Below are 72,089 nucleotides of genomic sequence, written 5' to 3' on the forward strand. Positions count from 1 at the left end.
AAGACAGCCACTTTAACACTCCGACCGCCACGGCGGTACAAACAAATAGCGCAGCAGTCACCGCCAACAGACAGGCGGAAGACAAAGTACTGCCCACAGTATCACAACCTACCAATCCGCCACCTTTTCCGGGGCGGATTCACCGCGGATAAAAATACAGCAGAAACAGCCATTTCAAAGGGAAAACTCTTACCTCTACACACTCCACGAGGAACGAGGGCACCACGGAGCCTGAACTCCATATTCATCCTACACTAGTCTTCATGCACCTACACGATGATCATCAACGCTGGCGGCGAAGACAACGGTGAGTACTGCACCTACGACATGGGGGGGAGGCAAAAGACACGGACACACACATGCAACATCCTCACCCCCACCCCGACCCTCACCCACTACAACACACACACCAATGCATATCCAAACATTACAGTAACAACCCCCCCGGAAGAATGCAAAAACCAAAGGAAATGAGTGGAACCATTGTAATATATCAAAATACAGTAACCAAATATCTACATATATATATATATATATATATATATATATATATATATATATATATATATATATATATACACATTCAACAAAATATACACAACGATTAGTAGTGCAGGTAATGCACAAGTCATTGTCCGTGGACCACTGGGCCCAAAATGCATGGGCGAGGCCCACACAAGATACCTGATCAAAATGGAGACAACACTGCTGGGGCATGAGATACAAATACAACAGGCACCTCAGGGGGAAGGAAAGGGGGGCACCTTAGCCGGGTGAGTGCACCACGCCAGATCCACGAGGGGGCTCCATGCCCATTGATGTATCCTGGGGAGTGCAAAGCCACAGTCTCTCAAGTCTCTACAGTGGGTGGTTTACCCACTGTGCCATCCTGGGGAGTGCAAAGCCACAGTCTCTCAAGTCTCTACAGTGGGTGGGTTGCCCACTGTACCATCCTGGGGAGTGCAAAGCCACAGTCTCTCAAGTGGATAACAGTCTCCACTGGTTCTGTAGGGGGACTGGTGCACAGAGTGCTTCATCCTGTGTAGGAGAGACTGAGTGGATGCATGTCTCCACTGGTTCTGGAGGGGACTGGTGCCCAGAGTGCTTCATCCCGTGTAGGACAGACTGAGTGGATGCATGTCTCCACTGGTTCTGGAGGGGGACTGGTGCCCAGAGTTCTTCATCCTGTGCAGGACAGACGGAGTGGATGCATGTCTCCACTGGTTCTGGAGGGGGACTGGTGCCCAGAGTGCGTCACTGCCCCTGCCGCTCATGGGCTAGCGGTGCTTGAGTTGGCAGTCCTTGCCCTGTTCGGCGGTGCTTGCCCTGTTCAGCGTTTCTTGCCATGGCGGTCTTTGCCCTGTTCAGCGGTGCTTGAGTTTGCAGTTTCTGACGACGTGTTCAGCAGTGCTTGCCATGGCCGTCCTTCATTGACCAGCTGGGCTGGGGCTGGCGGTCCTTCATTGGGCAGCTGGGCTGTGGCTGCCGGGGCCCTCCTGGGCAGCTGGGCTGTGGCTGGCGGTGGCCTCCTGGCCACTGACGATCGGGCTGCCCGCCTGGGCACTGACTCTGGCGGTGGGCTCCTGGCCACTGACGATCGGGATGCCCTCCTGTGCACTGACTCTGGCGGTGGCCTCCTGGCCACCGACGATCGGGCTGCCCTCCTGGGCACTGACTCTGGCGGTGGCCTCCTGGCCACTGACGAACGGGCTGCCCTCCTGGGCACTGACTCTGGCGGTGGCCTCCTGGCCAGTGACGATTGGGCTGGCGGTGGCCTCCTGGGCAGCGGTGATGATGGCGGTCTTCTCCGCCATGCTGCTCCTCCCAGACTTTGGCGATTTCTTTTGCCCCTTCCCCACCTTGGGAGGAGTCACAGCTGAGTGGACACTCCCCCAGGGACCCTTGTGAGCGGCTTTGCTGGCTGGAGTCTTCCCCCTCTCCCGCCGGGCACTGTCCAACTTCTGGTGCTTCACAGGGGGGGGACTGGCTGTGCTGTGGCTCTGTGTCACACTGGCTGCCCTGGTGCCCGGTGCACTCCACATACCTCTAACAACAGGCACCACTGGTCAGGGAGATTTTTTGGCTGAGGTGCTAGTACGGGACCTATGAATTGGAGGGGGGGGAAGAGGTCAAGCTTGGTCAGGAAAAGTTTCTTAGGAACACTGGGACGGGTAGCTGGAGGGGGTCTGGGAGTGGAGGAAGAGGGTGCAGGTGCATGCGCTGGAGGCTGTCGTGAGGTGGATGTATGCTGGGTGGGTGTGTGCCTGCGTTTGTGTACCTTGGGAGGGGGCGTCACAGACACACTGGGAGAGGACACAGGGGACGTGTAAATGGTAGTGGAGGTGGTGACTGCACGTGAGCGGGGTGTGGTGGTGGGTGTGCTGGTGCGGGACCTAGTGGCTGTAGTGGTAGTGCATGCAGGTGAGAGTGTAGACAAGACTGGGAGGGAGGAGGGAGACGACGAGGAGGGGGACACAATGGAGGCAGTGCATGTTGCTGTGTCTGTATGTGTGTGATGCTTGTGTGAGTGCCGGTGGGATGTGTGGTGCTTATGTTTGCCTGAGCTTCCCTTGTGTGGTGAGGTGTGTGCATTCCGGTCTGATGGTGTGCTTGGGATAGGCTGAGGTACAGGGGATTGGGTCTGGGTGGAGGAAGTTGGAGGGGGGAGGCTAGACACAGGGACAATGGCTGCCATCAGTGCTGAGGCCAGAGTTTGCAGGGTTCGATGAAGGGCAGCCTGACCAGAATGAATGCCCTCCAGGAATGCATTTGTGTGTTTCAATTCCCTTTCTACACCCTCGATGGCATTCAAAATGGTAGACTGCCCAACAGTGAGTGACCTGAGGAGGTCAATGGCCATCTCACTGAGGGCAGCAGAGGTGACAGGGGCTGGGGCTCAGGTGCCTGGGACGAAGGTGATGCCCACCCTCCTGGGTGAGCGGGCACGGGGTGAAGGCTGAGGGGCTGCTGGGAGGGCGGTGCAGGTAGGGGGGGTGGCGGCTGTACCTGTAGAAGTGGGGGGCACAGATTTAGCCACCACCACAAGGGAGCTCCCATCGGAGGACGAGTCCGTGTCGCTGGTTGCAGATCCTGTGACCACCGTGAAGCTCCCCTCGCCCTCCGTCCCACTGGTGTATTCAGAGTCTGTGGTGTGGTCCTCCATGGCCATGTGGGATGCAGCTCCCTCGTGCTCCGGTGCCATTGTACCTCCGCCTGATGATGCTGATGCACACAAGAACAGGGAGACCACAAAAAGGTAGGGGGGAACGACAGAAGAAAGACAGGTTGAGTGCATGGCTTGCCGCTACCGTTGGCGGACAATACAGACACAGCAGCCCCCTGCAATACGCCGCACTGTTGGGCTCTACAGATGCAGTTCCTGGGATATGGCCTAAATGGCTGTGGTCGACATCTGCACACATAGATGACACAGGGGCATGTATACCTGTGCTTGGCACTCTACAGAGGTGGGGCGGAGTGCCACATGGCCTGCATTACGGAGGGGCCTAGACTACGGAACTCGCCCTGGCCTAGGGGAACCCACAGCTTTCCTCCCCCACCCAGACACCTTCACTGCATGCAAAGTCAGCAGAATGATGTTGTACTCACCCCCTTGTGTCTGCTGTGATGCCCTCAACCACCCATCCAACTCAGGGTAGGCCACCGCCAGGATCCGGAACATCAGGGGGGTCATGGTGTGCAGGGCACCCCTCCCACGTTGGGAGGCTATCCCCAGCTGAGCCTCCGCTGTCTTCTTGCTCCAGCGGCTAATGTCCTCCCATCTTTTCTGGCAGTGGGTGCTCCATCTGTGGTGGACCCCCTGGGTCTGGACGTTCTTGGTGATGGCACGCCAAATATCCTTCTTCTGGTGGGCGCTGACCTAAATGAAATATACAGGGGAAGAAGAGAAGTCACTAGCAACTGCACCGTCGAAGTGAGTGGCCCACATCCCTACCCTTGCCATGTGGCACATGCATTCACAGTCCTTCATGTACGCAGAACTGTGCCCTCTTCCTTCTTACAACCAGCCCTCTCCACTCAGGCATAGTCCATACAACACGCTCCCTGTGTATTTACCTGTTGGTCTGGAGGACCGTAGAGTAGCGTGTACTGGAGGAGGACCCCGTCCACGCGCTTCTCCAACTCCTGTGCAGTGATGGCAGGGGCCCTTTCCCCAGACGCACGAGCCATTGTCTCTTCCAGACCGAGGTCACAGCAGCACTTACAGTGTAGGTCCTCTCCTGTCGAAGATCAGGTATTGAGTGATTGAACAGATAGAAAATGGCGGTCACATCTGCGGCGGTGAAGTCCGCGGCAGTGCATACCATCACCGCCGGCGCACTTCATCATTGGCTCCTGGGACCCACAGGGTCCAATGTTAACCAATGCAGCATTGCGCCGCGGTCTTCGACCGCCTACCGCGACGGTGTACAACGCCAGCGCAGTTACCTCACATCCGATTGTCCTAGTTTAGAGGTCAGGCAGCCGCCATTTCAGGGGCCCACATGGGTTCATTTTTAAGTGTGTCACACATACCTAGGCCGAGACTCAACACACATACAGGCAACTTTTTGGATTATGTTTAGTGTTCTGTGTAGACTGTGGGTACATACCTCTGAGTTGTTTGACTCTGTGCTCGCTGTTGTCTTTCCTAGGCACCGTCCGCTGGGACATGTGAGGAGATGGCGGAATCCTCTGGTGATCCGACCGCTGGTGGACCTGTTGACAATGGAGGAGCGACATTTAATCATCACCTACAGGTTTGACCGTGCCACAATCCAGGAACTGTGTACCCAGTTGGAGCCAGACCTGATGTCAGCAATCCGCCATCCCACAGGAATCCCCCCTCAAGTGCAGGTGCTATCAGTGCTCCATTTCCTTGCAAGTGGGTCATTTCGAACAACAGTGGCCATGGCATCAGGGATGTCCCAGCCTATGTTTTCAAACGTGTTGTCCAGATTGTTGTCTGCCCTGCTGAAACACATGCAGAGCTACATCGTTTTCCCTCAGGTGGAGGATTTGCCTACAGTGAAAGGTGACTTCTATGCCCTTGGACATATCACTAACATCATAGGTTCCATTGATGGGACCCATGTAGCTCTGGTCCCCCGTCACAGGAGTGAACAGGTGTACAGGAACCAGAAGAGTTATCATTCGATGAATGTACAGATGGTATGTTTGGCAGACCAGTACATCTCCCAGGTAAATGCTATGTTCCCTGACTCAGTGCATGACGCCTACATCCTGCGGAATAGCAGCATCCCTTATGTGATGGGTCAACTCCAGAGGCACCGGGTGTGGCTATTAAGGGACTCTGGTTACCCCAACCTGTCATGGCTACTGACCCCAGTGAGGAATCCCAGGACCAGGGCAGAGGAACGCTACAATGCGGCCCATGGGCGGACTAGGAGGGTGATCGAACGCACCTTCGGCCTCCTGAAGGCGCCTCCATATGACAGGTGGTTCCCTATTCTACTCACCAAGGAAGGTGTGCCAGAGCATCGTGGCCTGCTGTATGCTTCACAATTTGGCTTTGCGACAACATGTGCCTTTTCTGCAGGAGGATGGTCCAGATGACAGTGTTGTAGCAGCTGTGAAGCCTGTGGACAGTGATGAGGAGGAAGCAGAGGAAGAAGACATTGACAACAGGGACTCAGTTATCCAGCAATATTTCCAGTGACACACACGTGAGAATACATTCCTGCCTACTACAAGTACTTTCACACTTCTACCTCTATCCTGTCTGTCGATTTCAACCAGTATATGGTAACTGAGTTGTACATTTCCATTACGGTTTCACAGGTGTGGTTTACAATGTGTGTCATCTGCTTAGATTCCTCATGGACTTGAGATGTGTGACATAGGTATGTTGACATTACTTTACTTTACTTTACTTTATTCGGTGCAAAAAGACCATAAAAGACATAAAATAAATAAATAAATAACATACAGATTTCACAGTCATAAAAATTTCTAAAAACATTTTTAATACATTTTCCGAGCACCATGAGCAGCATATATAAAATTTAGCACAGCCTGGATTATGTCCATGTTTCCCAAATCATGTAAGTGGGAATAAGCAAGCTGGCTAGTTCTAATACTGTTAGACTGAAATAGCGGACGTAAAAACCTTTTTCTTGGAGCAGTATATAAAGTGCAAAAAAGCATAAAATGCAATGTACTTTAAGATGACTTTCCGTCACAACAACAAGGAGGAAGGTTCTTAAACCAGGTTCCAGCAACTGGAAATGCTACCAGATAGTGTAAGGTATTTAGACGTAGTCTTGTGAGTAAGAACCTTTGTCATTCATGATTAATAATGGTCAGATACAACTTTGGTTGAAGTTGTTGTGTCTCATAACTCCTCCATAATCTCATTGAACTAAAGGCTGGGTCCATGTCCTGATTTTTCTGCCAGAATATGTCTTTAACCTTCTTAGGGGGTCATTCCGACCCTGGCGTTAAAAACCGCCAGGGCCGGGGTCCGCGGGAGCACCGCCAACAGGCTGGCGGTGCTCCTTTGTGCATTCTGACCGCGGCGGTACAGCCGCGGCCAGAAACGGAAAGTCGGCGGTGTACCGCCGACTTTCCGCTGCCAATGGGAATCCTCCATGGCGGCGCAGCTTGCTGCGCCGCCATGGGGATTCCGACCCCCTCACCGCCATCCTGTTCCTGGTGGTTTCGACCGCCAGGAACAGGATGGCGGTGAGGGGTGTCGTGGGGCCCCTGGGGGCCCCTGCAGTGCCCATGCCAATGGCATGGGCACTGCAGGGGCCCATGTAAGAGGGCCCCACTTTGAATTTCAGTGTCTGCTCAGCAGACACTGAAATTCGCGACAGGTGCTACTGCACCCGTCGCACACCTTCCACTCCGCCGGCTCCATTTGGAGCCGGCTTCATCGTGGAAGGGTGTTTCCCACTGGGCTGGCGGGCGGCCTTTTGGCGGTCGCCCGCCAGCCCAGTGGGAAACCCAGAATGACCGCCGCGGTCTTTTGACCGCGGTACGGTCTTCTGGCGGTCCCAGCCAGGCCGGCGGCTACTGCCGCCGGCCGGGGTCAGAATGACCCCCTTAATGTCTTGTCTTGTTAGAGTATCTGGTTTGAGGAAAAAATCTCGTAATCCTAATGATAGGAGAGAGAGATAAACATATCTAAGCCAGGGTATATCTAGAAAACGTGACAGAAGGAGACAGTCCTGTATCACCTTTCTACAGAGAAGCGCTTCAGGCTTAGTCCAGATTTTCACCCATAGTATGAGAGGTTGAAGTTTTATATAGCTAGATATGTATCTCAAACCTACTTCTTTATGACAGAACTTTACTGATGTAGATTGAGGGACTGATAGTAGCCTTCTTAGAAATTTATTTTCTATGATCTGGACTCCTGTACATTCTGCAAGCCCCCAAACCCCAGCTCCAAATGTCGCGATAGAGAGACATTTAGAAGTGAAGACAGTCATCATTTCCTTAACAGGTTTATGCCGGAGTCTACTTGCAAACCTAAAAACAGCTTCAATGGTTTTTTGGAATTGTATTCAGCGTATATTAACTAAAAACTTCCAGTAAAAATCTACATCAATGGGGACCCCCAGATACGCAAAATGTGGGACCTTAAGTATTTCATGCCCATCTAGAGTAATTTTTTTCGTTTTTGCTAATTTAGGACCGGACTTCATAACAAATGACTTAGTTCTGTTAATTTTAAGACCAAGGTTCCTCATAAAAGTATTAAAAGCATTCAGTAATATCTGAAGGCCATTTGCTGTCCTTGAAATTAGCACTGCATCATCCGCATATAAGAGTACAGGGATTGGAGAGTTATTGATAACTGGGGAATCTTTCCCTAGATCACAAAGAAATTTCTCCAGCCCATTTATATACAGGAGAAAGAGAAAAGGGGCAAGAACACATCCCTGTCTGACCCCTTTTTGTGAGGGGAATTTCTCTGTCAGGCCTCCCTCCCGGGAGTAACGGACCCGAGCCTCTGTGCAGGCATGAAGTTTACTAAGTAATATAACTATGTCTTTATCCACGCCAATACCCAACATTACCTTCCACAATTTCTCCCTGCTAACTGTATCAAAGGCGCAGGAGAGATCCATAAATGCTAGGTGTATACAGCCCCTTTTGGCTTTAGTATATTTCTGGACTATAAGTGTCAGATTAAGAGTTTGTTCGACTGTGCCCACCCCTGGGCGAAAGCCAAATTGTATTTCTGAGAGGGAGTGAGAATCAGTCGCCCATTCTTCTTACTTATTTAAAATTACTCGGCCTAAAATTTTAACTGAGCTATCCAGCAAAGAATATCTCCCTTCTTAAAAATCGGGACGATGATCGCTTCTTTCCCAGAGTCTACTAGAGGGCCTACCACAGCCGATCTCATGACATTGGTTAGCAGTGGTCCCCAGAAATCTGGAAGTGCTTTATATAAATCAGCAGGAATTCTGTCTGGGCCAGGGGCTTTCTCAGATGGACTATCTTGAATTGCTTGTTTAACGTCATCCACGCTTATAATATTACTAAAAGCCAAACTTAGCTGATCATTTCCTGCAGGTTTCAAAAATTTAGCATTTCTGATTGGATATATGTCTCTATGGCGAAAGTTTTTTTAAAGTAGTCCACCCAAGTCTTGGCTGGAATGAGAGTGTCCATGGGCATCTCATATTTATCGCTCAATAGTAAAGAGTTAACCACACGCCAAAATGCAGTTGTATCTTTGATTTTGCTTGCAGCCATCAATTCCTCCCACGCAAATTCAGTTAGTTCAACTTTCCTTCTGGCAAGGACTTCTTTATAGTTTTTCCTGGCAATCTTAATTGCTTGTCGATCTTTGGGAAATGCATTGGTTGTTTTTTTTAGCTTGCTTAAGGATGTGGTACATGCGTGGTTAAACCATCTTGGGCCATGGGCTTTATTAGCTCGTGGAGGCTGTAATTTCTCTGCCATATATTTTGTCAGAGAGGAGAATGCACGAATAATTTCATGGGGGGCCTTATCTTCATCTAGAGATGTCATAACATCTGGCCATTTATTCAAAAATAAATCTCTAAAAAAAATATTGCTGTTTTTCTTCCCCCATTTGATTGTGAGCCCTTTTTGGGATGAGAGCTTCATAGCAGGGTGTCGCTTCCCTCTTCTTGAGTCGCTTGTCATATCTAAATTAATCACAATGGACAAGGGGTTATGGTCACTAAAACAGGTCGGGGTAACCCTGAATTGTCCTTTAATAGGGGACAGTTCTCTAGAGAAAGTAATATAGTCAATAGTGCTATGAGTGTCCCCCCTTACAAATGTTGGTATCCCTTTAATAGCGGGTGTGGGGAAAGAAAGAAAATTTACTGTTATTAAAGAGTTAAGGGCATTCCCATACGGGGAATGTTTGATGTGTTGAATGGGATTGTCATTCTCGTCCAGGAGTCCACAACAGTCAAAGAACTCTGGCTCGCACAGATGGGCATTAAAGTCACCAACCCAGACTATTCTTAGGTCCTTTTTACTGGAGATTGTTACCTTCTGTATTAAGGTCTCCAGACTACTGACCACACTGATGTCCGAGTTATCAAAGGTGTTGTTATAGTAGTTGATCAGTAGTATATCGAATGGCTCTGCTAATTTCAGAGATAGGGCCAGAAAAAAAGGGGATATGCCCACAACACGTGCTTCCATCCCACCAGCCTCCACAGATAAGAAGGTGGCCAGACCACCCTTAGCTCTGCCTGCGGGGGCCTTGGTTGCAGGAACACAATATGTGGTATAACCATTAATATGTGGTGATTCTGTGAGCCAAGTCTCCTGACAACAAATAATAAGGTTTCCCATCACTAATTCTATCCAATCAGGGTTTCCAATTTTTGATTTTAGACCTGCAACATTCCATGAAATAATCCCTAGGGGTGTCATACCCTGTAGATCATGTATATCAGGGGCTCCTTTAAATTCTAAGGGGAGCTGTGGGAGTACATTTGTCTCCAAGGGGCCTTGCAAGGATGGCTCAGTTACTAATGGTCAATCTAACTGCTCTAGTGAGGTCAGAGTCTCATACCTATTAGATAATGTCAGAGCAGTGTCAAGGGGGTTAGAGAGACCAAGGTTGCTGGGATTCTGATTCCCGAAGTAGGTTGAATCAGGATAACATGGGTTTGATAACGGAGGGATAAACTTAGTCAGACGTTGGACTCTTGTAGGCCCTACAGATGATCTCATAGTTGAGAGGTGGTGATACAAAACATTGACAGTCCAGGGGGTCCTAAAGTTTATTATAATGCAGTCCCCCGGTGATGTTTTAGGGGATGAGCCAAACCAAGGTACCCTTCTTACAGTTAAAATGTCCCTGTGGAAATCAACCCTCCCTCCCGTGTGTTTTCCTACCCAATGAGTCACCTTATTCAACAGTGACATATGGGATTCGGGGTGGGTGCTTTCCAGTATAGGGGCATTTTCCAGAATTAAAATATAAGGGGCACATGCCAATGGTATCCTTGGGCAGGCTACCTGAGTACTTATAGTCTCCTTGCCCAACAGACCTTCCCGTTTGTTTGTACCCCACTGAGACTGTAGGTTTGTAGGATCCTATAAAGCCTCTATGTTCAGGGGTTTTTGGGTTGGGTTCTGGGCAGGAGATATTCTAAAGTTCTGATGCTGATGAGTAGGTGGAGCTGGTAAACATTCAGGAATGGAATGAATGTTCTGAAATTCTGCCCTCGGTGGTATAGGTTTTATATTTGCTATAGATTCAACCTTCTGCTCAAGAATGGCCACTCTCTCCAGAACTGATGAGCACAACTTTTTAATGTCTCTAAGTTGATCTTCAATTTGTAAAAAACAAGTTTTAATTGGATCTGAATTTTTACAGTCTTTTGGCTTTTTCCCTATAATTTGTTTTGTTTTTTGGGTTTTAGAAAGACATTTATTCTTGATCTTCTTAATTCCTGAAAGGGACTCTCCAAAGCCATCCCTATCTACAGGGGATCCCACTTGGTGTATGGAGGTTACTTTTTTTTGAGGGTGGACTCTCTGGAGTTGTAGGAGTAATTAAATCAATTTCTGTTATTACACAAGGGTTTCCTTTCTTAGTCTTACTCAACAGCGATGTTGCCGGCAGAGTCCTCCTCCCCCCCCAGCCTTTACTGCTTTCTCAAGAGACGACTCTAGAGTAGCTTCTACTCTCCCTATCTCTGTCTCAATAGCACCCATTACAGATGTTAGGTAACTTGTTATTAACCTAGGTGGGGGGGCCTCCTGAGTGGGTTCCCTTCCCCCATTGTCTCCCTTACGTTTTCCCATTTTGGCAGGCTGGTCCCTTTATCCGAGATAGGGCGCCGTATATTTCATTAACAGATATATCAGACTCAGATCCCCTAACTGGGGGGAAAATAGAACCAAATTAGATTCATATCCTGTTTGATTTAAATGTCCAGCCACAACCTTTTACCACACCAAACCCTCTGCAGTTATAGAGCAGTAGGGCTGACTTACGCCTTGCGCGTATTTCGCCTATGTCAGTCCTTGCGTGAGGCGGGAGCGCGTCCTTCAGTTTAGAGTTCAATACTCCTTCACAACGGCACCAAATACGCACTTCCCGGAGACCCCCTTTTATTTTTTAGAAAATATTCGCCGGCACAGTACCTTCAGGTAGCCATGTACATTTGGGCTGCCTAATCCAGACGTCTTTAGATGGGTAACAGGGGGGTGGCCCTGCCCTGCCTCTTCCTGGCAATGACGGGCAAGGATGGTCCCGCCCTTGGCCCGTGCTTTGCCCGCGCGCCTCCCGCGAGGCGGGAGTGCGAACCAAAGTTTAAAGGGCTCCTGCCCTCTCTCCTCCTCTCAGCGCTTCCCGCGACAGCGGGAGCGCGAACCAAAGCTTAAAGGGCTCCTGCCCTCTCTCCTCCTCTCAGCGCTTCCCTGACATTACATTTGAGAACGCATTTTGTCACTGTCATTGCTAATATACATTTTCTAAATCACAGACTGACTCCAGGTTGTTTTGTGCTTCAAGGGTGTTTATTGTAGTGCTAAATATTGGAGGGGGGTTGTAAAATGGTGAGGGGTGATGGTGGAGGAATGTCCATGGCAGAGTCCAGTCTATTAGTCTCACAGGTGCATTGCCCATATGGGCATAGGAAGTGGAGCTGGGGCAGTTCCAATATGGACAGGGTTACAAAGTGGTACAGTGGGATGACAATCAGGGTGGTCTTATTTCTTGGCGGGGGTCTTGGCATCGTGCGCTGTCTTGTTCCTGGTTCTCAGGGACCGCTTGCGGGGTGGTTCTCCCTCTGCAGGGGGTGGGGTGCTGGTGTGGTGGTCCTGTGGCGGTGCCTCCTGTCCGCTAGCGCCGGCGGAGGTGGTGGGCAGTTCATCAACCAGGCTAGTGTCAGGGGCCCCTTGGAGTGCCACAGTGTCCCTCCTGGTGTTCAGTATCTCCTTCAGCACCCCTACGATGGTGCCCAGGGCGATGCTGATGGTTCTGAGTTCCTCCCTGAAGCCCAAATACTGTCCGTCCTGCAGGCGCTGGGTCTCCTGAAACTTGGCCAGTACCATTGCCATCGTCTCCTGGGAGTGGTGGTATGATCCCATGATGGAGGAGAGGGCCTTGTGGAGAGTGTGTTCCCTAGGCCTGTCCGCCCCCTGTCGCACGGCAGCCCTCCCAGTTCCTAGCAGCAACAGACACTTAACACCATCACCCACACTACTTACACGCACAAAACACCACACACCACTACATATCACCACACTTATCACCACATACACCACCCCACACATCACCTACACCACCCCATGGCACGGCAAAGACATCCCAGCTTCTCTGAGGAGGAGCTCAGGGTCATGGTGGAGGAAATCGTACGGGTAGAGCCACAGCTATTTGGCTCACAGGTGCAGCACAACTCCATTGCTAGGAAGATGGAGCTATGGAGAAGAATAGTTGACAGGGGCAACGCAGTCGGACAGCACCCAAGAAATCAGGACGACATCAGGAAGAGGTGGAACGACCTACGGGGGAAGGTGTGTTCTGTGGTCTCCAGACACAACATCGCGGTACAGGGGACTGGCGGCGGACCTCCACCTCCTCCCCCACAACTAACAACATGGGAGGAGCAGGTCTTGACTATTCTGCATCCTGAGGGCCTCGCAGGAGTCGGTGGAGGAATGGACTCTGGTAAGTCAAATCTTAACTATCATATCCCCCACCCTACCTGCATGCTATCACATACCCTCACCCTCGCCCCACCCCTATCACTCCAACTCCTCACAAATGTACCAATATCACAAACCACCCATCCCAACACCAAGCCCTGCATGCAAAAACAAAGCATAGACACCCATCACTAAAGCATGCCCACTGCACATAACACCCCCCTCAACCATCATCACACAAGCCCACAGACAGGAATGCTAGCACTGGGGTACACGGTCACCCACCCATTGCACACCATGAAGCACACAGATGCAATAATCATGCCTTTCTAACCCTGCAGGACCACTACCGAACGTCACCAGACAGGAGGGTCCAGACATCTCCACCCCACCCACAGAAGAGGCCCACAGTGATGACAGCAGCTCTGTCCACCTGGATCTAGATGACCAGCCAGGAACTTTGTGGGCCTCGGGACAGTTGGTTCCCCTCACACAGGCAAAGCCCACCACTGACCTTCCACCCTCTGGTAACACCAGCACAGCACCCACCCAGCGGGCCCAAACCTCCATAGCCAGGACAGGTCAATCAGCGGCGTGTCCACCACTACAGGGAACCCAGGATAATCCACCATCCCAACAACAACAGGGACCTGGGGGCAGTGGTAGTGGGCACACGGTCCAGGGGACGGAGGCACAGGAACACAGGGGAACTGGGAGGGCGGCCGTGCGACAGGGGGCGGACAGGCCAAGGGAACCCACTCTCCACGATGCCCTCTCCTCTATCATGGGAGCATACCAACACTCCCAGGAGATGATGGCGACGGTCCTGGTCAAGTTTCAGGAGACCCAGCGCCTGCAGGAAGACCAGTATTTGGGGTTCAGGGAGGAGCTCAGGACCATCAGCTCCGCCTTGGGCACCATCGTAGGGGTGCTGAAGGACATACAGCAGACCTTGAGGGACACCGTGGTACTCCAAGGGGCCCCTGACACTAGCCAGGACGATGAACTGCCCACCACCTTCGCCGGCGCTAGTGGACAGGACGTCCTGCCACAGGACCACAACAACAGCACCCCACCCCCTGCAGACGGATAACCACCACGCAAGCGGGCCCTGAGATCCAGGAACAGGATAGAGCAAGATGGCAAGACCCCCGCCAGGAAATTAGACCACCCTGATTGTCCTCCCACTGTCCCACTTTGTTACCCTGTCCATACTTAAACTGCCCCAGCTCCACTTCCTATGCCCATATGGGCAGTGCACCTGTGTGACCAATAGACTGGACTCTGTCATGGACATTCCTCCACCGTACCCCATCACCATTTTACAACCCCCCTCCATTTTTGAGCACATAAATAAACACCCTTGAACCACAAAACAATCTGGAGTCAGTCTATGATTTGGTAAAATGTATTATCAATGACAGTGTCAAAATGCGTTTCTAGTTGTAAAGGCAACATACCTATGTCACACATCACAAGTCCTTGAAGGATGCATGCAGATGACACACGTTGGTAACCACACCTGTGAAACCGTAATGGAAAGGTACAACTCAGTTACCAAATAATGCCATGAAATTACACACAGGATAGAGGAAGACGTGTGACAGTGAACGAATTGGTAAAAATGAAAATGTTCTCACCTGTGTGTCACTGGAAATATTGCTGTATGACTGACTCCCTGTTGTCGTTGTCTTCTTCCTCAGCTTCCTCCTCATCACTGTCCACAGGCTCCACAGCTGCCACAACACCGTCTTCTGGATCATCCTCCTGCAGAAAAGGCACCTGGCGTCGCAATGCAAGATTGTGAAGCATCGAGCAGGCGATGATGATCTGGCACACCTTCTTCGGTGAGTAGAATAGGGAACCACCTGTCATATGGAGGCACCTGAACCTGGCCTTCAGGAGGCCGAAGGTCCGTTCGATCACCCTCCTAGTCCGCCCATGGGCCTCATTGTACCGTTCCTCTGCCCTGGTCCTGGGATTCCTCACAGGGGTCAATAGCCAGGACAGGTTGGGGTAACCAGAGTCTCCTAATAGCCACACACAGTGCCTCTGGAGTTGACCCATCATATCAGGGATGCTGCTTTTCCGCAGGATGTAGGCGTCATGCACTGAGCCAAGAAACATAGCATTTACCTGAGAGATGTACTGGTCTGCCAAACATACCATCTGTACATTCATAGAATGATAACTCTTCCGGTTCCTGTACACCTGTTCACTCCTGTGGGGGGGGACCAGAGCTGCATGGGTCCCATCAATAGCACCTATGATGTTGGGTATATGTCCAAGGGCATAGAAGTCACCTTTAACTGTAGCCATATCTTCCACCTCAGGGAAAATGATGTATCTCCTTACGTGTTTAAGCATGGCAGACAATACTCTGGACAGCACGTTGGAAAACATAGGCTGGGACATCCCTGATGCCATGGCCACTGTTGTCTGAAATTACCCACTTGCAAGGAAATGGAGCACTGACAGCACCTGCACGTCAGGGGGGATTCCAGTGGGATGGCGGATTGGTGACATCAGGTCTGGCTCCAACTGGGTACATAGTTCCTGGATAGTGGCACGGTCAAACCTGTTGGTGACGATTAAATGTCGCTCCTCCATTGTCAACAGGTCCACCAGCGGTCGGTACACCAGAGGATTCCGCCATCTTCTCAATTGTCCCAACTGATGGTGCCTAGGAAGGACAAAAGTGACCACAGAGTCAACTTTTTTCCAGGTATGTACCCACAGTTACACAGAACACGACACCAAACACAAAACCCTTCCTGTACGTGTGTTGAGTGTAGGCCTAGCTATGTGTGACACAGAAGTAAATGAAGCCATGTGGGCCCCTGAAATGGCGGCTGCCTGACCTCTAAACTGGGACAATGGGATTGTGGGGTAACTGCGTTGCCGTTGTACACCGTCGCGGTAGGCGGTCGTAGACCGCTGCGCACTGCTGCATTGGTTAACATTGGACCCTATGGGTCCCAGGAGCCAATGAACAAGTGCGCCGCCAGTGATGATATGCACCGCCACAAACGTCACCACCGCGGACGTCACCGCCATTTTCTATCAGTAAGAGGGAAGGGGGCAGAGTTCAGGGAACATGAATGCATGTGAATGCATGTGCCACATGGCTAGGGTAGCGAGGGGGGACACTCACATCGACTGTGCAGTTGGTAATGACTTCTCTTCTTCCCTTGTGCATGTCATGTAGGTCAGCGCCCACCAGAAGAAGGACATTTGGCGTGCCATCGCCAAGGACGTCCGGACCCTGGGGGTCCACCAGAGACGGGGCACCCACTTCCGGCAAAAGATGGGAGGACATTCGCCGCTGTAGCAAGAAGATGGCGGAGGGTCAGCTGGTGATGGCCTCCCAACGTGGGAGGGGTGCCCGTGGCACCATGACCCCCCTGATGTTCCGGATCCTGGTGGTGGCCTACCCAGAGTTGGATGGGCACTTGAGGGCATCACAGCAGACACAAGGGGGTGAGTACAACCTCCTTCTGGGTAGTTGGGGCGCAGTGGAGTGGCTGGCTGAGGGAGGAGGGCTGTGGGTGTACCTAGGCCAGGCAGAAATACGTAGGCTAGGCCCCTCCGTAATGCAGGCCATGTGGTACCCCACCGTAGTAGAGTGCCAAGTACAGGTATACATGCCCCTGTGGCATCCATGTGTGCAGATGTCCACCATAGCCATGTTGGCCAGATCCCAGAAATTGCATCTGTAGAGGCCAGGAGCGCGGCGTAGTGCAGGGGGCTGCTGTGTCTGTATTGTCCGCCAACGGTAGCGGTATGCCATGCACTCAACCTGTCTTTCTTCTGCCCCCCCCCTTTTCTGCTCTCCCTGTTCTTTTGTGCATCAGCATCATCAGGTGGAGGTACAGTGGCACCGGAGCATGAGGGAGCTGCATCCCACATGGCCATGGAGGGCCACACCACGGACTCAGAATGCACCAGTGGGACGGAGGGTGAGGGGAGCTTCACGTCGGCCACTGGATCACCAACCAGCGACACGGACTCGTCTGCCGATGGGAGCTCCCTTGTGGTGGCGGCACCATCTGTGCCCCCCCACTTCTACAGGTACAGCCGCCACCTCCCCTACCAGCACCGCCCTCCCAGCAGCCCCTCAGCGTTTGCCCCGTGCCCGCTCACCCAGGAGGGTGGGCATCACCTTCACCCCAGGCACCTCAGGCCCTGCCCCAGTCATCCCTGCTGCCCTCAGTGAGGAGGCCATTGACCTCCTCAGGTCACTCACTGTTGGGCAGTCTACCATTGTGAATGCCATCCAGGGTGTAGAAAGGGAGTTGAAACACAGTAATGCATTCCTGGAGGGCATTCATTCTGGTCAGGCTGTCCTTCAGCGAACCCTGCAATCTCTGGCCTCAGCACTGATGGCAGCCATTGTCCCTGTGTCTAGCCTCCCCCCTTCAAACGCCTCCACCCAGACCCAATCCCCTGTACCCCAGCCCGTCCCAAGCACACCATCAGACCAGCATGCACACACCTCAACACACAAAAGTAGCTCTGGCAAACATAGGCACCACACAACCCACAAGCACACACACAAGCATCACCCACATGCAGACACAGCAACATCCACTGCCTCCACTGTGTCCCCCTCCTCGCCGTCTGCCTCCTCCCTCCCAGTATCATCTACACTCTCACCTGCATGCACTACATCAACAGGCACCAGGACTCGCACCAGAACACCCTGTACCACACCCTCCTCACCTGCACTCACCACCCCCACTACCATTTACACGTCCCCTGTGTCCTCTCCCAGTGTGTGTGTGAGATGCCCCCTCCCAAAGTACGAAAACGCGGGCACCCACACACCCAACATCCATCCACCTCACGACAGCCTCCAGTACCTGCACCTGCACCTGCACCCAAAACACCTAAAGTGACACCTCCTTAAACCACCTCCTCTTCCTCCACTCCCAGACCCCCTCCAGCTACCCATCCCAGTGTTCGTCAGAAACTGTCCCTCTGCAATGTTGACCTTTTTACCCCCACCCCTCCAATTCATCAGTCCCGTCGTAGCGCCTCAGCGAAAAAGCCTCCAGTACCAGTGGTGTGTGTTCAAGGTGTGTGGAGTGCACTGGCCACCAGGGCAGGCAGTGTGACACGGAGCCAAGGCACTGCCAGTCCACCCCCTGTAAAGGCTCTGAAGGTAGAAAGTGGCCGACGGGACCGTGTGAAGACTCCTGGAGGCAAAACAACTCACAGGGGTCCCAGGGGGATTGCAGAGTCAGCTGTGACTCCTCCAAAGGTGGGGAAGGGCCCGAAGAAGTCTGCACAGCCTGGTGTGAGCATCACAGCGGAGAAGGGCGGCATCCTTCCCGGCGGCCGGGACGCCACCGCCAGCACCGTCATCACTGGTCAGGAGACCACCGCCGGAGTCATTGCCCAGGAGGGCCCAAGTATCGTCACTGGTCAGGAGACCACCGCCACCACCGGAGTCAGTGCCCAGGAGGGCCCAAGTATCGTCACTGGTCAGGAGACCACCGCCAGAGTCATTGCCCAGGAGGGCCCAAGTATCATAACTGGTCAGGAGACCACCGCCGGAGTCAGTGCCCAGGAGGGCCCAAGTATCGTTTCTGGTCAGGAGACCACTGCCACCGCCAGAGTCATTGCCCAGGAGGGCCCAAGTATCGTAACTGGTCAGGAGACCACCGCCACCACCGGAGTCAGTGCCCAGGAGGGCCCAAGTATCGTCACTGGTCAGTAGACCACCGCCACCACCAGAGTCATAGCCCAGGAGGGCCCAAGTATCGTAACTGGTCAGGAGACCACCACCACCGCTGGAGTCAGTGCCCAGGAGGGCCCAAGTATCGTCACTGGTCAGGAGACCACCGCCGGAGTCATTGCCCAGGAGGGCCCAAGTATCGTCACTGGTCAGGAGACCACCGTCGGAGTCAGTGCCCAGGAGGGCCCAAGTATCGTCACTGGTCAGGAGACCACCGCCAGGTCAGTGCCCAGGAGGGCCCCGGCAGCCACAGCCCCGCTGGGCAATGAGGGAACATCATGCCACACACCAATGCCCAGTCCAGAGAACGTCATGCCACACACCAATGCCCATTCCATAGAACTTCATGCCACACACCAATGCCAAGTCCAGAGTACGTCATGCCACACACCAATGCCCAGTCCAGAGAACGTCATGCCACACACCAATGCCCAGTCCAGAGACCGCCATGGCAAAGCACCGCTGAACAGTCCAGGACCGCCATGGCAAAGCACCGCTGAACAGTCCAGGACCGCCATGGCAAAGCACCGCTGAACAGTCCAGAGACCGCCATGGCAAAGCACCACTGAACAGTCCAGGACCACCATGGCAAAGCACCGCTGAGCAGTCCAGAGACTGCCATGGCAAAGGGCTGCTGAACAGTCCAGAGACCGCCATGGCAAAGCACTGCTGAACAGTCCAGGACCGCCATGGCAAAGCACAGCTGAACAGTCCAGGACCGCCATGGCAAAGCACTGCTGAACAGTCCAGGACCGCCATGGCAAAGCACCGCTGAACAGTCCAGAGACCGCCATGGCAAAGCACCGCTGAACAGTCCAGAGACCGCCATGGCAAAGCACCACTGAACAGTCCAGGACCGCCATGGCAAAGCACTGCTGAACAGTCCAGGACCGCCATGGCAAAGCACCGCTGAACAGTCCAGGACCGCCATGGCAAAGCACCGCTGAACAGTCCAGAGACCGCCATGGCAAAGCACCAATGAACAAGGCATGCACCGCTGAACAGGGCAAGCACCGCTGAACAGGGCATGCACCGCTGAAGAAGGAAAAGAGTGCCACATCAAGCATCGTTGTCCCATGTGCAGCTGGGACAGTGACGGGACAGGAACTGTCATGGGGAGACTAATCCAGTCTGGGCACCAGTCCCCCTCCAGAACCAGTGGAGAGATCCATCCACTCAGTCTGTCCTTCACAGGATGAAGCACTCTGGGCACCAGTCCCCCTCCAGAGCCAGTGGAGGCTGTTATCTACTTGAGAGACTGTGGCTTTGCACTCCCCAGGATGGTCCAGTGGGCAACCGACCCACTGTAGAGACTTGAGAGACTGTGGCTTTGCACTCCCCAGGATATGGCAGTGGGCAATCCACCCACTGTAGAGACTTGAGAGACTGTGGCTTTGCACTCCCCAGGATGGTCCAGTGGGCAACCCACCCACTGTAGAGACTTGAGAGACTGTGGCTTTGCACTCCCCAGGATACATCAATGGGCATGGAGACCCATTGTGGATCTGGCTTTGCACTCATCCGGCTGAGGTGCCCCCCTTCCCTTCCCCCTGAGGTGCCTGTTGTATTTCTCTCTGATGCTCCGGCAGTGTTCTCTCCGTTTGTGGACAGGTATCTTGTGTGGGCCTCGCCCATGCATTTTTGAACTAGTGGTGCACGGACATTGATATGTGCATATCTGCACTACTTCTCGTAATGTATATACTTTTGAATGATTTTATAATATATCTGTATATATTTGAGACATGTATATTGATACATTACAATGTTTGAACTGATTTCGTTTTGTCTTTCCATTCTTCCGGGGGGGTTGTGGGTTGTTACTGTGATGTTTCTAAATGCATTGGTGTGTGTGTTGTAATATGCGAGGGTGGGGGTGGGGGTGTTGCGTGTGTGTCCCCCTGACTTTTGCCTCCCCCATCCCCAATGTCGTAGGTGCAGTACTCACCATTGTCTTCGCCGGTGCCGGCATTGGTCTTCGTAGATGAGTAGGAATAGAAGGGCCGGTAGGATTTGTAATTCCGGCTCCATGGCGTCCTCCTTCCTCGTGGGATGTGTTCAGGTGAGCGTTTTCCCATTGCAGAAACTGTTTCCGCCGTGTTTTTATCCACGGTGAAACCGCCTCAGAAAAGGTGGCGGATTGGCGGGTTGTGATAGTATGGGCGGTACATTGTCTTCCGCCTGTCAGTTGGCGGTGACCGCCGCGCTGCTTGTCTGTACCGCCGTGGCAGGCGGTGTGTTTAAGTGGCTGTCTTTGTTGGCGGTTTCCGCCAGGGTCATGATTCCCTTTTTTTGTCTGCCGGCCTGTTTGCGGTCTTACCGTCGCTTTAACATCGTCCGCCAGGGTTGTAATGACCCCCATAATATTTAACTGGATAAATGCAGGTCAAAACAATTTAAAATGCAATAAGTATATGTTGAGATATCACTGAAAAGTGATATAAAGGGGGTCATTCCAACCCTGGCGGTCATCGACCGCCAGGGTGGATGACCACGGAAGCACTGCCAACAGGCTAGTGGTGCTTCCCTGCCCATTCTGACCGCGGGGGTAAAGCCGCAGTCAGAAAAGGGGATCCGGCGGTTTCCCGCCGGATTTCCCCTGTTTGGGCTCAATCTCCATGGCGGCGCTGCAAGCAGCGCCGCCATGGAGATTCCGACCCCCTTCCCGCCACCCTGTTTCTGGCGGTTTTTACTGCCAGGAACAGGATGGTGGGAACAGGTGTCGTGGGGCCCCTGGGGGCCCCTGCACTGCCCATGCCACTGGCATGGCAGTGCAGGGGCCCCCTAACAGGGCCCCAGCAGGATTTTCACTGTCTGCTTAGCAGACAGTGAAAATCGTGATGGGTGCAACTGCACCCGTCGCACCCCTGCAACACCGCCGGCTCCATTCGGCTTCTATGTTGCAGGGCCTTTTCCGCTGGGCCGGCGGGCGCTCCTTTGGCGGGCGCCCGCCGGCCCAGCGGAAAAGCCAGAATGGCCTCCGCGGTCTTTTGACCGCGGAGCGGCCAAATGGCGGTGACCGCATGGTGGGCGGCTACCGCCGCCCGCCGCGGTCAGAATGACCGCCAAAGTGTCTTAAGTCTTTTAAAAGCAAACAATGTCTCTTTGAAGCACAAACCACCTGGTTTGCGTGCAAAATCTCCGCAAAGAGCCGCAGAGGAGGAGATGCGTGGAAACAAAGAGGATGTGTGTCAATTTCTCGGGCAGCACACAGTGATGCGTCATTTAGCTTTCTCGCAGGGACGGCTGTGCGTCGATTTCTGGCGCTATGTCATGAATCCTCTTTGGGTTGCGGGGTTTTCAGATGCCCCGTGGATGATGCGTGGATTTCCTGCACTGGCAGGATGAGGTCACAGGAGCTGCATTGATTCGGTGAGCCTTGCATTGAATTTTCTACCGCACAGCAGGCGCTGTGTCGATTCCTCTCTGGAAGTCAGGTTGCGTCATTCCAGCTTGCCTGTGCGTCAATCCGGTGGGCCGTGCCTCGAATTTCCGGTCGCTACACTGGTGCTGCGTCGATCTTCTTGATGCGAAGTCGGGCTGCGTCATTCCGGTTCGGCATGCGGTGAACTTTTCACAGCGGTGCAGGTTGTGCGTCATTTCTGGCAGGCTGTGCGTCGAATTTCACCACACAAGGAGTCCTTTTTTGTAGGGATTGAGGTGGTCATTACAACCTCAGTGGTCTTTTTGCAAGACCGCCGAGGGACCGCCGTGCTGAAGACCACAAGTGAAGGCGGTTTTCAGCACGGCGAATTATGACTGCTGGCAGCCGTCCATCCTTTTCCGGACGGAGAGCCGCCAGCAGCCATACTGGTGGTCGGCGGGGAGTGGAGGTTGCTCCACCTCCACCGCCCCGTCAACAGAACACCACCCACCGAATCAAGTTACGTGATTCGGTGTGGCGGTGTTCTGTTGACGGGGTGCTGGCGGCGGAGCAGCCCCCATGGATCCCGTCCCCTCTTGGAGGATCAACGGACCAGGTAAGTTGATCGTCCGTTAGGGCAGGGGGCGTGGGGGATGTTGTGTATTGTGTGCGTGCATGGAGGTGTGCGTGTGAGTATGTAGAGGGGGTGTGTGAGTGCGTGTATGCATGCGGGGGTGTTTGGAAATGTGTGCGTGTCTGTCTGTATGTATGTCTGAATGGATTTGTGCGTGCATGTCTGTGTGTGTGGCTGTTGGTATGTTTGTTGATATGTATGCGGGTATGTGTGTTGGTGGTGTCTGCATGCGTGTGCTGTGTGTGTTTGGGTTGGATGTTGGGGGTACAGTTTGGGAGGTGGGTCCTGCCACCCTTGAGGGGTGGCAGGGTTCGGGGGAAGTCGGGGAAAGGCTCGGGTGGGGGTTAGGGGGTGGTTTGAGGAATTCCCTGGCACTGATAGTACTTACCGCCATGGATTTCATGGCGGCTCCCAACCCCATAAAATCAATGGCGGTCAGCCGGGTCGTGATACCGCCGACAGTCTTGTGACGGCCGCCGGGCTGGAGACCCAAGTCTCCAGCCCAGCGGTCGTCTCCGCCCTGGTGGTCGGAACGGAGAAGTGGCTGATGACGATGGCGGTAAGACCACCACTTCTCCGCCAACCGCCAGGGTCGTAATGAGGGCCTTTACTCTTTTTGGTCCCGAGACTTCAGGGAACAGGAAGCAAGCTCTATCCAAGCCCTTGGAGAGCACTTCTTCACCACAGCCAGAGAGCAGCAAGGCAGCAGGGCAACAGCAAGGCAGCAGTCCTTCAGAGAAAGCAGACAGGTGAGTCCTTTGGGCAGCCAGGCAGTTCTTCTTGGCATAATTCAGGTTCTGGTTCAAATTTCATCTCCAGGAAGTGTCTGCGTTGGTAGGGTCAGAGGCCCTGTTTAAATACCCAAATGTGCCTTTGAAGGGGGGGAGACTTCAAAGAGTAGCTTAGAAGTGTACAAGGTCCCCTTTCAGTTCAATTCTGTCTTCCAGGGTCCCAGTAGGGGGTGTGGCAGTCTTTTGTGTGAGGGCAGGCTACTGCCTTTGACACGCAAGTGTCAGGCCCTCTACCCTCCCAGCCCAGGAAATGGAGATGTATGCAAGTGAGGCTGAGTATCCTGTGTTTGGGGTGTGTCTGAGTGAATGCACAAGGGAACTGTCAACTAAACCCAGCCAGACGTGGATTGTAAGGCTTAGAAAGATTTAAGTGCAGAGAAATGCTCACTTTCTAAAAGTGGCATTTCTAAAATAGTAATATTAAATCCAACTTCACCAGTGGGAAGGATTTTGTATCACCACGCTCTCCATATTAAATATGACCTTCCTACTCCTTTCAGATCAGCAGCTACCGCTCAAGCAATGTATGAGGGCAGCCCCAATGTTGGCCTATGAAGGGAGAAGGCCTCACAGCAGTGTAAAAATGAATTTAGGAGTTTTTACACTGCCAGGACATGTAAACTACACAGGTACATGTCTTGCCTTTTGCCTACACAGCACCCTGCCCTATGGGTTAACTAGGGCACACTTTAGGTGTGTCTTATATGTAGAAAAAGGTGAATTGTAGGCTTGGCAAGTACTTTTAAATGCCAAGTTGAATTGGCAGTGAAACTGCACACAAAGGCCTTGCAATGGCAGGCCTGAGACAAGGTTAAGGGGCTACTTAAGTGGGTGGCACAATCAGTGATGCAGGCCAACTAGTAGCATTTAATCTACAGGCCCTGGGCACATATAGTGCACTCTACTAGGGACTTATAAGTATATTAAATAGTCCAATTGGGTATGATCCAATGTTACCATGTTTAAAGGCAGAGAGCATATGCACTTTAGCACTGGTTAGTAGTGGTAAAGTGCGCAGAGTCTTAAAACCAGCAAAAACAGTGTCTAAAAAGTGGAGGGAGGCAGGCAAAAAGTTAGAGCTGACCACCCTAAGCCTGTCAGGTCTAACAGGAGTGATTTAGTTTACTTACAGGAAATAAAGTATTATTTAATGGAGAGAACATGGTTCAATGATGCCATGATATTCTAACTGACAAAGACTTTCCCCAACAGGGGGTTCAGCTTCATGGTTTAATAGGGTAATGTGGTTGCACTTGTGGACTGGACCTCATATGTATAATGTGATAAGGTAAGTCTTTATCCCAGTCTTCTTGATTGAATTATGAACCTAGGGCTTGTTCATGAGCCCATTCTGTGGCATACGGTTCTTTAACTTCATCGCAAACAAGAACAGAAAAGGATTGTAATATTATATCCTCCCTGTTAGACTTGGTATCCTTAGGGTGGTCTTACCTCATATTTCATGCCTTCAACCCTCTGTTTTTTGTATTATCTTTTTTTGCCCTTAGGACTTTGAACACTTTAACACTGCTAACCATTGCTAATGTCCATGTGCTTCTCCCCATAACATGGTATCATTGGTGTATCCACAACTGGCATATTTAACTTATTTCTAAATCCCTTATGAAGTGGAATGCCATGGACCCAGTGCCTTTATATTAAATGCTACTAGTGGTCCTGCAGCACTGATTGTGCCACCCACGTCAAGTAGCCCTGTAAACCTATCTCAGGCTTACCACTGTAGAGCCTGCATGTGCAGTTTCATTGCCACTTCAAACCAAGCCTTAAACTCCCCTTTTATTATATGCAAGTCAGCCCAAAGGTAAGCCTATGGTGTCCCATAGGTCAGAGTGCTATGTTAGTAAAAGGCAGGACATGCACTTTTAAGTTGTATATGTCCTGATAATAAAAACTCAAAGTCATGTTTCTTTACTGTGAGGCATACTCCTCTCACAGGACAGCATTGTGAATTCCTTAATATACTTTTAAGCTGTCACTTGGCCACCAGACTCACAGATGGCAGTTGGACCGCCTCCAAAGCAGAGGTCTGAGCGCCATATTTGGGCCAAGGTGGTAGTGCCGTGGTGAGACCACCAGCACCGCCAGGATCAGAGATCCCGACGATCTGGTGGTTGCGGTGCTCCTAATCCTCCAGGGCAGTGCTGCAAGCAACACTAACCTGGGGGTCAAGGCTTCATTCTCCGCCAGTCATTTCATGGCAGTAGTACTTGGCATGGGCAGTGCAGGGCCCCCCTGGCCAGCACCGTTGCAATGTTCATTGTCTGCTTTGCAGACAATGAACTGTCCTAGGGTGCTGGTGCACCCTGCATCCTACAGAATTGCTGATGGCTTGATTACGAGCCAGAGACAATGCTGTAGGCTGTTTCCTGCAAGGCCAGAGGTGGGAAACTCAGCTTTCTGCCTGCTGATCTAGCGGGAAACTTTTAATGGGCCCGGCCGGGAGGTAGCCACTAAAGTGGCAACCTCCCATCGGAAGTTCGGTGGACGACCTAAACTGTCCGCTGAACTCGTAATAGGGCCCTTTGTCTTTTAAGTTAAACCTGACTGCTCTGTGCCAAGCTACCAGAGCATAAGCACCGGTTAATTTAGGGTTTGAAACTGGCTTACCCTGACTAGGATAATGGTCCCCACTTAGACAGGGTGCATACCTCTACCAAGTAGAGACCCAATTTCTAACACTCCCATGTGGGACCTTTCTAACAAGCTCAGGTGCCCAACCTACCTCAGTCAAGAGAATGTTATAAGCTGTAGACAAGTTCTACCAGAAATATTCTTTAATAGTACATGTCTGGAGGGCTTAGTTACTAATCTGCAGTTTCAACTTGTATGTAATCATTAGTCATCCCACCACTAGAAAGTATTGAAAAGTCCAGCGATCTATCATGACCTCTCCTGTGCTGTCGAGCAGTGTTTTTGCTCATGTCTTGTTCGGAAGAAGTGTCCTGAGTATTATTGGCTTATTTAGCAAAAATTCCTGCCACTTTCTTCTTTTTAACCTGGGGTTTCTGCTGTGGAAGTTACTTTTCCTTTGTTTTATGATGAGATCAGAAGAGCGTTGTGAATCCTTTTTCATTTTCACATACTTGTCCCAATCTCTATGTCAATCTGTCTGAAGAGTCCTGAAAAGAACGAGAAGGATTTATATCACAATACTGATACCTATCAGGCTGTTTAATTGTGTCACGGTTATGTAAATTGTAACATTTTTCAGTGGAATCCAGTAGCAGAGACAAAATCTGTGTATTTTGTTTAGCTTTTTCATTATTTTTATCCCAGCGCTTTTTAGAAGACTTCGCTGTGTACTTGGTAGTATCTGTGTCAGATTTATTATGTTGTGACTAACGTGGCCTGGTTCCCAAATCATCATGACCTATAGACGCATTGGTCTCAGAAATTATTTTAAGTAGGTCGGGTACCTGATTTGCAGGAGGGACTAATGCAAGACATTGGTGTATTGCCAAAGATGCTTCTTCCTCTTTAATACTACTTAAAATCATTGAGGATACCGTGGTGAAATTGGCAATGCTCCATATAGCACTCCAGCACCGTTGGGCCTGTTGGATTGGGCCAACCATATTTAGATAACACAGTTGTGCTGGCAATGTACCAGTGGTGGTCCCATAACAACAGGAGTTGGTTGTGTGACCAGTACAGCATTGTACTATGGCTGTGGCTTTTGGATGGATGCTAGCAGGTCATTCCTGAAGTATATTGGACAATTGTGAAGACCTGCAAAACACACTGTAAACACACTCCATTTCAGACCATTATTCTTTGCCATTCCAAGCAAAACAGCATTTTGATGCAGAATTTGCTGCAAAGAACATAGGTATTTTCCTGTTTTTGTCTCCCTCTATTTTTTTCCTTTCATTTCATTGATTTTTCCACCAAGGTCTGGGGCACTAGAGTTTTATTTTGGACTCTCACTATGGGAGGAAGGAGGAATCCACATTTTAGAGAGGGAGAATCATCAGTCATGGTGGATAAAATTATTAAAGTAGAGCCACAATTGTTTGGACACAAGTACAACACACAACCATATCTCAGAAAAGGCAAATGTGGACCAGAATAGTGGACACAATGAATGCTGTAGCAAACAATCTGTGCACACAGAAAGAAATTAGGAAGAGGTGGAATGACCAGCCTGAGAGAGTGCTATCTCTGGCCTCTAAGTGTCATTTGCAGGCTAGAGGACTGGTGGTGGTTCTCCCAGGCCCCTTTACAACTCTTTCTCTGGGATGAGAAGGTCTTGCAGATCCTACATCCTGAAGGCTTGACAGGAATCTCTGGTGGAGTGAATACTAGTAAATTCAATTTAGCAATAGTTTACTAGTCATAGATTGAGTATTCTGCCCTTAAATTAGTCATACAGAGTTTTTTATGACCCTTATCAAGACATACAAATCTAAATTTAAATCTTCAATATATATTGGTTCATCCGAATTATTAGCATCATGGTTGTATCTCTCTTTTTAACAATGCTAAATATGTTTTGTCAGATTGTGTGTTGGGTTCCATGGATCATCCCTTGTATTTGCACAGCCCCTTGCTTTATCTCAGTGAGTTTTATTGTTCTAAACTCCATTTATTTGTATATGAAGGCTGTGTTTTAAGCGGGGTTTTGACCTATTCACGTTATTTCATAAGTGTGTTCATATTGTAAATAAATGTGTGTTTATCTCACAGTAGACACTTAAATAGATATTTGTAACGCACATTTGTCAATGCTGTTGAAAAATAACTACAGCTACCATGATTCCCTGGTTTCGTCTCTGGAAAACAGTAGGGCAAGGTGATGATGCTCATAAAGACAAACTATTGTTTGAAGATGTTCTACATCTAGGCATAAATGTTGAAGAGGCAATTATTTAGGTTGTTGATGTTGCTGCAAGCTTTAAATAGCCCTGGGTGCCATTTGTTTTACGACAAATTGGGTGTGTTCCCAAGCAAACTATGTCCAAGGTTCTATGTGGAGTTTAAAAGTGAAAGATGGTCATTGGGAAAGGTCAAGAATGAGTCATTAAGGTGGTGCTCTGTATGATCTGAAGTCTTTGTAGGAGTTGTGAGGTGATTCCTATGTAGAGGGTATTGCCGTAGTCTAGTCGACTGGTGATCAGGGCCTGTGTCACTATGTGTCTCATGTGTGGGGTAGCTACTTGAAGATCTTGAAGGCTGTGGATGAGTCTGTTACCTCTTGCTCGTTATGGAGAGAGTTTGGTGTGGTGCTGTGTGATGGTAGTCGTGCCGGAGAAGGTGCATCTGGAGCAGGAGAACCTTCTTACCATTGAGTGTGCTGCGGCATGGCAGCAGGGTTCACTGGTTCATCCGGGATTTGGGAATGGAGGGTGACATCATTGCAACTGTAGGTGGGTAGAACACCAGGTGTGGATGGGGCAAAAGGGCTTGCCTTTGCCACACCTTCAGTGCACCAGCAGCGTGTCCGCTGGTGTGCGTCTGCCCCGTGCCCTTTCTGCGGCCTCTGCTAAGTAGGGCCTCGGAAGAGGCAAGAGCAATAGGACGCATGGGTAGGGCTATGCGGGAGGCAGGAAATAAAAGGCGGCAGATGGAAGCATATATGATTGAAAAAGCAAGATAAAAACAGTGACAATGAGGGGAAAGCAAAGAGAAGGCAGACAAAAAATAGGGGAAAAGTGCAAGTAAAAAGTAGTGAAAGCGAGGGAAAAGCAGGGAGAAGGTACACAGAAAATGGGAAAAGAGCAAGGAGAAGGCAGGAACAAGAGTGATGCAACAGCTTGAGGAGAGTTGGGCCCTCAGACTTCCTCAAATGGGGGTGTGCTGTGGCCTCCATTAAATAGGTCCTGGGAGGAGGGAAGGGTGCTGGGAAGTGGTGAGATTGGCTAGGTGGGAAGGCTAAAATAATAGGTGGCAGGTGGGAGTGTCAGTGAGGGGAAAAAGCTAAATGAAAACAGTGAAACCAAGGGAAAAGCAAGAAGAAGGCACAAAAAACAGGGGGAAAGCAAGGAGAGAGCAGTAAAAATGAGGGAAAAGTAAGGAAAAGACACATACAAATGAGGGGAAGCAAGGAGAAAGCAATGACAATGAGGGTCAAAGCAATGGAAAACAGTAAAAATGAGGGAAAAGCAAGGAAAAGGCACACAAAAAATGGGGGAGAAGCTAGGAGAAAGCAATTACATGGAGGGTCAAAGCACAGTGAAAATAGTGTGAATGAGGAAAAAACACGAATAAGACACTCAGAAACACTGGGGAAAAGCAAAGAGAACACAGTAAAAGTTAGGGAACAGCAAGGAGAAGTGTTAGAAATGGGTTCTTTGGTTGGCAGTCAGGTTACCCCCTGTTCAAGCAAGGACCCCCACTCTAGTCAGGGTAAAGGAGAATCACTTTCAGCTAACCACCGCTCACCCCCTTGGTAGCTTGGCATGATGCAGGTTCTGGTTCAAGTTTCTTCTCCAGGAAGTGTCTGAGTTAGTAGGGGCAGAGGCCCTGCTAAAATATCCAAATGTGCCTTTGAAGTGGGGAGAGACTTCAAAGAGTAGCTTAGAAGTGTACAAGGTCCCCTTTCAGTTCAATCCTGTCTTCCAGGGTCCCAGTAGGGGGTGTGGCAGTCCTTTGTGTGAGGGCAGGCTACTGTCCTTTGACATGCAAGTGTCAGGCCCTCCACCCTATCAGCCCAGGAAGACCCATTAAAAATGCTGATGTATGCAAGTGAGGCTGAGTATCCTGTGTTTGGGGTGTGTCTGAGTGAATGCACAAGGGAGCTGTCAACTAAACCCAGCCAGACGTGGATTGTAAGGCTCAGAAAGATTTAAGTGCAGAGCAATGCTCCCTTTCTAAAAGTGGCATTTCTAAAATAGTAATATTAAATCCAACTTCACCAGTCAGAAGGATTTTGTATCACCACTCTGGCCATCTTAAATATGACCTTCCTACTCCTTTCAGATCAGCAGCTACCGCTCAAACAATGTATGAGGTCAGCCCCAATGTTAGCATATGAAGGGAGCAGGCCTCACAGCAGTGTAAAAATGAATTTAGGAGTTTTTACACTGCCAGGACATGTAAACTACACAGGTACATGTCTCGCCTTTTGCCTACACAGCACCCTGCCCTATGGGTTAACTAGGGCACACTTTAGGTGTGTCTTATATGTAGAAAAAGGTGAATTGTAGGCTTGGCAAGTACTTTTAAATGCCAAGTTGAATTGGCAGTGAAACTGTACACAAAGGCCTTGCAATGGCAGGCCTGAGACAAGGTTAAGGGGCTACTTAAGTGGGTGGCACAATCAGTGATGCAGGCCAACTAGTAGCATTTAATCTACAGGCCCTGGGCACATATAGTGCACTCTACTAGGGACTTATAAGTAAATTAAATAGTCCAATTGGGTATGATCCAATGTTACCATGTTTAAAGGCAGAGAGCATATGCACTTTAGCACTGGTTAGTAGTGGTAAAGTGTGCAAAGTCTTAAAACCAGCAAAAGCAGTGTCTAAAAAGTGGAGGGAGGCAGGCAAAAAGTTAGAGGTGACCACCCTAAGCCTGTCAGGTCTAACAGGAGTGATTTAGTTTACTTACAGGAAATAAAGTATTATTTAATGGAGAGAACAAAGTTCAATGATGCCATGATATTCCAACTGACAAAGACTTTCCCCAACAGGGGGTATAGCTTCATGGTTTAATAGGGTAATGTGCTTGCACTTGTGGACTGGACCTCATAGGTATAATGTGATAAGGTAAGTCTTTATCCCAGTCTTCTTGATTGAATTATGAACCTAGGGCTTGTTCATGAGCCCATGGTGTGGCATACGGTTCTTTAACTTCATCGAAACAAGAACAGAAAAGGATTGTAATATTATACCCTCCCTGTTAGACCTGGTCTCCTTAGGGTGGTCTTACCTCATATTTCATGCCTTCAACACTCTGTTTTTCTGTATTATCTTTTTTTGGCCTTAGGACTTTGAATACTTTAACACTGCTAACCATTGCTAATGTCCATGTGCTTCTCCCCTTAACATGGTATCATTGGTGTATCCACAACTGGCATATTTAATTTATTTCTAAATCCCTTATGAAGTAGAATGCCATGGACCCAGTGTCTGTATATTAAATGCTACTAGTAGGCCTGCAGCACTGATTGTGCCACCCAACTCAAGTAACCCTGTAAACCTATCTCAGGCTTGCCACTGTAGAGCCTGCGTGTGCAGTTTCATTGCCACTTCAAACCAAGCATTAAACTCCCCTTTTATTATATGCAAGTCAGCCCAAAGGTAAGCCTATGGTGTCCCATAGGTCAGAGTGCTATGTTAGTAAAAGGCAGGACATGCACTTTTTAGTTGTATATGTCCTGATAATAAAAACTCAAAGTCATGTTTCTTTACTGTGTGGCATACTCCTCTAACAGGACAGCATTGGGAATTCCTTAATATACTTTTAAGCTGTCACTTGACCACCAGACTCACAGATGGCAGTTGGACCGCCTCCAAAGCAACGGTCTGAGCGCCATATTTTGGCCATGGTGGTAGTGCCGTGGTGAGACCACCAGCACCGCCAGGATCAGAGATCCCGACGATCTGGTGGCTGCGGTGGTCCTAATTTCTCCAGGGCAGCGCTGCAAGCGACACTAAACTGGGGATTAAGACTTCATTCTCCGCCAGTCATTTCATGGCAGTAGTACTTGGCATGGGCAGTGCAGGGCCCCCCTGGCCAGCACTGTCGCAATGTTCATTGTCTGCTTTGCAGACAATAAACTGTCCAAGGGCGCTGGTGCACCCTGCATCCCACAGCATTGCTGATGGCTTGTTTACTAGCTAGAGACAATGCTGTAGGCTGTTTCCTGCAAGGCTAGAGGTGGGAAACTCAGCTTTCTGCCTGCTGACCTAGCAGAAAACATTTAATGGGCCCCGCAGGGAGGTAGCCACTATAGTGGCAACCTCCCATCGGAAGTTCGGCGGACGACCTAAACTGTCCGCTGAACTCGTAATAGGGCCCATTGTCTCTTAAGTTAAACCTGACTGCTCTGTGCCAAGCTACCAGAGCATAAGCACAGGTTAATATAGGGTGTGAAACTGGCTTAGCCTGACTAGGATTATGTTCCCTACTTAGACTGGGTGCATACCTCTACCAAGTACAGACCCAATTTCTAACACTCCCCTGTGGGACCTTTCTAACAAGCTCAGGTGCCCAACCTACCTCAGCTAAGAGACTGTTATAAGCTGTAGACAAGTTCTGCCAGAAATTTTCTTTAATAGTACATGTCTGGAGGGCTTAGCCAATGATCTGCAGTTTCAACTTGTATGTAATCATTAGTCATCCCACCACTAGAAACTATTGAAAAGTCCAATGATCTATCATGACCTCTCCTGTGCTGTCGAGCAGTGTTTTTGCTCATGTCTTGTTCAGAAGAAGTGTCATGAGTATTATTGGCTTATTTAGGAAAAATTCCTCCCACTGTCTTCTTTTTATACTGGAGTTTCTGCTGTGGAAGTTACTCTTCCTTTTTTTTATGATGAGATCAGAAGAGCGTTGTGAATCCTTTTTCAGTTTTACATACCTTTCCCAATCTCGATGCCATTCTGTCTGAAGAGTCCTGAAAAGAACGAGAAGGATGTATATCACAATACTGATTCCTATCAGGTTAATTGTGTCACGGTTATGTAAACTGTGACATTTTTCAGTGGAATCCAGTAGCAGAGACAAAGTCTGTGTTTTCTGTTTATCTTTTTCATTATTTTATCCCAGCGCTTTTGAGAAGACTTCGATGTGTACTTGGTGATATCTGTGCCAGATTTATTATGTTGTGACTAACGTGGCCTGGTTCCCAGATCATCATGACCTATAGATGCATTGGTCTCAGAAATTATTTTAAGTAGGTCGGGTTCCTGATTTACAAGAGGGACTAATGCAAGATATTGGTGTATTGCCAAAGATGCTTCCTCCCCTTTAATATTACTTAAAATCATTGAGGATACCGTGGTGAAATTGGCAATGCTCCATATAGCACTCCACCACCGTTGGGCCTGTGGGAGTGGGCCTACCATGTTTAGATAACACAGTTGTGCTGGCAATGTACCAGTGGTGGTCCCATAACAACAGGAGTCGGTTGTGTGACCGGTACAGCATTGTACTATGGCTGTGGCAATTGGATGGATGCTAGCAGGTCATACCTGAAGTATATTGGACAATTGTGAAGACCTGCAAAACACACTGTAAACACATTCCGTTTCAGACCATGATTCTTTGCCATTCCAAGATGAACAGCATTTCGATGCAGAATTTGCTGCAAAGGACATAGGTTTTTTCCTGTTTTTGTCTCCCTCTATTTTTTTCTTTCATTTTATTTATTTTTCCACCAATTTCTGGGGCACTAGAGTTTTATTTTGGACTCTCACTATGGGAGGAAGGAGGAATCCACATTTTTGAGAGGGAGAATCGTCAGTCATGGTGGATAAAATTATTACAGTAGAGCCACAATTGTTTGGAGCACAAGTACAACACACAACCATATCTCAGAAAAGGCAAATGTGGACCAGAATAGTGGACACAATGAATGCTGTAGCAAGCAATCTGTGCACACAGAAATAAATTAGGAAGCGGTGGAATGACCAGCCTGAGAGAGTGCTATCTCTGGCCTCTAAGTGTCACGTGCAGGCCAGAGGACTGCTGGTGGTTCTCCCAGGCCCCTTTACATCTCTTTCTCTGGGATGAGAAGGTCTTGCAGATCCTACATCCTGAAGGCTTGACAGGAATCTCTGGTGGAGTGAAGACTAGTAAGTTCAACCTAGCAATAGTTCACTAGTCATAGATTGAGTATTTTGCCCTTAAATTAGTCATACAGAGTTTTTTAAGACCCTTATCAAGGCATGCAAATCTAAATTTAAATCTTCAATATATACTGGTTCATCCAAATTACTAGCATCATGGTTGTATCTCTCTATTTAACAATGCTTAATATGTTTTGTCAGATTGTGTGTTGGGTTCCATGGATCATCCCTTGTATTTGCATAGGCCCTTGCTTTATCTCAGTGAGTTTTACTGTTCTATACTCCATTTATTTGTATATGAAGGCTGAGTTTTAAGCAGGGTTGTGACCTATTCACATTATTTCATAAGAGTGTTCATATTGTAAATGTGTGTTCATTTCACAGTAGAGACTTAAATAGATATTTGTAACGCACATTTGTCAATGCTGTTGACAAATTACTACAGCTACCATGATTCCCTGGTTTTGTCTCTGGAAAACAGTAGTGCAAGGTGATGATGCTCATAAAGACAAACTATTGTTTGAAGATGTTCTACATCTAGGCATAAATGTTGAAGAGGCAATTATTTAGGTTGTTGATGTTGCTGCAAGCTTTAAATAGCATTGTGTGCCATTTGCTTTACGACAAATTGGGTGTGTTCCCAAGCAAACTATGTCCAAGGTTCTATGTAGAGCTTAAAAGTGAAAGATGATCATTGGGAAAGGTCAATAATGAGTCATTAAGGTGGTGTTGTGTATGATCTGAAGTCTTTGTAGGAGTTGTGAGTTGATTCCTACGTGGAGGGCGTTGCCGTAGTCTAGTCGACTGGTGATCAGGGCCTGTGTCACTGTGTATCTCATGTGTGGGATAGCTACTTGAAGATCTCGAAGGCTGTGGATGAGTCTGTTACCTCTTGCTTGGTGTGGTGCTGTGCTGTGTGATGGTAGTTGTGCAGGAGAAGGTGCATCTAGAGTAGGAGAACCTTCTTACCATTGAGTGTGGTGCGGCATGGCAGCAGGGTTCACTGGTTCATCCGGGATTTGGGAATGGAGGGTAACATCATTGCAACTGTAGGTGGGGAGAACACCAGGTGTGGATGGGGCAAAAGGCCTTGCCTTTGGCACACCTTCAGTACACCAGCAGCGTGTCCCCTGGTTTGCGTCTTCCCTGTGCCCTTTCTGCGGCCTCTGCTACGTAGGTCCTCGGAGGAGGCAAGAGCGCTAGGACGCCTCGGTTAGGGCTAAGCGGGAGGCAGGAAGTAACAGGCGGCAGATGGAAGCATAAATGATTGAAAAAGCAAGATAAAAGCAGTGACATTGAGGGGAAGCAAAGAGAAGGCACACAAAAAATGGGGGAAAAGAGCAAGTAGAAAGTAGTGAAAACGAGGGAAAAGCAAGGAGAAGGTACACAGAAAATGGGAAAAAGAGAAGGCAGGAACAAGAGTGATGCAACAGCTTGAGGAGAGTTGGGCCCTCAGACTTCGTCAATGGGGTCTTGCTGCGGCCTTTATTAAGTAGGTCCTGAAAGGAGAGAGGGGTTCTGGGGGTTGAGGAGTGGGGCTAGGTGGGAGCAGAAAATAACAGGTGGCAGGCGGGAGTGTCAGTGAGAGGAAAAAGCAAAAAGGAAGCAGTGAAAACAAGGAAAAGCAAGGAGGAGGCACACAAAAACAGGGGGGAAAGCAAGGAGAGAGCAGTAAAAATGAGAGAAAAGCAAGGAAAAGGAACACAAAAATGAGGGACAGCAAGGAGAAAGCAATAAAAACAATAGAAACCCAAGCAGAAGGCACAGAACAAACCGGGAAAAAACAAAGAGAAAGCAGTGAAAATGAGGGAAAAGCAAGGAGCGGGTACACAAAAATTGGGAGGGGGCAAGGAGAAAGCAATGACAATGAGGGTCAAAGCAAGGTAAAAACTGAGAATGAGGAAAAGCAAGAATAAGACACTCAAAAAACAGGGGGAAAAGCAAGGAGAAAGTAGTGAGAATGAAGGAAAAGCAAGGAGAAGGCACAAGCAAATGAGGAAAAAGCAAGGAGAAAACATTGAGAACGACGGTAAAACAAGTAGAAGGCACACAAAAAATGGCAAAAAGCAAGGAGAAAGCAGTGAAAGCACAGGAAAAACAGGGAGAAGGCATATAAAAAAAGGGGAAAAAGCAAGGAGAAAACAGAAGCAAGAGCCATGCAGCAGCACATTGAGAACTGGACCAGTGAAGAAAAGATTGATTGTATTTCACTTTTCTGCAGTATTTTCTTTTGCATATTACATGGGATTTACACAGCTTTTGAATGCTGAGAACCATGTGCTGACCTCTATTTGTTCTCGGTTTCCTCTCAGAAGAAGTAATTAGTGACCTTGTTTTCAGTATGGAACGTGGGTACTAAAAATACCAACTAACAATTTTCCATATGAATTTGTTTGTAAACCTTCACAACCTTTTTTAAAACAGAATTATCTACTGTGTTTGTACATCAGTAGTCATTATCAATTTTACTTGCAAAATCACCAGAAAAATGTCTGTCTCCATCTGCATATTTGGCCCTACTTCACAATATGACTGGTGATGAGAAACCCTATAAATGTAGAAGTAGGTGGCATAGTACTACACTAGCATAACAAAAACCTGCATTCTCAGACACTGGAGAGTACTCTCTGCTGACCTGTGCAAAATTGGTGCCAATGATAGACGACTGAAACTCAGAGGGCCATATTTATACTGTTTGACGCAAAACTGCGCTAACGCAGTTTTGCGCCTAAAAAATTACCGCCGGATAATGCCATTCTGAAGTGCCATGCGGGCGGCGTATTTATTGAATGGCGTTAGCCGGCGTTAGCCGACCGGTGCTGCCTGGTGTGCGTGAAAAAAAAACACGTACACCAGGCAGCGCCGGCGTAGGGAAAAATGGCGTTTGGGCGTCCAAAAATGGGGCAAGTCAGGCTGAGGCAAAAAAATCGTCTTAACCCGATTTGCGCCATTTTTTTTTGGCGCCCAGACGCCATTAACATGACTCCTGTCTTAGCAAAGACAGGAGTCATGCCCCCTTGCCCAATGGCCATGCCCAGGGGACTTCTGTCCCCTGAGCATGGTCATTGGGCATAGTGGCATGTAGGGGGGCACAAATCAGGCCCCCCTATGCCACAAAAAAAATTTAACAAAAATACTTACCACAACTTACCTTTTCTTCCCTGGAATGGGTCCCTCCATCCTTGGGTGTCCTCCTGGGGTGGGCTAGGATGGCAGGGGGTGTCCCTGGGGGCAGGGGAGGGCATCTCTGGGCTCATTCTGAGCCCACAGGTCCCTTAACGCCTGCCCTGACCCAGGCGTTAAAAAGAGGCGCAAATGCGGGGTTTTTTGCCCTGCCCACTCCCGGGCGTCATTTTTGCCTGGGAGTATAAATACCACGCACATGCCTGGGAGTCATTTTTTAAGACGGGAACGCCTACCTTGCATCTCATTAATTCAAGGAAGGTGTTCACGCCAAAAAATGACGCTAACTCCGTGAACTTTGGCGCTAGACGCGTCTAACGCCAAAGTATAAATATGGAGTTAGTTTTGCATCGAATTTGCGTCGAAAAAAACGACGCAAATTCGGCGCAAACGGAGTATAAATATGCCCCAGAGTCTGCTCACAAAAACAGAAGTGTCAGTATGTAGAAATCCTGATATTAGTATATGGTCTTTGGTAGGCAGCCAGGTTACCCCCTGTTACCCACTGTCCAAGCAAGGACCCTCACTCTAGTGAGGCTAAGTCACACACAATCCAAATTATCCTGTGCCCACCCTCTTGTAGCTTGGCACTGAGCAGTCAGGCTTAACTCAGAAGTCAATGTGTAAAGTATTTGTGCAATAAATCATGCAATAACACAGTATAGACACCACAACAATACACCACACAGGTTTAGGCAAGTATAGAATATTTATCTGAGTAGATTAATGTCAAAACGATCAAGATTTGATAGGTACAAGTTGAAATATCACTTTTGTAATGATAAGATGAGGTTTAAGTTCTTATAAGCAACAATGGTCTCTTGCAAGCACAAAGTAACTGGTTTGCGTCTAAATTATCTGCAATGGACTGCAGAGGAGGAGATGCGTGGAAAACGGGGAGGTGTACGTCGGTTTCTCCAGGTGCACACAAAGATGCGTCAATGCTTTTCCACGCAGCAAGCGTTTTGCATCAATTTCCAGAGCGCAGGCTTGGACCCTCTTTGGGTTGCGGGGTATTTTTTGATGCCCCAGGGACGATGCAGAGAAATCCATGGCCAGCAGGATGAAGTTACAGGAGCTGTGTCGATCCAGTGGGTGATGCAGGGAACTTTCTGTCACACGGCATGTCCTCTCGCGGGAATTCAGGCTGTGTTGTTCCGGCTCGGTGATGCATCGCTCCAGTGGGACATGCGTCGACATTCCAGTCGCAGCGCTGGTGCTGTGTCAATCTCTACTGGGTGAGCTGGGTTCTGTTGTTCCGGTTTGGCGATGCAGTGATTTTCTCACCGCAGGGCAGGTTGTGCATCGATTCTGGCAGGCTGTGCATCGATTTTTGACACACAAGGAGTTCTTTGCAGATATTAATGCTTTTTGGCCCTGAGACTTTAGGAAACAGGAGGCAAGCTCAATCATAGCCCTTGAAGAACACTTCTCAGCAGAGCCAGAGGGCAGCAAGGCAGCAGGGCAACAGCAAGGCAGCAGTCCTTTACAGAAAAGCAGTCAGGTGAGTCATTTGGGCAGCCAGGCAGCTTCTCTTAGCAGGTTTCAGGTTCGGGTTCAGAGTTTCTTTCCCAGGAGGTATCTTGTCAAGAAGTGTCTATGTTGATAGGGTCAGAGACCCAGTTTATGTACCCAAATGTGCCTTTGAAGTGGGGGAAACTTTAAAGAGGGGCTTAGAAGTGCACAAGGTCCCATTTCAGTTCCATCCTGTCTGCTAGGGTCCCAGTAGACAGTTTGGCAGTCCATTGTGAGAGGGCAGGCACTGTCCTTTGACATGTAGGTGTCAGGCCCTCCACCCTCCCAGCCCAGGAAGACCCATTCAGTATGCAGATGTGTGCAGATGTGACTGAGCATCATGTGTCTGGAGTTGTCTAAGTGAAATGCACAAGGGAGCTGTCAACTAACCCAGCCAGACGTGGATTGTAAGGCACAGAAGGATTTAAGTGCAGAGAAATGCTCACTTTCTAAAAGTGACATTTCAAAAATAGTAATATTAGATGCAACGTCACCATTCTGGCCATACTAAATATGACCTTGTTACTCCTTTCAGATCAGAATCTACCACTCAAACCGTATATGAGGGTCACCCTAATGCTAGCCTATGAAAGTAGCAGGCCTCAAAGCAGTGTAAAACTAATTTAGGAGTTTTGGTACCACCAGGACATATAAACTACACAGGTACATGCCCTGCCTTTTACCTACATAGCACCCTGTCCTATGGGTTACTCACGGCCTACATTAGGGGTGACTTATAAGTAGAAAAAAGGGGCGTTTAAGGTTTGGCAAGTACCATTAAATGCCAGGTCAAAGTGGCAGTGAAACTGCACCTACAGGCCTTGCAGTGGCAGGCCTGAAGCATGGTTAAGGAGCTACTTATGTGGGTGGCACAATCAGTGCTGCAGCCCTACTGGTAGAATTTAATCAACAGGCCCTAAACACATGTAGTGACTTTTACTGGGGACTTACAAGTAAATTAAATAAGCCAATTGGGTATGAGCCAATATCATCATGTTTTAAGGGAGAGAGCATATACACTTTAGCACTGGTTTGCAGTGGTAAAGTGTGCAGAGTCCTAAAACCAGCAAAAACAGTGTCAAAAAATGGAGGGAGGGAGGCAAAATGTTGAGGGTGACCACCCTAAGGCTGTCAGGTCTAACATTAGTGTTTACATGAATCGGGACGAAATTGATAAACATCTTAAACAGTGTGAAGAGCGGTTGTTGTTTGTGCTGCACTACATAACATAGCTGTCTATGCTTCAATCCCTTTGGTTGAAAAAGTGGACAACCTCTATGTGCAATATGTACAAATAGAATCCAATACACTGGGGTGTTGGTTAAGGAATATTTTAGCTAAATAAAGTGTTTTCTTTAAAAAATGTTTTTTTTTTAATCAAAAATATAATTATTTCTTATCTTTAAATAAATTTATTTTAATAATGTTCTATATAGCATTTATAAGATAACATTTTTGTCATGTTTGGCAGTTTGTTTGTTTTTTAAACAATTAATTTGTTCTTTAGATATGTATTGTTTAATGACCGTAAACTATAAAAAAAAAAAAAAAAAATTAAGCATATTACTAATGAATATACACAGATTCAAACATATAAAGTAAAGATTTCTAATGAATATTCATTTCAAATATAACCACCCTACCCAAAAATATAAATCTAAAACCAATGCAGAAATGCTCATATCTAAATCTTCTAAATAACTCTTTTGATAGTGACAAAAACGCACTCTATCTAAATATAAACCCTTACCTCATCCCCATAGAGATAACAGCACTAATATACACAAACGCCTAGTAAATAAGCCTACATTATTCTAATATTGATATCCAATGAATCCCCTCCCTGATCCCCACAAAGAAGCATGTAACACAAAAGAAACAACGTATAAAATTGATTTGTTTTCCTTTCTGGAATAAACATATAAATTGCTTCTGTTCATAAATGTATTAGTACCTATATAAATTTCCTGAATATCTTTCAATATTTCTTCAGGAATTAATTATATCGATTTGCAATTTAATTAACCTGTCATGTCTATAACTTGTGCTGGTGATAGTGGAGTTCTTCTTGCTTGATCCTCTCTTAGTTGCTACCTTCCCCAAAGATATACATTGGATATTCTTTAGAAGTCTCTTGATATTGCTTGTAGGGGCATGTACCTTGCTTTTTTGAGGCCCTAGCTTCTCCATTCATTTGTTTTGATTGAAAAATAACATATTTGATTACATAGTAGTGAAATGTATTTCTTCACAACAAATATAGGTTTACATTTCTATTAAGAAACGTTGTTCAATCCTTATATTTTTTTATTTATTAATGCTGAAAATGTGATTCACAATTCCATACATATTTGTAAGGAAAGCACTCTTTTTGCTTGGTCACCCCCATTTTTTGTGGGCTGGTTATGATAATTGTATAACTCTGCACACTGGGACACTCAAGGCCCCAGTTTATGAATTCTGATCCCTAAAACATCACAGAATTAGCTAACTCTTAATTTGCATATTTACTTTTTCTGGTCAAGCTAAATCATATGGTGCAGGAAAATACACCAACGACATGCACAATTAAAAGTTGACCACAACAAATGCTGTTCCATCCACTAGACTGACAAGGAAAACAGAGCTTTAAGCCAACATGTGTAGCCTGAGGAAAACTGGAGTCTAAATCAAATATTATTTTTCTAACTCTGCTTTGGGGAAAGCTATAAAAGTCATTACATCACTATTAATTTTTAATAAAAAAACAGTTGGAGTTACAGTTAAATTTTTGACAAATTCAATAAAAAATATGTTTTAAAATGTTAAACTTTGCTTGCTAGATGCTCCAGAAGGCTAATCAGCATTAGTGTAAGAGCAGCTCTCACTGTCAGTCCTTTCCCACTAATGAGGTGTTGAACCTGTTCCTAGGGTACAAATAATGGCTTAGGCCTTTGACGGAAGAACTCAGTGTGAGATTGTGACTGATATAAACTAAGTATGGGCAGATGTGGAGGGTTCAAGAATGTCATTAACTTGAATGGGACCAGAGTGAGGCCTGCCCATTAAAGGTTTGCCAGGTTAGCCAGCTTGGCACCAGTCCAATTGAACCAGTAGCTGGTCAGAGTCAGTTTCTCTGTAGTGCTGGACCTGCTCCCACTTGTACCCAGGACCAAAAGTGGATGCCAAAGTTAATTTAACCAGCCTTCTTTGTGGCTACAGGGACCCAATAAGCTGCACAAGAAGGTTTTTCTGCTTTGAACAGCGGACCAGTAGCAACTGGATCTATATTAAACCTAGACTAGACACTGCTTGTGACCCCTGCTGGAGTGTGTCCTGGCATCTAAGTGCGGTCCCTGAGGCAATAAGAACCTTAGAAGTGACCCTGAGCAACTGCTTCATAAAGTCTTAAAAAGTGTGACTCCAGAACTTGAGCAGGCTTTTACAGCAAATGTATCCAATTTTGAGAGGTATCTATAAGATTCAGACTCCAGAATCGCCCTGCAGGAGGATCTTGAGTTCCTAAAAAGATACTGAGGATCTGATGTATCAATAGGTTTCTCTCATCTTGGGTCTATGGAAAAATGCATTAGTGCTTATATGCTCAAGTTGGAAGACAATAATCCTGACAAGATGAAGGAATGCAAAGTATCTGACTGAAGGCATGACTTCCAGCAGGTAAGAAATTTGAGTTCTCCTGCTCAGAGCTTTTTCCACCAAAGGTATTGCCATCAGCAGGATCTTGTCCAAAAGATAGCTAACTTCAGGAAGTATTCACTGGATATAGCCTTCAACCTTGTACCACTGGAGGATTCTGACTTCCATAAATAGAACAGATCAGAAGGTAAAAACTTTGCAATGGACTATCCACTTGAGGAATCCAACCTCTGCTTGTCTAGGTTCTACCATCCTGCCACTAGATGTCACTCATGAAGGACCTTTACAAACCTGCCTTTAAATCAGCATATTTCAAGAAACACATCAACACTCACCATACTTAGGCCCTCATTTCAACCTTGGCGGGCAGACGAGGCCGACCGCCAAGGCTGAACTGCCAGTCAGCCACATTTGGACATCCCCGCTGGGCCGGCGGGAGGAAACAGAGTTTCCGTCCGCCGGCCCAGCAGGGATGTCGGCCGTAACATTGCCGCCAGCTCCTAATGGAGCTGGCGGCAATGTGGCGGTGCGGCGGGTGCAGCACCACCCGCTGCGCTTGAAAATTGCGACGGGGCAGTGGAGGGGCCCCCAGGGGCCCCTCAACTCCATTTAACGCCAGCCTTTCCATGGCGGTGTCTACCGCCATGGACAGGCTGGCGGTAAGGAGAGTCAAACGGATTCTGACCGCTGGGACATCCATGGCGGTACACTGCCGGGACATCCATGTCTGTACACTGCTGAGACATCCATGGCGGTACACCGCCGGTCCTGGTGGTGTGACTGCGGCGCTACTGCCGTGGTCATAATATGGCGATTCGTACCGCCAGCCTGTTGGCGGTACGAACGCCACTTTAACCGCCAGGGTTGTAATGAGGCACTTAGTCCCTGTACCTATGCTCCTCCCCTAACCCTCCACCCATTTCAGCTGTGTGAGCGTGGAGTGCAGCAGCTTGCAACTGACTTCTGTTGAGTCTTTTTGTGCTGTGTTGTGTTCCTGCTGTTGGTATAGCAGACTTGTTCTTAAATTCAGTTCCCTTGTTCTGTGTACCCATTTTCTCTTGTTTTTGGCTATTTGAAGTATTTGTTTCTCTTCTTTGTTTTCCTGCATCTCTGTTCTCGCGTTGGACAGTGATCATAGTCTCAAGTCTGCTCGCTTTTCGATCTGCCCGGTTATATGCAAACTCCTTACCTTGTGTTCTCTGTAGCTGTTTGTCTGCATATTGCTGCATAGCCTTGTGTGAGTGTAGATACTGTTTTCAATATTTCAACTTTGTGTTTCCCAGTCCTATTCCTAATCCAGATTCCAGCCCTGCTTCTCCCTGAGGCCAGTTTCTGTTTCAGTATTATTTGTTCTGTTCCCTGTTCTGTCTTGTTGTTAAATTGTAACTCTATTTGCCTTAGCTTCCAAGGGTGCCAGTTAGACTCCAAGGCGTATGCTTTGCCACACAGGACCACCTCACACTCCTTCATAAGAGCTGCTGGGTGTCTCCCAGACCTTTGTGAGATTAATCTGCTCCTTGCTTTTGCAGGTACAGAGAGATCATTTCTGAGAAGCAGACAAACTATCATTTATGTTAATGTGTCTATCATTTCCCTGCTTTGCATTCCTATTCTTAGTACTTATGTTTTCCCTGCAGATTTCTTGTTCCCCGTTTTCTGCCTTTTAGAATCTGCTTCAATCGTCAGCCACCATCCTACTTCCCTTCTGGCGTTCAAGTATTCTCTTGTTTATACTACACTTTAGTTATCCAGTCTTTTGCCAATCTCACCCAACTAGTCCCTTGATGGGTCACCCTGTCAGTTCTCTGACATCGCTCAACCTCAATTGTCCTGAAATTATACTTAAAAACTAGTCAACCATAAATAGTGACGTTTGATAAGTACTTCACTTTTTGTCACCTTTTCAATGTAACCATCATGTATATGGTTTTTCCTTATTGGATTTTAGTGCTGTTGCTGTTGTTTTTCTGGCTACCTAACATGTCACAGTTCATCCCACGCAACCATTGTAAAATCTGCATTTTTATTTCTGGGGCGCATTTGTGCGTTGGAAGTCTAGGAACCAGGGATGATTATTTTTGAAGATTTGGCATACTTAAAACCCTGATTGGGGTCTTTAGAGTTTGAGGTCATTGTGAGCACATTTGTAGCGACATGGTGTTGAGTGAGTAGATGTGAATATGACCAGATGTTACAGTGTTTGCCTGGATTGAAACGTGGCCAGTGATGTGCAGATATCATTAGATATTTTACTGGGGGTGACGCAGGTGATCTACCAATTGCTGTTTACTAATGGCAAAATTGGACTATCAAACATAAATTTGTAGCCCTGAAGATGTTTCTTATCACAAAAATGTGTTGGCTGTACATGCTCTATTTTCTTATGAACTATGAGTATCAAGAATGTATACTGTTTAAAGCTAACATGGAGCTGGAAAATTTATGAACGATTGTGACAAATTGTATATTATGATTTATTTTGCTATATGAGCTAATTCAATTTGTGTCAATTGTTTTTTACTAAACAAGAAGAATACATGTTAATTCAGGTTAAGAGGTATTACCTTGTTGGATGTGTTAAATACTATACTACTCCCACGCTATTATAATTGTGTTATAATGAATAATACCATGAATAAATCTGCATTAAATATTTAATATCTAATTAACCAATATATATGATGGAAGAAGGTGGTTACCTAAAAGGGAAAAAATAGCATTTATAACAGTCGACCCGTCCAAAACATCAAAGGAGAGCCCCAAATCATAATGGGTACCCGTTGTGACCGCTACCTATACACAAATACCAGGCTGAGTTGTAAGGTAGACTTAATCACTCACTCACACATGTGTGAACATGTGTGCCTAATGTGTTGATGTACAAACACCCAGAGCCACTTGCTTCAGTTATGCAATACCGCATCTTGTTTCAAAAGGTGGGCACTGTTGGCTAGCAATCACAATCCATTTTTACAAAGAAAACAGAAATGAGATACAAAAATCGAGACTCACCTAGAGATAGCAAGACTCACCAACAGCTGAATTGCAAAACCAGGCAGTCTCAAAAGCAAACAGGGGGCTAAGGGGCATATTTATACTCCGTTTGCGCCGAATTAGCATTGTTTTTTTCGACGCAAATTCGGCGCAAAACTAACGCCATATTTATACTTTGGCGTTAGACGCGTCTAGCGCCAAAGTATGAGGAAAGAGCGTAATTTTTTTCCGTGAACGCCTTCCTTGCGTTAATGAGATGCAAGGTAGGCGTTCCCGTCTAAAAAAATGACTGCGACGCAAATGCGTCGTATTTATACTCCCGGGAGTGGGCGGGGCAAAAAACCCCGCATTTGCGCCGAATTTTAGCGCCTGGGTCAGGGCAGGCGTTAAGGGACCTGTGGGCTCAAAATGAGCCCACAGCTGCCCTCCCATGCCCCCAGAGACCCCCCCTGCCACCCTTGCCCACCCCAGGAGGACACCCAAGGATGGAGGGACCCACCCCAGGGACATTCAGGTAAGTTCAGGTAAGTATAATTTTTTTTTTTTTTTATACTTTTTTTTGGCATAGGGGGGCCTGATTTGTGCCCCCCTACATGCCTCAATGCCCAATGACCATGCCCAGGGGACATAAGTCCCCTGGGCATGGCCATTGGGCAAGGGGGCATGACTCCTGTCTTTACTAAGACAGGAGTCATGTAAATGGCGTCTGGGCGTCGTTAAAAATGGCGCAAATCGGGTGGAGGCGATTTTTTGCGTCAACCTTACTTGCACCATTTTTAAGACGCCCTAGCGCCATTTTTCCCAACGCCGGCGCTGCCTGGTGTACGTGGTTTTTTTCCACGCACACCAGGCAGCGCCGGTCTGCTTTCGCCGGCTAACGCCATTCAATAAATACGGCGCCCGCATGGCGCTTCAGAATGGCGTTAGCCGGCGCAAAACTTTTTGACGCTAAACTGCGTTAGCGCAGTTTAGCGTCAAAAAGTATAAATACGGGCCTAAATGTCTTGGAACCCGTTTCTCTATGCTATACTTAGACGACTGCTTTGAATGTTCAAACACTGGATATGTGCTGTACAGTGCAGCCTACATACAATGTTATCAAAGTTTCATGAATTAAAAAATATCTCCTTGTTGAAGACTGACTCAAGAACACCTTGTTGTAATTTCTTTGAAATTCCTTCACAACTTTCAAAGAAGTGCAACTGACCTCCTGTGCTTCCCTTTTCATGTTTCCTTTTATTTCCTGCAGAAAATGTTGATCAGAAATGTCCTGAGACATTTCTTGAGAAAACGATTAGGGCATTCAGATTTAAATAATCATTTGTTTGTAATTATGTGCACTAAATGGTGCAATTCATGCATGAGGAGAAGTTACCCTTAATGATAGCTGACCACTGAGTCCATATTTGCTCATATATTTTAAGGGCTGGAACTGCAAAAAGGAGAATTATAGGCCAGATAAACCTCTTACTGGTTGTAAAATACACATTTCTGCAACCAGTTAATATTTTTACGAACCAACCTGTATTTCATTAGGCTGGGTCTTAAAATTTAGAATTGTATTAAGTCAGGATCAAACTTTTTCAATATTACTTATGAAAGGCCCGAATTGTCACTAAATCAAAAGGCCTCATTATTAGGGATAGTGGCTTGCAAGGGACAGCAGGCGATCATGTCTATGAATAATGTTCAATAAACTATTTTTATTTAAATTCAGCCTGTTATTCTTAAAGAAAAATAGATGTTTTTACATGTCTGGATGAGTTGGTAGTGGCCCCTTAAACCACTTCCATTTTTGAACATACTCTTCCTTGTACATTCAGAACAGGAAAAGGCCCTAAGAGTACCCTTTCCTTTTTGTGAATAAGTTACCACCTGCTTTTTTGAAAGGGTAACCTCTTTTTAAAGGCGGGAAAATGTCAATTTTTTTCAAACAGAATGAAGACGCAATATAATGATACATAAGTTACTGATTCAGTATTTGGAAGGTATGCATACAACATGCCCATTCCAGATACCCAATTGCTATTTATTCCGACTTCCATAGTAGGGGTGGGAAAGTCTTTTGGACCCATAAAATGGAATTAGTACAGAGAAATAGGGGATTTTAACAGTCATATGCTTATTGTACAAAAGTTTAAATGCATAGTTCATCTGAACATATGCCCCCGTGGACATCCTGCATGATTTTAGCCATCACAGTAACCAATCTTGCTGCTGACTATATGACCTGCATTTCAAACAAGGATTGGAATTAAACTTTCAGAAATATATTGACCTTGCCATTAAGTCACATCTTAAAAGACTTTTCTGAAAAGGAACGTAAAAACAGTGTTCAAGTATCTCCATTTCCTTTTGTACATTGGGGATTGCGTAGCTGTGTAGGGATTTTAACAGCTGATGGAATTGCACAATGTCATTGAAACAGAAATCCATCTGCAATTTGTTTTGTTCCACTTCAGTCCTTCTGATGTTTACTTGGGAAAGCAAACAAAAAGAACTCCTCCATTGCACACATTAGCCTAAATATTTGAAATTTTGGCTGCCCGTTTCCCTCAGTGAGCTGCACCCAGTAAACATATCACCGACCATAGATGGTAAAACAGCTTTCTTGTGCTCTTTCCTGTTTCGAAACGACGATTTACCTGTAGAAATGACTTCCATTCAGGCTGCCTCGGGAAATCTGTGGGTGACAGCCGGTATTGTGGTCAAGAGCTGCACAATCTGAATTGAAATATTTTCTGTTTTGCAGAACAAAACAAACAGGAGAAACCTTCTCACATGATCTCCCCTATCATTACGTCTTAAGTCCAAATGTAGCCCTGCTCGGAATGGCCATTCAGTGCAGAGCCGGCTTCTCATCTTGATACTCATTTTATCCAGTGTTTTGGCTATTCAGATATCTATCCACCACATTTCTTCCATTAAGTGATAAATGAATGCCCAATTAAATGCATGAATAAAGAAGCGCAGTTGAGAAATAAGTGAAACAAAAGAAAGCAATAATGTTGAAAAGACTTACTTAGCTATCAAGTACGACAAATGTTTGTAATAAAATGTGTTTTTATCATAATTTTAAATACATCTGCTTCTCTTAAAAAACACAGACGAATCAATTTACCATAGGTTGCTTTCCTTAAATTATGTTCATGCATGCTTTCTCTTGTCCTTCAATTCTTCGCTAAATTACACTTTTTCCAAGGTTTTACAAAATTTTACAACGTCTAGCAAAAGGAGTTCGTTTATTTATTTTTTTAAATCCCTAAAAAATGTTTGTGCAGAAAAATTCCTCCACAAAATGTAATTTAAAAAAATAATTTTTAAATAACAGTGACGTTTTGCAAATAAAGCAAACTTCACAATTAATTAGACTCTTTTAAGTTTTTGTAATTTTCACAAAACTTCACTGTCAATATTGTTTCTTCACAATATTAACAGAATTCGAATTTCCCTTCAGTTAATGCCTCATTCTATGTAGTTTTATATATTTTCTAGTATTCCCAAGTTTTTCCAAGAATGTACTTTTCACTTAGTTACAATACATCAGGCAGTTAATAATATCTGCTGACTCAAAAAGCACCATTATTGTCTCACGTTTTATGCCCCACAACGTGTAAGACATTTACTTTGCAAAATCAAAGGAAAAGGAAATCAGAATATATCATATGACATGTATTTCTTAAAATAGTGCTAATATCCCTCACTGGCTTTCAACCACATATCATACATCAATAGATCATGTTACAAGTAGGGGCAATGGAATTTTGGGACCTTGGCGACTGTGCACTGCTCTTGTAATATGAAGTCCTGGCCAAATTCTGCCAATTACAGCAGAATTTTTTTTCCACAAGGCTCCAGAAATGCAAGCTCACAAGCAAGATTTGAGGGCCAGTGGTGTGATTTTTCTAATGTGCGATGTTGCAGGCAGTTGCAAGCGTTCGTGGTCAGAGGGCTGTTCATCCAGATTTTCTACTTGAGCTGCAGCAAAATCATTAATGCGCACTTTTGCACACTGCATGGTGCTGATCATGCTGATTTTTTAGCGCTACTCATGCCACTTTCGTTAAACTGTAGCACAAGCAGCTCAACGTGCATATTTTCCACCCACTGGAAGAAATCCACGGAATCTCGTTGGTGTATCTGTAACTCCACAGAACTCTGCAGATTGAAGTTCTGCAGTTTCCGTTCACCCTTACTTACAAGTCACCAGCTAAAAAAACTTCTTCTTGCCAATAAGAGATTGGCAAGAGCGAGATTTGCTAATCAGAGAAAAAAAATATTTCTCTCCTTTACATTCCATATATTGCCGAAAGTAATTATGAGCATGATGTACCAGCGTTTTTGTGGTCACAAAAACTAAGAATTGGAGTTTGTGACTACGAAAATGCTTATTACGATTTACTAAATCTATTTTGCGGTTCAGTAACAGGTTATTTAATAGTAAAATGGTGTTGTATATATGTGTGTTGGGCGCGAGAGTGTGAGAGTGAGATCTAGAATGTTCGAGAAGTAATATAATAGGAGAAGAATACGCGCGACAAGGGAGAGTGAGCAGTTGAGGGGTGGAGTCAGAGCTGGATGCGTTGGGGCTGCATTGTTCTCGTATATAATTATACGATAAATAAAAAAAGGATAAAAAGATAGTTGTTACCTCCGTAATTTCATAATAAAGAAATTAGGAAGGGCTAACGAATATCCATTTGGAAGGGATGTGTTTACGGTGTCCTTTCCAAATAATAATTTGTTATGCTATGTAAAAATGTTTTGTAACCCCAACCTAGTCACAAAACATTATTTTTTTCTTAAATTTATCAACAAACAAAAAATTTACTGCCAGCAACCGCAGGCCTAGCTTCCATCACATGGTACATATTGAACTCTCCTGGTGATGACATTCACAACCTTAACTAAAGATGCAAATCTTGTCAAAGCGACCACCATACACTCCATATTTTCTGATATTCCTGTGGGCATCCTCTAGGTTTATAAACATGCTCTTATGCTTTGGTGCACCAGTATGGATCAGATATGATGGGCCTGCCCATAATGTAAGATGGGATAGAGTTTATTTAAAACCAGTGTTGTTGAATCACTTGACAGACCCAGATAGTGTGGTAGAATGTACCAAGTTCCTCCCTACATATCAAACAATGCTTCCATTTTCTTACGATAATGGCATTACTCCTAGTCCTACTCCCTCGCCTTCCTTTTAACCAATGAGGCCTCCCCTCTAGACCCTCCCTTCCCCTTTCAAAACCCCCCCCCACCCTTATCCCCTCCTGTACAAAAACCAAGCCCAAGCTGCAACTCGGACAGTCCGTACCGGGAGGGTGGGAGGGAACGGAAAAGGAAGGCGAGGGAGTAGGACTAGGAGTAATGCCATTATCGTAAGAAAATGGAAGCATTAACTCCCGTCCCTCCCTCGCCTTCCTTTTAACCAATGAGACATAGCAAGAAAACACACAGGAGACGGACATCGAGTTGCAAGACCTTTATTTAATATCCTGCACCAAGAACATCCCAAACATTATCTCATAGAGGATAAGACCCGGTGACCTAACACCGACTCCAAACTACCCAAGTCCGACAGCCTATAATGACGCACAAACGTCGAAGGAGAAGCCCAAGTGGCGGCCCTGCAAATTTCCACCACGGAAGTCCCCTGAAGCTCCGCCACCGTAGCCGCCATGCCTCTGGTAGATCTCCCCTGAATCCCTTGAGGAGGAACCACCTCTTTCAAGGAATAGGCCAACAGAATTAAAGATCGAACCCACCGACTCAAGGAAGCCGTGGAAGGTTTCTCACCTTTGCGAGCCGGACCAAAATTAACAAACAGTGAATCCCCTTTACGAAAAGGAGCCACCACCCGCAGATACTCCAACAAAACCCTGCGCACATCCAACGAATGCAAACGGACCTCCTCCCTTGAGGAGGGATTCGGACAAAATGAAGGAAGGATGACCTCCTGCCGGGAATGGAACGAAGAATTGACTTTAGGAATAAAGGATGGTACCGGAACCAGAACCACCCGATCGTGAAAAATCTTACAAAAAGGAAAGGAACAAGCCAATGCCCCCAATTCCCCCAACCGACGAGCCGAAGTAATGGCTACCAAAAAGAATGTCTTCAAAGATAGATGGCGCAAATCACAGTCCCCCAAAGGTTCAAAAGGGGGCTCCGTCAACACATCCAAAACCAAGGACAGATCCCATGACGGAAAAGAACGTACCGGGCGAGGAAATAAATTAACAAGCCCTTGAAAAAATCTCGGCATCAAGCGCCCTTCATCCTGAAGATTACGCCATGGTCCTCTGAATGCCTGAATAGCCGCCCACTGCACCCGAAGAGATGCCACTGACAACCCTAAATGAGCACCGTCCTGCAGGAACTGCATCACCTCAAAGATAGAAGCGCAGGTAGGATCTAACTCACGACTTAAGCACCATGACGAAAACACCTTCCACTGTCTACCATAAGAAAGTAAAGTGGAACGTCTCCTCGAAGCCAGCAATGTAGAACTCAAAGCTACCGGCACCCCCAGACCTGTCAATCCCCGTCGTTCAACTTCCAGGCCGTCAAGTGTAACCTTCTCAATGACCCCAATGGGAGGCAGGGAAACTCCAGGGGAGACGGACAAAGAGGCAGAGGCCACATCCTCCCGTCCGCCATCAGCCTCAACAAGGGGAACCAATTCGCCCTCGGCCAAAGTGGCGCAATTAGGACAACCCTGGACCCCAGATCCCTCACACGTAACAGAAACGCCCTGAGTAGTTGAAAAGGAGGGAACGCATACAAAAGGCCCTGCGGCCAAGGACATGACATCCCGTCCACCTCCCATGCTTGGGGACATCGAAACCGGGAGCAGAAGCGATCCACTTTCGCATTCCCTACTGACGCAAACACATCCAGCACTGGAAGACCCCAAAGCCGAACCAGATGCTGAAACAGAGACTTCCGGAGAGAGAAAAGTTGAGAGGAAGGAATCACTCTGCTCAGCCGATCCGCCCGAACATTCACCACCCCCCGAATGTACGTAGCCCTGAGAGAAGGAACCCACTCCTGAGCCCACACAAAAATCTCCCTGACTAGATTGAACAGAGCCCTTGACCTGGTCCCTCCTTGCCGATTGACATAAGCCTTGGCCACTAAGTTGTCTGTGCGAACCAGAACCGCCGAACCCCTCAGGGAATCCTGAAAATGGACCAGAGCCAGGAATACTGCCCGCAATTCGCGCCAATTCGACGACCGACTCGCCTCCCGAGGGGACCAAAACCCCTGAATCTGAGCCGACCCCATCCATGCCCCCCAACCGGAGAGGCTGGCATCCGTCGTCACCACCACGGGTCTCAGAGGCGATAAAGAAACCCCTATCCTCAGGTGGTCTGCATCCAACCACCATTGCAACTCTCTGTGAATCAATCCGGACCCTGGAACCCTGTCCTTCAGAGAACCGGACCCTGGTGTCCACCTTCTCAAGAACCATGTCATCAAGCACAGGAGATGGAAACGTGCCCAAGGAACCAGAAATATCACCGACGCCAAATGACCCTGCAGACGCAACCATAGAAGAGCTCGGGGAGCAGACTGCAACAATACCTTCTTTACCAAAGCCTGTAGGACACCCAACCGTTTTTCTGACACAGTCACCAACCCAAGAAGAGTCTGAAACCGAGCTCCCAGAAAAACCAGATCCTGGGACGGCACTAAGTCTGACTTCTCCCAATTGATTAAAAACCCGTGGTTTTGCAGGACCCCCAGAACATGGACCACCTGCTTCTGCAAAAGGTCTCGTGATTGGGCATGAATCAAAATGTCGTCTAGATAAGGATGCAGAAATACCCCTTCTGAATGAAGCAAAGCCACTAGAGGAGCCAGCACCTTTGTGAAAATTCGAGGAGAAGATTTTAGACCGAAAGGCAGAACGCAAAACTGATAATGGTCCTGACCCACAGCAAACCTCAGGAACTTTTGAGAGGATCTTGCCACCGGTACGTGTAGGTAAGCATCCTGCAGATCCAGTGACACCAGAAAGTCCCCGTGTCTGACCAATGGAAAAATAGTCTGAATGGACAGCATGCGGAAATGCACTTTCCTGATCCAGGTATTCACCTCCTTTAGATTGAGCACCGGCCGAAATCCCCCTGAAACTTTCTGCACAAGAAACAAGACCGAATAAGTGCCCTGACCCCGTTCGTCTAGCGGAACGTGGGAAATGGCCCCCTTGACCAGTAAGTCCCGCACTCCGTCCAATAATGCTCTTCTCCGTGACCCCTCTGAAGGCAGAGGTGTGGGACGTACCCCTGAATCTGGAGGAACCACCACAAAATCTATGACATAACCATTGGCCACAATGTCTAGTACCCAATGATCGTTTACACTGTCCTTCCAAGCCGAAAGAAAGTGACTCAGTCTTCCCCCAACCGGCCCTCTGCCAGGCCCACAGTGATTGTCAGGACCCCTGTTGAAAACACCCCGGGTCGCAGGAGCAGACTTCTTAGGTGAAAAACGCGGCTGAAAACGCAGTTTCCTAAATGAAAAGGATTTAGCATCCCTAGTAGGAGAAGATCTGGAATGTTTCTTCCACCCTTTACTCGAAGAAGAACCCCCTTTATAAGGTAAGGCATGCTTCCGTTCCTTAAAAGCCTTGGAAAGCATGGATGGCAATTGTTCTCCAAACAAGGTACGACCTTCAAACGGCAGTCTCAACAAGGCCGCCTTTTCCCCCGGATCAGCCTTCCAGGAACGCAACCAGAGGGACCTACGAGCCCCAATCAAAGACCCAGATGCCAGAGCCGAAGTACGGACCACATCCGAAGACACATCAGCCAACAATCTGGCCTGCTGCTCCATACCAGCCAGGAGCTCCGAACATTCCGCCCCTTCCTGTACAGCCACCGCCAGTTTATCAAAGTCTTGAACCAATGACTGTGACGCATATGCAGAATAAATCCCTGCCCTCAGCGCCAGATTTTCCGCAGCAAAAGCCCTCTTAAGACCCGAATTCACTTTACGGTCAGTGGCATCCGTAGGCACACAATCCTCCGGATTGACTGCCGTTTTGCCAATCAGAGTAGCCAAAATAGAGTCCAGGCGTACTGAAGGAGGCAAAACCTCCTCACCCTCAAGTAAGTAAAGTTTCTGAAGGAATCGTGGAACCTGAGCCTTATCCACATCCTTCCACTCACGAAACACCATATCCCTCACAGGTCCCTGAAAAGGCATGGCAAACTTTGAAGGTGTCTTATATTGAGGAAATAAATGAGAATCCGAGTCTGCAGGTTGAAACACTGGGAAACCCAAATTGTCCCGAACATGTGCCATCACTTCCCACATATCTTCTCTGGAAACATATTTCCCCCCAGATGACGTCGATGGGGCCTCATCCTCACTCTCCGATGAGGATTTCCTAGTTGCTACCGATGAATGCTCACATTTAGACTGACCAGTCCTGGCCACGCCTGCTTGTAGTGCCCTGGTCACCGCCACCTCAATCATATCCTGAACCTCCTCTCTGGACATGAGGGGAGTACCCCTGCCAGGTACCTGTGAGTTCTCCGGAGTAGTAATGCTAGCCTCACCCCCCTCCTCCTCCGAGGAAGAAGAGACAATCCTACGTCTCTTTGCTGGAACTTTAGGCATGGTAAACAAATAATCACTGACTGGAACCCCAAAAAACTACCCTCTATATAGGCACCTGGTCCTCCCCCCAATCAGGGCTCCACCAATCCCTAAAGAGGTCACCTATTTCATCAAAATACATAAAAACCACGGGCCGAACGCCCGTCCTACCTGAGATCATCTCAGAGTTGAAGTCCCTCGGTTCCCCGCGGCTCCGCGGCGCTGAAACCCGGAAATCAACGTCCCAGCCACAGAGGGCCGGCTGACCCCGTCAGCCGGCCTCCAGGACACGCCTCTCGAGCAACCATGCTGCTCGTTCAAGACGCGACCCAGCCGTAGCACTCCTCGCGGAGCTCCGCGTCCCGAGGAGTGCCTCCATCGACGACCTCCAGGCCCCGCCGTGCAGGTAAGAAAAGGGAAAGAAAACCGTCTAGCGTGGGCTAGACAAAAGAACAGGAGGGGATAAGGGTGGGGGGGGTTTTTGAAAGGGGAAGGGAGGGTCTAGAGGGGAGGCGGGAGGCCTCATTGGTTAAAAGGAAGGCGAGGGAGGGACGGGAGGTAATGAGGATCAAGGCTACCCTTCCCTCTAGGCAATCCATACAGGCTGTATTACAGGAGGTATATACTTCAAATGGATCAATCTTAGTCTCATGGACACAGCAAGAGTCTTAGGGGCCATCCTGGTCTCGACCCAGTCTACCTCCATGATGGACCAAGGTCCAGTGACCATCTGTCTCGTAGTTTCAGAAGGGAGGTCAGAATGTTACTTACTAGCATGCTATAAGAATTTCCCTTCCTTGTAAGAAGCAACATTGTATTTCATGCCTCCAAATGATTGAATTATGGAGACTTTCAACATCCTTCATGTGTAAATGTAGGGAGTGATGTAATTAGACATACTTATACAATTGAGACGTATTCATAGCATACATTTCTGTGAAATGTGAGAATGGTTTTACATAGGCTCCATTCAATATATCACCAAAGGTTGAAATGCCAGTATTGTCCTATTCTATGAAACCCACCAGACTCATCATAAGCTTCAACCAAGTACAATGGTGCTTCCACCTTCAGAATTTCTCCTATTTGATCCATTGCAACTCCTAGTACCAATACCACAGCAACATCATCCAAGCTTGGGCAAGTCCCTGTTGCCGGAGGCTTCTTTATAGTAGGTTGAGTACACTGTATATTTTGAGGCAGTGTAGTTTCAGGGCATCACCAGGGTCTTCACGTTCTGTGTCTAGCCATTCATTAATAGGAAGTAACTGGCTAGCCCAATACTAAACCTGAATGTTAGCCATAACAAGACCTCCATCATAGGGGGACAAAACATATTGGCCCTCATTACAACATTGGCGGTAAATCCCGCTTACCGCCGTGCAGAAGACTGCCAACACACCAACGCCGTGCAGAATTCCACCACAGCTATTACGACCCACAGCTCGGAATCCACCAAATCTAGACACCCACACAAGTCCGCCACACCAAAGGTCAATGATAAACTGGCGATAACAAAAGCTCCACCGTCACACCAACAGGAATATGTCCACACTATCACGACCCACGAATCCACACGGTGGTCTTTCAACCGCAGTATTCCATTGGTGGTACACACCGCCTCGCTCAAAATACACACACATTTACAAAACACTACCACATTGGACAAATCGAAATACACACACCTGATACACATGCACACACCACTCCCACACACCCAATACAATATAAAACACACACCCACATTACCCACAAACCGTTAGAACCAAAAATTTGGAAGAAGCAGAGAGACAGAAAAGCAAAGACCACACCAGCAGACAGAGGCACACAACACCATTACTCATACACATCCACGCACAAAACACCACACACCCCTAAACATCACCCCATAAATCAAAACACACACCACCTCACACATCACCCACACCACCCCATGGCACCGTAAAGACACCCCAGGTTTTCTGAGGAGCAGCTCAGGGTCATGGTGGAGGAAATCATCCGGGTAGAGCCACAGCTATTCTGATCACAGGTGCAGCACACCTCCATAGCTGGAAGATGGAGCTATGGCGCAGAATCGTGGACAGGGTCAACGCAGTGGAACAGCACCCAAGAACACGGGATGACATCAGGAAGAGGTGGAACAACCTACGGAGGAAGGTGCGTTCCGTGGTCTCAAGACAACACATTGCAGTTCAGAGGACTGGCGGTGACCCCCACCTCCTCCCCCACAACTAACAACATGGGAGGAGCAGGTCTTGGCTATACTGCATCCTGAGGGCCTCGCAGGAGTAGCTGGAGGAATGGACTCTGGTAAGTCAAATCTTTAACTACCATATCCCCCACCCTACCTGCATGCTATCACATACCCCCACCTTCACCCTCACCCCATCACTCCAGCTCCTCACATATGTCCCACTATCACAAACCACCCATCCCAACACCAAGCCCTGCATGCAACAACAGAGCATGGACACTCATCACCAATGCATGTCCATCCACTACACATACCCACACAGATCCCCAAACCAAATATAACACAATGTCCTACACAAGAATGTAAGCACTGGGGTACAGGGTCACCCACCCATTGCACACAGATGCAATAAACATGCCTTTTCACCCCTGCAGGACCCCTAACCAATGTCACTGGACAGGAGGTTCCAGACATGTCCACTCCCCCCACAGAAGAGGCCCACAGTGATGACAGCAGCTCTGTCCAACTGGATCTAGATGACCAGCCCGGCCCATCTGGGACCTCGGGACAGTCAGTTCCCCTGACACAGTCACAGGCCACCACAGAGCCTTCCCCCTCAGGAAACACCAGCACAGCACCCACTCAGCGGGCCCATACCTCTCTCCCCAGGACACGTCAAGCAGCAGTGTGTCCACCACTACAGGGAACCCACGCAAACCCACCCCCCCCAAGAACAGCAAGGACCTGGGGGCAGTGGCAGTGGGCATACGGTTCAGGGAACAGAGGCCCAGGAAAACCGGGGAACTGGGAGGTCTGCTGTGCGACAGGGGGAGGACAGCCCAGGGAACCCACTCTCCACAAGGCCCTCTCCTCCATCATGGGAGCGTACCATCATTCCCAGGAGACAATGGCAACGGTACTGGCCAAATTTCAGGAGACCCAGCGGCTGCAGCAGGAATAGTATTTAGGGTTTAGGGAGGAACTCAAATCCATCAATACCACCCTGGGCACCATTGTAGGGGTGCTGAAGGACCTTGTGAACACCAGGAGGGACACTGTGGCACAACAAGGGGCCCCTGACACTAGCCTGGACGATGAACTGCCCACCACCTCCGCCAGCGCTAGTGGACAGGACGCACTGCCACAGGACCATGACACTAGCACCCCACCCCCTGCAGATGCAGAACCACCCAGCAAGCGGTCCCTAAGATTCAGGACAAAGACAGAGAACAATGCCAAGACCCCCGCCAAGAAATGAGACCACCCTGATTGTCATCCTTCTGTCCCACTTTGTCACCCTGTCCATCCACTTCCTATACCCCTTTGGACAATGCACCTTTGAGACAAATAGACTTTACTCTGCCATGGACATTCCTCCACCATCACCCCTGACCACTTTAATACCACGTCCACCATTTTGCACCTAAATAAACACCCTTGAATCACAAAACAATCTGGAGTCAGTCTGTGCTTTCACAAATGTGTATTTGCAATAACTGAGGAAAATACCAATGTCCATTCAATTTGTCAACATACCTATGTCACACAGCTCTAGTCCATGAGGTAACATACCAGAGGTCACACAGTGGGACACACATCTGTGAAATGGAAAGGCAAAGTGACAAGTCCGGGCCCATACACTGGGTGAAAGTGACAGACAGATGATAGGTCTTACAATTTTATCAGATGTAGGAGGCGGTGATGTCTTCTTACCTGTGTCTCATTGGAAGTATTGCTGGATCACGTTGTTTCTGTTGTCTATGTCCTCCTCTTCTGCCTCCTCTTCTTCACTGTCCAGAGGCTTCACAGCTGCCACAAGACCCCCTTCTGGACCATCCTCCTGCAGAAAAGGCATCTGTTGTTGCAAAGCCAAGTTGTGCAGCATACAGCAGGCGACGATGATCTGGCACACCTTCTTTGGTGAGTAGTAGAGGGAATCACCTGTCATATGGAGGCACCAGAACCTGGCCTTCAGGAGGCCGAAGGTCCTCTCTATGACTCTCCTAGTTCGCCCATGTGCCTCATTGTAGCCTTCCTCTGCCCTTGTCCTGGGATTTCTCACTGGGGTCAGTAGCCATGACAGGTTGGGGTACCCAGAGTCACCTGCAAACGTCGAGGGACAACTGTTAGACACACACTAACCCTTAGGTACAACCCCAGACCCAGACAACTATTCACACAGTATAGGGCCCTTGTCTTCACCTATTAGCCACACACAGTGCCTCTGGAGTTGCCCATCACATAAGGGATGCTGCTATTCCTCAGAATGTAAGCATCATGCACTGAGCCAGGAAACTTGGCGTTCACATGGGAGATGTACTGGTCTGACGAACACACCATCTTCACATTTATAGAATGGTAGCTCTTCCGGTTTCTGTACACCTGTTCACTCCTGCGTGTGGGGACCAAGGCCACATGTGTCCCATCATGGGAACCTATGATGTTGGGGATATGTCCCAGGGCATATAAGTCACCTTTCACTGTAGGCAAATCCTCCACCTGAGGGAACATGATGTAGCTGCGCATGTGTTTCAGCAGGGCAGACAACACTCTGGACAACACGTTTGAGAACATTGGCTGAGACATCCCTGATGCTATGGCCACTGTAGTTTGAAAATACCCACTTGCCAGGAAATGGAGTACTGACAGGACCTGCACTAGAGGGGGGATTCCTGTGGGATGGCGGATAGCTGACATCAGGTCTGGCTCTAACTGGGCACACAGTTCATGGATTGTGGCACGATCAAGTCTGTAAGTGACTATTACATGTCTCTCTTCCATTGTCGACAGGTCCACCAGGGGTCTCTACACCGGAGGATGCCGCCATCTCATCACCTGCCCCAGCGGACGTGCCCTATGGACGAGAACAGCGAGCACAGAGTCAGCCAACACTGAGGTAGGAAAAATAAAATTTTATTGCACACATTTGTCAATCCTCTATGTGGCTGTCTCTGTGTGTATGCAAGGCCTAGATATGTGTGACGCATTTAAAATTAATGCCATGTGGCCCCCTGAAATAGCGGCTGCCTGACCTGTAATGTGGGACAAGGGGATATGAGGTAACTGCGCTGGCGTTGTACACCGTTGCGGTAGGCGGACGAAGACTGCGGCGCAATCCTGCATTGGTTAACATTGGACCCTATGGGTCCCAGGAGCCAATGACGATGTACGCCGGTGGTGACGGTACACACCGCCGCGGACTTGACCACCATTTTCTGTCTGTTCAATCACTTGATACCTGATCTTCGACAGGAGAGGACCTACACTGCAAGTGCTGCTGTGACCGCAGCCTGGAAGCGACGATGGCTCATGTGTCTGGGGAAAGGGCCCCTGCCTTCACATCGGAGGAGTTGGACAAGCTAGTGGATGGGGTCCTCCCCCCGTACACACTACTCTACGGTCCTCCAGACAAACAGGTGAGTACACTGTGAGCATGCTGTATGGGCAATACCTGTTTGGAATGGTGTGGATGGAAGATACGGGGTGGGGGGGAATGAGGCCTGCATGATCGGATGGTGAGTGTATGTACATCTGGGCAAGGGTAGGAACGTGGGCCAATGACTGTGATGGTCCGGAAGGTTACAGTTTTTCCTTTAGCCCTGTACTATTCCTCTAGGTCAGTGCCCACCAGAAGAAGGATATTTGGCGTGCCATCGCCAAGGACGTCCGGACCCTAGGGGTCCACCACAGACGGTGCACCCACTGCCGTAAAAGATGGGAGGACATTCGCTGCTGGCCAAGAAGAAGGTGGAGGCCTGTAGGAAGGTAGGCTCTTTCTAGCCTTGTTACCCCTACTTTTGTTGGCCTGTTTGTGAGTATTTGTCAGGGTCTTTTCACTGTCTCACTGGGTTCCTGCTAGCCAGGGCCCAGTGCTCATAGTGAAAACCCTATGTTGTCAGTGTGTTTGATATGTGTCACTGGGATCCTGCTAGCCAGGACCCCAGTGCTCATATGTTTGTTGCCTGTATGTGTTCCCTGTGTGGTGCCTAACTGTATCACTGAGGCTCTGCTAACCAGAACCTCAGTGTTTATGCTCTCTCTGCTTTCTAAATTTGTCACTGCAGGCTAGTGACTAAATTTACCAATTCTCATTGGCACACTAGTACACCCATATAATTCCCTTGTATATGGTACTTAAGTACCCAGGGTATTGGGGTTCCAGGAGAGCCCTAGGGGCTGCAGCATTTCTTTTGCCACCAATAGGGAGCTCAGGCAATTCTTACACAGGCCTACCACTGCAGCCTGAGTGAAATAACATCCACGTTATTTCACAGCCATTTTTCACTGCACATAAGTAACTTATAAGTCATCTATATGTCTAACACTCACTTGGTGAAGGTTGGGGGCCATGTTACTTAGTGTGTGGGCACCCTGGCACTAGCCAAGGTGCCCCCACATCGTTCAGGGCTACACAACACAGTAAGATTAAAATAGTAATGATGAGAGTGAAACACAAGAATAAGGCTATCATAGTGCCGCTAGATTATTTTCTCTCTAAGTTATAGTTCGAGCACAGCATGTGAAGCTCTAATCCTGCCTTTCAGGTTCCCCCGGGAGGACATCAACCCTCATACCTGAGCAAAGGCCTGTAATCTGCATCAGCATCTGCAACGAGGCAATCAGCATCTAGTTGAAGGTTCCTGTCTCGAATCTCCCTCTTGACGTATACTAGGACTTGGAAGTATTTTTATAACCAACACGCAGATGTTCTAAGAAAATGTCCCTATGTAAGGATGTGTATTTTCTATGAATACTGGAGACTAAACTTCTACCACGTTTACCGGCAATGTACCAGACTGTAGCCTTGACTGAAGCACAGGGCAATCAAGAATGCATTATTTGAGAACACAGTGCTGAACTAAGCTAAACAGTGTGATAGAAGAAATTAAAACAAGACCGTAAAACTGGTTATTGTAAAATAACAGTGCGAAGCTGAATAAAATATATTTAGGGCAAAGTGTACAGCGGCCTAATATGTTATACTAACGTGCATGAAGCTATATTAAAAATGTCTACACCATACCTTCCGTCCAAGTTTGGTGGAGGTAAGTCCTTGCCTCCCCAAGCTAGACTGCAAACCTGAGTACTGAGTGAATTGCAGCTGCTCCGGCGTCTGTGCACCTCTACGAGGATTCCTTTGTGCACAGCCTAGCCTGGGTCCCCAGCACTCCGTCCTGCAGTGCTCAACCCTCTGAGTTGGACTCCAACGTCGTGGGACCCTCCTTTGTGACTCTGAGCCAGCTCTGGTTCACAAATCTTCTAAGTGCCTGCTCTGGTACTTCTGCGGGTGCTGCCTGATTCTGTGGGGGCTCTCTGAGTTGCTGAGCGCCCCTTCTGTCTCCTCCTCCAAGGGGCGAAATCCTGGTCCCAAGCAGCACCCAAAAACCTCTACTGTGAGCATTGCAGCTAGCAAGGCTTGTTTGCTGTATTTCTGCATGGAAACACTTCTGCAACCTTCAGCACGCCGTGGGACATCTTCCATCCAAAGGAGAAGTTCCTAGCTCTCTTCGTTGTTGCAGAATCCTAGGTTTCTTCCATCCGGAGGCAGCCTTCTTGCACGTTCATCCGGGGTTTCCTGGGCTCCTGCCCCCCCGGACACTATCGTGACTGTTGGACTTGGTCCCCTTGCCTAGCACGTTCTCAGGTCCAGGAATCCGTCTTCAGTGCTTTGCTGGTGTTTGTGGTTCTTGCAGAATCCCCCTATCACGACTATTGTGTCCTATTGGGGTAGTAGGTGTACTTTACTCCTACTTTTCAGGGTCTTGGGGTGGGGTATCTTGGACACCCTGACTGTTTTCTTACAGTCCCAGGTACCCTCTACAAGCTCCCATAGGTCTGGGGTCCATGTGTGATTCGCATTCCACTTTTGGAGTATATGGTTTGTGTTGCCTCTAGACCTGTGTTCACCTATTGCATCCTATTGTAATTCTACACTGTTTGCACTACTTTTCTTACCATTACTTACCTGTTTTGGGATTGTGTACATATGACTTGTGTATATTACTTACCTTCTAACTGAGGGTACTCACTGTGATACTTTTGGCATATTGTCATAAAAAAAAAGTACCTTTATTTTTAGTAACTCTGAGTATTGTGTTTTCTTATGAGATTGTGCTATATGATATAAGTGGTATAGTAGGAGTTTTGCATGTCTCCTAGTTCAGCCTAAGCAGCTTTGCCATAGCTACCTTCTATCACCCTAAGCTGCTAGAAACACCTCTATTCTACCAATAAGGGATAACTGGACTTGGCACAGGGTGTAAGTACCACAAGGTACCCATTATAAGCCAGGCCAGCCTCCTACAAGGCCCAGCTGGGGATGGCATCCCAACGTGGGAGCGGGTGCACGTCGCACCATGACCCCCCTGATGTTCCAGATCCTGGCAGTGGCGTATCTGGAGTTGAATGGGCGCTTGAGGGCATCACAGCAGTCACAAGGGGTGAGTACCGTCACATCCATCTGACTCTGCACACATTGGAGGTGTATGGGTGGGGGAGTTGGGCAGTGGGTTCCCCTATACTAGGGCATGCTTTGTAGGCAAGGACCCTTTGTGAGGCAGGCTAAGTGGCACTCCAACCCCACCAGTGGTTAGAGCCATCAACACCTAGTCAGGCTCCTGTGACTTCAAGGTGTGCAGCAATCGGGCGTAGGCCATGTACCCCATGTCCCTGTGTCAGTAGTGTCTGCCAACGGTAACGGAATTGCATGCACTGAACATGTCTTTCTTCTTTCTCCCCCCCCTTTTGTGGTCTCCCTGTTCTTGTGTGTATTAGCATCATCAGGCGGAGGAGCTGTGCCACCGGAGCAGGAGGGAGCTGCATCCCACATGGCCCTGGAGGCCGAGACAACGGAGTCTGAAGTCACCAGTGGGACGGAGGGCGAGGGGAGCTCCACGGGGGGGGACAGGAGCAGAGACCAGCGACACCGACTCCTCCTCTGATGGGAGCTACCTTGCGGTGGCGGGCCCCTCTGTGCCACCCGCATCAACAGGTACAGCTGCCACCCCCCCACCAGCACCGCCCTCCCAGCAGCCCCTCAGCGTGTGTCCCGTGGCCGTTCACCGAGGAGGGTGGGCATCTCCTTCGCCCCAGGCACCTCAGGCCCTGCCCAGTCAGCCCTGCTGCCCTCAGTGAGGATGCTATTGACCTCCTGAGATCCCTCACTGTTGGGCGGTCTACCATTCTGAATGCCATCCAGGGTGTAGAGTGGAAGTTGCAACACACCAATGCAAACCTGGAGGGCATTCATTCTGGCCAGGCAGCCCAACTGAGAGCATTTCAGGCTCTGGCCTCTGCAGTGATGGCAGCCATTGTCCCTGTGTACAGCCTCCCCCCTCCAACTTCTCCACCCAGACCCAATCCCCTGTACCTCAGCCTATCTCAAGCACACCATTAAACCAGCATGCATACACCTCAACACACAAGGGTGGCTCTGGCAAACATAAGCACCACACATCCCACAGGCACTCACACAAGCATCATACCCATGCAGACATGCCAACATACACTGCCTCCACTGTGTCCTCCTCCTCCATGTCTCCCTCCTCCCTCCGTGTCACATCTCCACTCACACCTGCATGCACTACACCTTCAGCCACTACCTCCATCACCCGCACCCCCATCACCACACACCACTCATGTGCAGTCACCACCCCCACTACCATTCACACATCCCCTGTGTCCTTTCCCAGTGTGTCTCTGAGCCCTCCACCCAAAGTAAACAAACGCAGCCACACACCCACCCAACAGCCATCCACCTCACGACAGCCTCCAGCCCATGCACCTGCACCCAAAGTCAGCATATGAACAACTCCTACAACCACTACCTCTTCCTCCACTCCCAAACCCCCTCCATCTACCCGTCCCAGTGTGTCACAAAAGCATTTCCTCTCAAATGTTGACCTCTTCTCTACACCTCCCCCTGTCCGTCCCCTAGGGCCTGCCTTTCCAGGTCCCAACCCAGCACCTCAGCCACCACATCACCGGGCACAGTGGTGCAAGAAATATCCGGATTCTGGAGTGCGCCAAGCAACAGAGCGGCCAGTGTCCCAAGGAGCGAGTCCAAGGACATTCCCCCACCTCCAAAACAGAAGAAGTTGCCCACATCCAGGAGGGAGAAGGCCAAAACACCTGCCACCAAGGGCTCAGCCAAGACAACAGTTGGGAGTGGCAAGACAGCTGCACCACCATCCAAGGTGGGGAAGGGCCTGAAAAAGTAAGGCAATTCAACGTCGCCGCCTACCTGCGTGGCGGACAAGACCGCCTCTGGCACCGCCACATGCACCACCGCCATGGGCACCACCGCCACGGGCACCACTGCCAGCAACCAAGATACTGAGCCCTTCACCAGCACCGCAGACATTGTGCCCTTCAGCAGCACCGTGGTCAGTGAGCCTGCCACCAGCACTGCCGCTCATGACACCGCCGCCAGCACTGAGGTCAGTGAGCCCGCCACCAGTACTACCGCTCAAGACACCCCCGCCAGCACCGAGGTCAGTGAGCCCGCCACCAGTACCGCTGCCCAATGACCATCGCAAGCACCACCGCTACTGAGCCCTTCGCCAGCACCGCCAGCGGCCACGACACATCCTGAGCCAGTGGCACCACCGCAGACATGGCTGCCATCCCCAGTGGTCATTCGTACGAGGCTGGTGGTCAGTTCCAGGGGCCTGGGCAGCTTCCATGTTGCCCCACCATCAGTGGACTGTCACATTCACTATCTCAGTCCTTGGCAGGATGAAGCACTCTGGGCACAAAGCCCCCTCCGGAACCAGTGGAGAAAGGCATCCACTACCTCTGTCCTTGGCAGGATGAAGCACTCTGGGCACAAAGCCCCCTCCAGAACCAGTGGAGAAAGGCATCCACTACCTCTGTTCTTGGCAAGATGAGGCACTCTGGGCACAAAGCCCCCTCCAGAACCAGTGGAGACTTATCCACCTGAGAGACTGTGGCTTTGCACTCCCCAGGATAAAGCAGTGGGCAACCCCCCCACTGGAGAGACTTGAGAGACTGTGGCTTTGCACTCCCCAGAATAAAGCAGTGGGCAACCCACCCACTGGAGAGACTTGAGAGACTGTGGCTTTGCACTCCCCAGGATAAAGCAGTGGGTAACCCACCCACTGGAGACACTTGAGAGACTGTTGCTTTGCACTCCCCAGGATGAAGCAGTGGGCAAACCACCCACTGGAGAGACTTGAGAGACTGTGGCTTTGCACTCCCCAGGATACATCAATGGGCATGGAGCCCCCTCGTGGAGCTGGCGTCGTGCACTCATCCGGCTGAGGTGCTCCCCCTTCCCTTCCCCCTGAGGTGCCTGTTTTTTTTCCCATCTGATGTCCCTGCAGTGTTCTCTCCGTTTCGATCGGGTAACTTGTGTGGGCCTCGCTCATGCATTTTGGGCCCAGTGGTCCACGAACTATATTGGTGCAGTACCTGGACTTGAATTCTTGGTGTACATATTTGTTTATAGTGTATATAAAATGTTGACTAATGGATTTTACATGATTACAATCGTTCAACTCATTTCCTTTTGTCATTGCGTTCCTCCGGGGGGGTGGGGGGGTGTAAATGTAATGTTTCAGCATGTATTGGTGTGTGTGTTGTTGTGGGTGAGTGTGGGGGTGGGGGTGTTACCTGTTGCGTGTGTGTGTTGCTCTCTTTTCCCTCCCCCTCCCCTGTGTTGTAGGTGCAGTACTCACCGTGGTCGTCGCCACCGTCGGTAGTGCTCCTGGTAGAGGAGCAGGAAGACAATTGCAGGGAATATTTGGAGTTCAGGCTCCATGGCGTCCTGGTTCCTTGTGGGTTGTGTAGAGGTGAGTGTTTCCCCTTCCAAGTCCTGTTTCCTCTGTGTTTTTGTTCCCGTTGAATCCGAACCGGAAAAGGTGGTGGATTGGCCTGTCATAATAGTGTGGGCGGTACATTGTCTTCCTCCTGACTGTTGGCAGTGACCGCCATGCTGTTTATCTGTACCGCTGTGGTGGTCGGAGTGTTAAAGTGGCTGTCTATGTTGTCGGTTTCTACCGTGGTCGTAATCCCATTTTTTTTCCCACCGGACTGTTGGCGGTATTACCGCTGCTTTAACACCGACCGCCAGGGTTGTAATGAGGGCCATTGTCTGAGTGCAACATGCACCTGTCCACACTCCCAAAGGAACACTGAGATGGCAGCCTGAAGGGAGCTGAGAAAAGAGAACTGGAGTTTGAAAAGCATAGAGCAATTCAAGAAGAAAGGCCGTCTTAACAAAACGGCTCTGCTAATGTTTAGATCCTAGACCATCCGAGTGTATGAGCAGATGTGCATACTAAGGTATTTAAAGGGAACAGTGGTCGTCAAGAGGCTGTGAGGGAATACATTGAAATTTTACCAACTCCAAACATGAATGTTATGCCATTCGCAAATGAAACGTACCCCTTTCTCTTAGTGATTTTGAAAAAAGAAAGTGTGCTCGGGAGTAGGCAGTGGTCCAATGGAAAAAAATGTTTTTGGAACACAGCCTTCTTCCTTTTTCACATAAAAAATATTTATAAACTGACTTCATACATAGTGATCTGCTGATGGCAACCGACCACCATACCTGGGATGGCTACCAATGATAGCGAAGCACAATTTATGACCTACCTCGTGAATATTAATGTGGTCAATCAGATTGTGATGCACTTCAGTTCAGAATTTTGTGAACTGACCTATTTGTACACGGATCAGTTTTCAAAATTCCACAATGGTTGCAAAAATAAGGCTCACAATTCGAGTCCAGTATTTTGTGGGCAGTATTTCATACATTTGATACTGTGTCTTTTAGACTGCCTTTGGCAAAGACTACAGTTGCAGCCAAGATAATTTAATAGTACATGTACTTGCCTTCATTGACAATTATCTCCTCATTGAGGGCATGCATTTACTTTATTTTCAGAAATATAGGGCAGATCCATTGAAAAACCTTTAGGTAGGGATTTTGATTTTTCATTTATGACAATGGATGTCATCTTCTCATCCCTCTCAATTCACCAAATTATAGATTGAGAGCATTAGAGTATACATTTAAGTCAAAAATGACTTTAAGTGAATGCAGCACATGTGGAAAGAGGACAAACGTGGCGAAATAAAGACAAATCAATCAGTCAATCAGGATTAATGAAGTGCTAAAAATCACCCAATATGGAATCCAGATGTTAGCAGATCTCAGAAAAGGACAAAAAAAAATAGACAAGTCTTGTGGGCCCTTTGGAATTCCATAAGCTATTTGATGGACCGGAGCTGTGTGGTTGTTCTAGGTCTTTGTTGCAATAAAGGAGAAGGCGCGTCCTCCTTTTCTGCTTCAGTAGATGTGGGAGCATAGTTTTCTCAAAGGTTGGTGAAAGTTCAGGCGGTGATTAATCTAGGTGGGTCCTTGGTTATGTCCAGCTTTGTGTGCCTGGGCCAGTAGCTTGAATTTCTATTTCTATTTCTTCTGTACCGGGAGCCAGGGGAACTGCCTGAGGTGGAGTGAGATGTGGATTCATCGGGGGAGGTCGAGGATGCGTCTAGGTGCAGCATTTTGCAAGGTTTCTTTGTACTAGGTGTATGGCAATTCCTACACAGAGAGCATTGACATAATCCAGTCAGACCGTGATTAGGGCCTGGGTCACAGTGAAGATCTAATATATCATGTGCAGAGTGTGGAGGCAAGTGGAGGAGCAATGATCTGTAATTCCAAGATGAGCTTGTTATCAATGATGACTCCAAGGGTCCTGGTGTAGTGGTTGATGTGGGTCCTAGGTTGAATGGCCACCAGGAGTCATTCCATGCGTGGTTGTTGTTGGGGAAGATTAGAACATCCGTCTTGTCCTTACTCTGTTTCAGGCAATAGTGCCTCATCCAATCTGTAAACACTTGTCATGCATCTGTGAAAGTTGGTTTTGGTAGGTTGGGGTCATCGGTGACATAGGATGAGTTGGATGTTGCCTGCATAGGATATTGTGTTGATACAGTGAGCTCTGATGATGTTCGCTAGTGATGCTAAGCATGCACTGAAAACTGTGCTGCAGGGGTAATGAGCCCTTGGGGACACTGCAGACAGGTTACGTGGGTTTGGGGATGAATGGTGGTAGGTGGACCCTTTATGTCCCAACTGCAAGGAAGAAAGTGATCCATCTGAGTGTGTTTTCTTGGGTGCCAATGTGGTGGTGTCTTTCGATTAGCATGTGGTGGGATACAGTGTCAAAGGCTGATGAGGTCGAGAAGGATGAGAGCTTCTGTTTCTCTTGGGTCAAGGAGGATTATGATGTCGGTGGCTGTGATCAGAGAAGTCTTGGTGCTGTGATTGTTGCAGAATCCTGATTGGGAAATGCTGAGTAGCTTGTCAGTTCCAGGTGTATCATGAGTTACATCTTTATAGACTTTTCCAATACCTTCGCAGAGAATGGGAGCAGTGAGATGGGAGAGTAATTGTTCAGTTCTCTGGGGTCAGTGGAGGCTTTTTTGAGTATTGATCTGACTTCTGCATGTTTGTAGGTGTCTGGAAATGTTGCTGTGGTGATTGAGGTTGAGCAGTGTGGTGAGTTCCTGGCATAAATCTCTGGTTTCTGAGGATGAAGATGTGATGTGGGCATGGGTCTATGAGAGCTTCTGAGTGGATGGATTTCATGATTGTGGTGGTGTCCTGCATGGAGAGGTGGTTACAGGTGGTCAGCCTGTGGTTTGTGATAGGTGTGGTGGAGGCAGATCTGTTAAGGAAAGTGCTAGTTAGAATTTGAAGTTTCTGTATGAGGTTGTGATGTCATGAAAGAGGACGTCTAGGTTGTCACACAGCTCTTGTGAGGATGTGATGTTGTTTTCGCTAGCAGCAGGGTAAGAAAATTCACTAATGATATTGAAAAGTTCCTTGTTGTTATTGTCACTGGTTTTGATGCATGTGACTAGGAATGTCTTGTTTTTTGCCCTCAGTAGGTGATGGTAGCAGTTGAGGGAGGTCTTGAAGGCTGCTCTGTCAGACGTGTCCCTGGTGGTGTGCCATCCTCTCTCCAGCTGTTAGCTCTTACGCTTTTCTGATTTGAGTTCTTGAGTGTACCAGCTGGTGTTGCTCGAACAAGAATTTACCTTAAAAAAGCAAAAGACAAAAGGCATTTGGCAAAACAGGAACAGTTGGTTTAATTAAACATTACAGCGGGTAGAACAGTTACAGAAACAGGGTCTGAGGACTGTCTCAAAGTACAATCAATCTGAGCGCTGTTTTATACATTTCTCTGGGCACCATAAAACAATTTCAGCATTATTTTGTAGGTGAAGAATGTGAGCAGTTGTCTTAGAGTCGTAAATAAGGTCCCTGATAAATGCAGTTGGGTTTCGACCTTGCGTGGACACAATGAGTGCCAGTGGGTAACGTTTCCAGATGTCTGGCATGAGTGGCGCATGATTGCGGGGTGTTACTATGCATGCTGTGCTTGGGTTGGCTGAGTGTTCCTAACTTAATGTGACATCTGACTTTATGGTGTTTTGAAGAATGCGCGCTCCCCTCTGGACATATGTGCTTTGTTGGGGCCAGTCTTCTGGGACCATTGAGGTGTTGCTGCACCTATCTGTGGGATTGAACTGAGTTTCCTGTTGGGACATTTGTCTGCCAGCTACGTGCTGCCCCACCTCTGACCCGTCAGTCTGTTTCCTCAGGCCTAGGTCTAAGAAGACTGCCTAAACAAGAATTTCTGAGTCAGGTTGATGGAGAGTTCATGACTGATGAATTTGATAATATTGATGTGATTTTGTTTTTCATACGTGAACGTACCATGGTGCAGATTGACATCAACTTTTTCAATAGTAACACTGGCACTTTTGGAGGATCTTTTCTGTGTGTTGTTCTTGATGGGGCTAATTGGGTCAGCGCAGTTGGTAAACCTGGCATTGAAGTTATTGATCCCTTTGCCAGGTTGGTGGCAGCTGCTGAGCTAGAGGTTTGAGAACATCCATCCAGCTAGTCACTGTAATTTTGCCCCAGCTGTGATTAGGGGTGCTGGTCATCTCGGGGTGGCAGTGGGGGGTGGAGATACTTTAGAGTACAATGGAGTGATCAGTCTATGTGAGTTCTCTGATGTGGCTGTATTTGATGCAGTTGCTGGAGGTGAAGATGGGGTCCAGTATGTTTCCTGCGGTGTGTCATTGACGATCAGGATCAGTTGGAGGTAGCTCATACAGTCAAGGAGGAGGACGCCGTTATTGTTGTTGTAGATGTGGAGTCCTAGGCTACAGGTGCAATGAAGTCTACAATGGTGTTGCAGAAGCTGGAGAGTGAGCCTGGGGGTCAGTATGGGAGTGTACCTCTGATGGTGGTCTTGTCTGTGTGGAGTGAGAAGTTTAGGTGTTCCATTGGGTTGGTGGTAATGTCGGTGTGCACCATATGGTCTCTTTCCAGCTGATCGCTATACCACCTCCAATTTGTTGGTGAAGTCTTGGTGGGTGATTTTATATCTGTCTGGGATCACTGTGATGATGTCCTGCGGGGTGGGTTGAGCCAGGTCTCGGTGAGGAAGACAATGTTTGGTGCAAGGATGGTGATGAGGTCCCATAACT

Source organism: Pleurodeles waltl, chromosome 3_1 (assembly GCF_031143425.1).
Source record: "Pleurodeles waltl isolate 20211129_DDA chromosome 3_1, aPleWal1.hap1.20221129, whole genome shotgun sequence".
In the NCBI taxonomy this organism is placed as follows: domain Eukaryota; kingdom Metazoa; phylum Chordata; class Amphibia; order Caudata; family Salamandridae; genus Pleurodeles; species Pleurodeles waltl.